Consider the following 72,089-nt stretch of genomic DNA (forward strand, 5'->3'; position numbering starts at 1 on the left):
AGATCAAACACCTGACAAGCCAACTTCGTTTACAGAGAAGGTTGTCAGTAAGAAAATATGCGGCTCTCCTCGCTTCCATGGCATCGTGCATCCACCTAGTCGCGAACTGCCGGTTGTTCATGAGACCTCTACAGGAGTTCCTATCAGACAGATGGAAGCAGGCCACAGGCCGCTGGTCGGACAAGATAATAGTCGACGACCAACGAGTTATCAAAGCCATCCGATGGTGGAAAGTGGCGCGCAACCTGGACAGAGGGGTCCCCCTGCAGGAGCCGGAATTTCAGAACACCATCATTACAGACGCCTCTCTGTCGGGCTGGGGAGCACACATGTCACGTCACCAAACCCAAGGCAGGTGGTCGTCGACCGAATCTCGCCTACATATCAACGTCCTGGAGCTAAGGGCGGTGAGATGGGCCCTGAAATCTTTCCTCCCACACATCAAGGGGTCAAAAGTAAGAGTGCTCACGGACAATACGACAGCTATGTTCTACCTGATAAAACAGGGTGGCACCAGATCCAGGACCCTCTCGAAGGAAGCTCAAAAGATCTGGCATTGGGCTTTAAAACACCACATCTCCCTAGTGGCATACCACCTACCGGGAGCGAAGAACTTACAGGCGGATTCCCTGAGCAGGACTATGTCACAAATACACGAGTGGGAGCTGGACTCCACTCAACTCGGGGAAATCTTCGAAAGATGGGGGACCCCGTCGATCGATCTCTTCGCCACGGAAAGAAACCGAAAATGTGCTCAGTTCGCGAGCAGATGGCCCCAAACAGGCTCCCTGGGGGAAGCGTTCTCGTTTCCGTGGACAGGCAAGTTCCTCTACGCCTTCCCTCCATTTCCCCTCATACGGAGGACGATCCAGGGGATCCACAGGTACAATTGCCGGGTCATCCTAGTGGCCCCGCGCTGGCCGAGGCAACCATGGTTCTCAGACCTCCTTCATCTGTCGCTGGATCAGCCGATACCATTCAGGAAAGTACCGAACCTCCTGTCCAGGGACGAGGGGACCGTGTGGCACCACAATCCGGACAGCCTGAACTTAACTGCATGGCTCCTGACTTCTCGGAGTTCGGGAACCTAAAAGTCTCGACTGATTGCCGAAGGATTCTGCAGGCGGCCAGAGCCCCGTCCACTAACAAATCATATGTAAGCAAATGGAAAAGGTTCTGTATATGGTGTCAAACACAACAAAATATACAACCTTTGGAAGTAACTCCGGAGCAAATCCTCCCGTATCTTCTTCATCTTGCGGAGAGCGGACTGTCATCGTCAATCAAAGTACACCTGGCGGCTGTTTCGAGATTTACCAGAAGAAGACAGTCCCCTCCACTATTCAGTGACCGGCTAGTGAAGCATTTCATGAAGGGTCTGTTTAGAACCTTCCCTCCGGAAAAACGGTTCCCACCGTCGTGGAGTCTGAACACGGTTCTAGCTGCCTTAATGAAGCCTCCCTTTGAGCCAATGTCCTCTTCATCTCTACAATTTCTATCTTGGAAACTCGCGTTCCTAGTTGCCATCACTTCGGCTAGAAGAATGTCGGAACTACAGGCACTGGTCATAGACCCTCCATATCTGAGGTTCTTTAAGGACAAAGTTATTTTATCAACTAACCCTTCATTCATCCCAAAAGTACCGTCGGTCTATCATAAGCACTCGACCCTGGTACTCCCTACTTTCTTTGCATCTCCTTCGTCGACGGCGGAGAAGGCTCTTCACACTCTGGACGTCAAAAGGGCGCTAAAATTTTACCTGCAAAAAACGCAAGATATCAGAACCACCAGACAGCTATTCGTCGCCTACGGCCCCTCGGCTAGGGGTAAGGCTATCTCCAAACAAGGTCTGGCTCGCTGGGTCTCCTCGGCGATTACCCTGTGTCATTCCAAGGCCGGGAGACCTCTACTACATCGTCCCAGAGCCCATTCCACGAGATCGACATCTTCCTCCGTGGCTCTATGGGCAGGAATTCCGCTGACGGACATCTGCCAGGCGGCGGCATGGTCTGTTCCGCACACGTTTACACGCCACTACTGCCTGGAAAAGCAGCACGCGGATGAGGTACAAATGGGAAGGGCAGTGCTTCGCCACCTTTTTCAATGAGGTAAGCCAAAGTTTCAAGAAGAATGCTGCCTATTATTATTTGGCCTCAGCTGGTTTTTCAGAGTGTATACATGAATGTGCATAGTTTATTGACCTAAACATAAGTGGTTGGGTAGATATGTGCGCAAGGGGTGCATACTGAGTCATATGACATAGCATTGTATGGCGGAAATCCGTTTCGTATCAGTATAATAAGTTGTTGCTTACATACATGGTGTAAACGGTAGTGTTTGGGGGTGTCTCTACGAATGTAAGTTACATTGCACTCTCACCTCCTTCTTGATGTTACTGCTTTACAATCTATTCTAAGCATGTGAATCCATGAAAGATCCAATGCTGGAGAAGGGAGTAGTTTCTTACCTGTAACTCCATTTCTCCAGCATTGGTATCTTTCATGGATTCACATGCGCCCTCCGGCCTCCCCGGACTGCAATGTGGAAGATTGGTATGTAAGCAAGTTTTCCCCCCGTTATCTTGGAGGGGTCGAAATCTGAAGGGACCCGCGGGGGCGGGGCTTATATACCATCACGTCCAACGGGGCGTACGTGGGCGGCCCCGTAGAGGACGCAGACGGGGATAGGGCAGAAGTTTTTCCTATTGGAAATGACTATATATATGTGTACCGAGGGTTCCCAGTCTGACGACGGGGAATATTCTAAGCATGTGAATCCATGAAAGATACCAATGCTGGAGAAATGGAGTTACAGGTAAGAAACTACTCCCTTCTTCAATATCCGTTATTTTCAGTTCACAAAATGGTTGCAGTTTTTGGTTTGTATTTGGTCAACCTACCACCAGATCACTCAGAGGCCCCCATTCTGCAGGGCTGCTTTTGGGTTAGGCTCACCTGGATTTTAGGTTAGTCGACAGTAGCACTCATGGACAGATATAGCTCAAGGACTACAGCACTGGAGCCTAAACTTACAGCGTCAAGGATTCCAGCAATTCTTTGGGGTTAAATGTGGAGGGTGGAAGACGATTACACTTTAAAAATGACATGTAAAATATTATATTCCAGCCTTTAGGACATTTCTGAAAGTTGGTGTGCGGCGTCCTGGCTTTGCTCTCCTAGTTTCTGTACAATCAGTGGGATCAAAAAGGTTGGACCCGCTGCCTAAGCAGCACTGAATCCCTCAAGGATCGATCCTATCACCAATGTCATCTTAATATGGAACCTTTGGGAGATCTGATTACCTAGTCGGAACTCATGAAGCACCAGTATGCTGAGGCCCCTCGACTCTCTCTTAGGGTGTCATCACCATCTAACATCCTGGATTGGATGTATCTATGGGCTATATAAAGCATGAACCTAGCTATGAAGCAACGCATCACTGTTGATAGGGGAATGAGCTTAGGGGGTGACGAGTAGAATGCAAGAGTGGCCAAGAATCTGTAATGGGTAGCAGGAGAGAGGAGAACTCGAAGAGAAGAAATGGGGCTGAGTGGAGAAGTCAAGGATTGGCAAGATGCTCTTTAAAAAGTAAAGTTTCAGGTAATTTCTGAAGTGTAGGATGGTGGGGATAGCCTTATCTGCTATGGTATTGTGTCACAGAGACAGGGTGCATATCATGAAAAGGCATGTTACCTGATTTCCCCTCTGGCAGTTTTGTTACCAGTCAGGCGATGTTGTGGGTTCTGGTCGTGTGCTGACCTTTGAAGATGGTTAGATTCTTGCCAAGGTAGAGTGATGTTTTGCTTCACTTTGCAGAGGAAGGTTAGGTGCATGATATTTAGACAGGTGAGCCGTGCAAGTATGGTTTATTATGCCGAGGGAGGATCTGTCCCATTTTAAGTGCATCTGGAAAAGTGGCTTCTGTGTGGATGAATTGTTGACTTTGAGAAGTGGTGAGAGTTCTTCACCAGTGCAGACCTTCGCAATGAAGACTGTGTCAGGCTTGTGACACAGGTTGCGTGCCAGAAGTGGCGTCCGATGCGTTCTGTTATCCTTCCTGCAGTGGCAAGTAACACCCATCCCTTTGGCAGGCATACATATTGTGGGTCTCATGGACGGTCCTCTCATGCGTCTCCTAATTTCCTTATTCAGAAACACTCTCTGACTCGAGGGTGTTGCAGGTGGAAGTTGCCGTGACAACTCTGGCCTCCACTGCATGCTCGGTACAACACGCTCCGTGCAAAGGGTGGAGTAAGGAAAAGTCACGTGAGAGCAGGTACTTAAGGTTACAGCTCACGTACGACGCTACTTCTGATTTTGAAAAATCACGGCTTTTGTTTCTTGTCCAAATCATAGCGTTACCTTGTTTCAGACCTTTTCGCTTGCCCTAACGGAATTGCCTTTGTCCTACCCTGTATCTTGACCTTGTGACTATTTTGAACGAACTTTGGCTCTGCTTACGGATATTGTACACTCTTGCTGATTTTGTCTCTTATTTTCCCGCACGGCCATGACCCGGACTGCTCACACGGACCGTCTACCTTCATCAAGTATGGTTTCCTGGATTACCACACGACGACGACTCGGACTGTTCCCTGGACTGATTTCGTAACGCCGGAAGACAACATTAAGCAATGTCGTTTTGGGTGCATCACAAGTGTGTCTCTGCCAAACTACTCACCGCGCTTGGACTAGAGACTTCCACAAGTGGCGTGCACTGTCGCTAGTCATCCTCATTCCATCGGGATAGGTGGTACCAGGAACTAGAGACTAATACCACTAACCATATTAGGCGTCTGCGTGCCGTCGTGTTTAGTTGAGTACACTTGATGCATCAAATGATCCACGGGCTTCCATATTTCATTTTCCTTTGCATAAAAACACTAAGTCCCATATCATTGTATTTGATACTACGTCCACCTCTCATAAGCCATAACACATTAGTTTGCTCTGTCTCGTAGGTTCTACATTGAGGAGGTTAGCATACAGAAACATTCCACCGCTATAGAAGAAAACCCAACTCAATACAGGTTAGAAAAAGACCTCTCTCTGTGATGATCCATATTGCCTAGTCATAGTACAGTCAAGTGACCGTGTTATTTGTTCCTTTACTGTGTGCCTGTGTTTCGTGCTGTGTTCCATCTTCCAATTAATTGATGCCTCTGCATGTATTACTCATTCAGAGAGATACATTGGTAAGAAGAACTCTTCGGCTAAGCTTCGAGTTGAACTACCCAGATTCTGACAGAAGGCAGTATGTCCACTTTATAGGTAGTGCTGTTGTGGGCTGAAAAAGTATATGTCACCGCTTCTGGAGTCATTTTCCTGAATTCTAAATAGCTTAATTGGTTGCAGGTGCATATGGGCTGGGCATAGAGGTGTGTTTGGAGCTGTTAGTGAGTTCCCTTATATTCTCTATTTAGTCAGTTGATAGTGTTGAATGTGTCAGTGGATTGAGGTATTATAGGGCCTAACAGAGGGTTGATGCAGTGCTTCGTGGCTTGGAAGATCACTCTCTCTGTGTTGAATACTTGCATGGTGGTTGTTGTGTAGTAGTTTGTTTTGTCTGTGGTGATGAGTGACCTGCCTGATGAATGGACGGTTCTCAGGGTGATGAGGCCTTCTTGTTAGTGGGTTTGTCTCCACCACTTTTTAATCTGCGGATGATGTGTTTGCTGTCAAAGAAGTGTATTGGCGCATTATAAAAACCCAATGAATAAATAAAATAAATACATACCATTTTTAGTTGACTCGAGGTTTCAATGCTGCATGAGTCCTGGTGGTCGCGGTGTGCTTGAGTGTGCCGAGGTGTGCATTGGCATTCTCTGAAGGGTCTGACATGAAGGCCAAGGTGAATAGCAAAAGACTGTTTTGAGGGTGGTACACAAACCGTGACACTAACGATGCAACACAGCCAAACCTCTCAACTTTCTTTATCAATCTTTTCGTCCACAACAATACGGTAAACACTACTTTATACACCAAGCCTACATCAGTGAACAGCACCCTTTTCACAACCAGTAACCACCTGTCTCATGTTATCTACAATATCCCATTTGGAGAACTGTTAAGAATTAAACAAAACTGTACCTAAAATGAAGACTTTGAGCAACCTGCTGCAAAAATGAAGAATCATTTCAAACAAAGGGTTTACACTCCAACTCTCACCAACAAAAGTTATCAAAAGACACATGAAAGAACAAGAGAACAACTTTTACTAGACAAAACACCTAGACAAGCCAAGATTAGTCCACAAAAAATCATATTCATCACCACGTACAGCACAGTCAGATCATCAAAAAAATTCTATCTAAAAACTGGGATATCCTAAAAGTGGAACAGGATCTGAGTGCAATTCTGGATGACAGCCCAACGACCACTTTCCGTAAAGCATGCACTCTTAGAGACCAACTTAGACCATCACATTTTCAATACAAACAACCAGAGTCCAACTAACCAGCCCCAATGTGGCTCCAAGCACCCTTCCAGGGTAATTTCAAATGCAGACAATGCCAAATATGCCAATATTCACCCAATGCCAAGAAAACCATCGATATGCCTAATGGGAAATCAACTCACATTAATCAACTTATCAATTGTAATACCTCCAGTGTAATCTATGGCATTGAATGTGTATGAAAGAAAATTTATATTGGCAGTACCATTTGGAAACTTAAATTTAGAATTTGTGAACATATAAGAACAATTATCAATCAGGACATAAGATCACCTTTGACAGCGCATTTCATAACCAATCACACACAGGAACAACTCAGTACACTAAGATTTTATGCAATTGAAAAAAATCAGACCTCCGCCAAGGGGAGGCAGCGTTGAGCTACTCTTACGAAAGCAAGAGGCGAAATGGATCTGTAATATGAACACCTGCCATTTGGGTCTAAATTCAGACCAGAAACGTTTTCATTTTCTATAATCAAGTTTTCAATATAGAGTATACTAATGAGTAAAGAACACGATTGAAATATGTGTCAAACTATAAAAATTGTTACTCCAAGCACTAGTAGGGCTGACGCTGGACACAAGGGTCCACCCGCGAGACCCAGGGAGACGGAGGCAACAACTCCAGCCAACCCTTACCATCCCCCCTCTGCCCGTACAGCCACAACTAGGTACCACAGGGCTGTGGTACGGACGAGATACCACCAATCACCCCACAATCGGAAGTATGGACACTAGCAGCTGCGCTAATCATGTGGGGGGGGGGTAAGGAGCATGCAAAGTTAAGGGAGCGGGCGGAGGGGACAGCTAAATCATCAAACGGCCTCCAATGCAAAAACGGGCACATACCTCCTGAGGCACAGGGTGTACAAGCATTCCGCCGTGTAAGATTACAGAAGCCCAACTGGCTCAATCCAGGATAGAGATACCAACTAACCAATACCACTAACAATTTCCTTCTCTGCATACACCTCTCAAACTCCAAATCAAACACAACCACAAACCTCTAGCGCAGCAAACCGCAAGAACTTCACTACACTGCAACAACAAAACACACACAGACTCACATCAGCACACGACGACTACTGGCCGCAAACACCCCAGGCCCAGCCGACGGAACCACCGGGCTGAGGCTGCCAACATCACATCACTGCTCTCTTGCACTTTTCCAGCCTCCACCCACTAATCCACACCTCCCTCCCTCTTTCAGAGCCGCCAGGGGACCACTCCGGTGGTGATAGTGCGCAGTACAAATGACCTTTAACATTAGCATATAAAAATTGCCACCTCTAGATGTATTAGAGCTATATAAGAATTTTGTTATTTATGTCACTATGAATATCTTAGTAGAATGAGTACCATATGTTACTACACCGCAAATGTTGACATTCTCGTTATCATGGAATATCACAGAAGAAGTAATATCAGATGTTGTATATCCACGAGTTGTATTTCCAACGCTATTAACAGATCTACTTTTAGCAAACTGTAAAATTACATCAGGGTTAACATTGCATAAATCTATAGCTTCTATATTTTGTGCATCTTGACACTCAATGGGCCTCATTGCGATTCCGCTGTTAGCCGTGCCGGAAAAACCGGCAGGCTGCCACCCGACCGATAATACCATTCCGCCTCTGTGATTGCCGGAATCAACAGGGCATTATAACCCCGGTGACCCGGTAATTCTGGAGGCGGAATTCTGTAAATCCCCATCCCCATGGAGTCCCATAGGATCCATGGGTATGGGGACCATTGAAGCACTGGTTCCGTCTATGACAGAGCCGGTGTTTCCATGTCCCCCTGCAGGTGGGTGGTGTTACTCCCGCTAGGTAGACCTGGTGACAGTGACACTCCCACCTGCAGGACTCGGAATAAGCCGGTCCGGAAACAACGGTGGCAGCATTTTTACCGCCACCTTTGTTTCTGGACCGGCTGACTTGTAATGAGGCCCAATGTCACTTACGACCCATCAGACAGTGGGGCACACTGCAAACATACCAACATAGCCAGATCACAATGTTTCCATATTTAGATTAAGACCATGTACATTCCCTATAAGGCAACACATCCCGTCCCAAAATGGTGGTTTCACAGTGTTTTGACGTCACCGCGTACATTGACGCAGTGATGTCATTTCGCTATATAAATGTCACACATTAGCTCACAATTATATGACAACCACACCATCCACGATACTGGCTATCCTAAAGAAAGAATTAATGCGATAAGGTAAGGCTTTCTTACTTTTTACCATTACAAGGGCAATACTGGATATGGTAAAGGGTTTTTCTATTACAGTTTAAGTAGAACTGCTATTAACTAGTTCTGACTTCCAAACCTACCACCCCTTTACTTAACACACATCACCAATTAGTTCTATTGGAGGATTGGGTCAGGAGAAAAAATATGACTCAACTATTTGGGCCCAATTACTATACCTATTCCTGCCCATCCAACAATGACACTAGTAAGTACTGTTTTCTCTATCGAAAATAGAAATATTGATAGCATAAATCACAGTGGCCTAACAACAATTGCAAATATTGTATTTCAGGTTGTCCACAGGCAACACTAAGGACAACATTCAATTATCTTCAAATACTGTAAAAAGAGATTTATTTTGAAACACCATTATTGTTTATGTTGTTACTGCACCTCCTGAAGAATTGCCCATACTACAAGGGCAGGGAAACATGTGTTGAAGTTCAGACAAATCAGCAGTTCAGGACAATTATTCAGTGAAATGAACTGACAGATTGAGGTTCTAAAGTAATTTCAGTGCACACAATTGAAAAGATGATGTACTGTCTATGGAATTGAAATTTGGTTATTTTCTTTAGTTCTTCATTTTGGAAATTAAAAAAAACTATCATTCACTACAGTCTGCCTGAATCATTATTAGCACAAATCCAATTGTTTTTTGTACAAAAAACCTTTTGCCATATCTTAAGGTTTAAGCACAACTCAGTACTCCAATCAGTATTCTTGTACACACACCTTATTTAAAATGTGGTAGTGAAAAATGTTGCAGGACTTGGTTACAGAATGTTTATGTAATTAAAGGAAGCAGTGGAGAAAATGACGTCTTTGACACAAGTCACTTCAATAATTGCTAATGAAAGTGCAATGTCTTCAATTGATAGACACTCCTGTCCACTGCACTCGCAAATACTGGAAAATCATTCAATGATTGAAAAGATTCTAATTATAATACTATAAATTGCTCATTCAAGTATTCATATATTCGACATTTATAAATGGACAATAATTCAACATATACAGAAATGCACCCTTTAATTACATAAACATTCTGCAACTGAATCCTGCAACATTTTTCACTACCACGCTTTAAGTAAGGTGTGCATACAGCCCTCAATACAGTCTTGTGCTATTCGCTTTAGCCACCATAAAAGTGGGGTGACACTTTGTTGAGGGATGCACCCTGTACTAGATTATGTCATTTTCCAAAATAATTTTGTTAACGAATAAACATTCAACTACTCTAGCTAGCATTTAGTGAAGATGAAGCAGCACAGAGACTAGATCTCATTGAAGATACAGAACATACCGCCTCATCAGAAAGCCCATAAAAATGTACTTATAACTTAGAGAGACTCATTAAGAGAGAGATCTTCCAGAAATTGCACGCTTCAACTTTAGCTCAATACTACAAGGCTAAAAAAATTCCAATAGGTCTAAAAATATACTTACGGCCAACTCTGTTTAAAGAAAACAGCGAATTTGTAAAATGGTGGGAACAGATCTTAAACGTTAATTGGATTTAATATTATTAACAATTGAAGAATTGGCCAAGTAACTTTCAAAGATAGATGAAGAAATCACAGAGCTCAAGGAACAACCAAGCATATTGCTATCTGCTGAAGACCTAACTAAAATATTAGAAGAGACCAACAGAAAGTTAGATGCATATAAAAAAGAAATTGAACAAAGAAAGATCAGAAAGTTTAGGAGAGAAACCCTAGACTATTCACGAGATATAGTATTTACGTGGCAGGACGTCTACCGTCAAAATACATCATCAAACAAACAACCTTTCCAACCAAGGCAACCAAGCTACCTGGAACAGAAAATGACCCTCTAAGTGACACTTCTGGGAGTAACGATTCATCACCCATCATTGAGTAGACATTAGAAGCCAGAGACTCATGTCTTCCTACACCACAAGTACCCTCATGATCTGGCACACCGGTTCATTTAGGCACAGAAAAAGGAGAAGGGTTTAAGAAGGTTGAAGAACAAAAAGAAGACAACCAATTAGTCATCATCATTTCCAATAAAAGATTTTCAAAACAGGAAGTTGACCTTGGATTAGGCCTCTCCTTCATTCCTACAAATAACACAACCATGTTTGAGGAGCACGTGAACATGTTTAAACTAACAAGGAAAATGCATCGGAAAATCTTTTTTGATTCAGTACAACCTTTTGAAGGAAGATCCAACATTGATTATCGTGAAATGAAACCAAAAAGCACTTTTAATCCCTATGTGCATAATTCAGGACTATTTCTCTTTGAAAACGCTATGCTGAAAGACCTGAAATGGATCAAATACTCAGACAGAGGTACCCTGAATTTAAGGAAATCAACACAGATCATTACAACAATTGGTTAATGACACCACCATTACAATTAAATCTGCTGATAAAGGAGGCGCAACAGTAATCAGAGCTGCTTACACCTTTTAAATAACAGGGACACCTGTCTAGTACTTGAACAAGATCCAACTAATTATATCAAAACATTAATTGAACAAGTACTTAATAAAGCACTGCATGAAGATTGGATTAATGACAAAGCTAGAGACTATTTAATGAACAAATATCTAATCATGCCAGTGTTTTATGGATTACCTAAGATCCACAAAAACCTAAACTCCCCACCACTACGCCCTATAGTGCCAGCAACCAACAGCATCTTTGACCCCCCCCTGGCCAAATATGTAAATAAGATCCTGCAACCAATAGTACAAAAAACGACAATATATTTGCGAGATACAACACATTTTTTAAATGTACTCGAGAGTATAACTGAATTTGAAGAAGGTTGGACCATTTTTACTCCACACGTACAGAGTCTATATAACTCATGACCGCACAGTGAGGGACTAGATTCCCTGGAATGGGCCCCCCTGAAATAAGATCATGTAAAATTAGCTGGCTAAAATTATTCTTTACATTAATTACTTAAGATTTCAAAAGACACATTACTTACAAATCTCAGGAACATCTATCGGCTCATCAATGGCCCCTGCATATGCTAATCTATTGATGTTTGAGTTTGAAACAAAATTCATCTTGGAACATCCATAATGGAAAACAAAATTACATTTATAGGAACGGTACATAAATGACATCTTTGGCATTTGGAAAGGAACCAAAGAGGAACTCGAGATGTATATGAACTACGCATTAAATTTACCATGGATATTGACATACCCAATATCAATTTCCTTGATGTTACGATCAAACAAGTTGGGAAAAGACTAATCACTTCACTGTACCAAAAACCAACAGAAGTGAATAACACACTACAATACTCCAGTTTTCATCCAGACCACCTTTAAAGATAATTTACCTTTAAGCTCTTTTTTGAGGCTACTGAGATTGAACACAGATAACCAGACATACCAGACTAGTATGCACCAAATGACTGACAGATTTGAAAAAAGAGGATATCTAAACAGAACACTAGAAAAGGCTAGAAATAGAAGCATAGAAAAATCAAGAGTGAAGCTCATGGCACCCAAAATCCGTGAAGTAAATCCCCCATTTCTCCAGATCATGAAATATTCAAGACCAAGTCACCAAATTAAACGCCTAATGAAGAAAAATTGGAAATGAACAGGATTGGACCCACAACTCTGCAAATTATTCCCCAAACAACCCATAATTGCATACACAAGAGGGAGAAACTTCGAAGATAATTTGGTCAAAGCAGAAAGGACTATGCAATCGAAACTTACTTAAAGGATAGTTCCGGGACTTTTTTTTATTGTTCCTATGGTTCGGCCATGTGTTTTTAAGCATAAATCGGTAGATCGTAGAAAACTTTCCTATGGACCTTACCCGACTTTTCGTCCATTAAAGCACTCAAAATCAGCCGCCATTTTCTGATAATCCTATCATTTCCCCCATCGCCCTGGCTCACCTGCTTTTGCGGCACTAAATCAAATCCCCCGCCCCTGAGCCTGACATCAGCAGACGCGTACCGCCCATTTCCCAACGCCAAAGCACGTTTCGTGTCAACAATCGCTGCGCCTCAGCTAATGAAGTGTCGCCATGGAAATGGCAGGACGCCTCTTTCCTCAATAAGTATAAACACACCGTTTCACAACACACAGCAGCAGATTTTCGATTCCATTCCTCTCTCTGTTACTTTGAGTATTCTGTGACTCGTTTCTGTGCTCTGGTCAGCTACCTTCGCCGCTTCTAGGCCTTGTGAACACCTGTACCATCTCTGTAAATTATTTTACTTTCTTTACCACACAATGGCTACAATAATGCCGTATATGTACGAGCCCGAGTACACCGAGGAGGAACTACTGGAAAGGCAAGCACGCGGAAACGATGGGGATTCGGACGGCAGTTGGGAGGACCAGTCAACGGATGAAGAGCCTGGACCATGTCGCATGGACGGCGTCTCCACCTGGTGCACGTGCAATCGGTGCGAGCTAATGCCAACTGAGGAGAAGAACTGTTGCTGCTGTGAAAATTCCGGGTGCTTGGCCTACATTTCGGAAGGCGAGCCAAGTCTGCAATGCATCACCGAGCTGCCAGAGTTCAGGGAAGCCTACCTCTCACGGACCGTGTTGAGGATGATGATGGTGCTTATGCACGAACTTCGCGGCACTGTTCGTCCGCGTAATCCGAGTAACGAGTAAGTATACTCTGGTTGTGATGTCAGTGATGCCACTACTATGTCATGGTCGTCTCCCACATATAAAATTACATCTACATATCATTCGAATGCATGTAAATTGGTTCCATATTGTGCATTTTCTAGATAGAATTTTTTTCAAAGCAGAATGACATTTTTTACCTGAATCGACAGTGATAAGAAAGTTTTGTCATTTTAATACAGTTTGCATCTTTCATTTTCACAGGTGGTACAGGCTGGTGGCCTATCATTGCTTCACTTGGTGGCTTCACGGGAGGCTCGGACACCGCGTTCGGAGAGTAATACCTGCCTGTGCGGTACTTGCCATTAGACATTTCCCCAGCGACAGTGGACAATACCGCGGATTTTCCCTGGATGTGCTGCAACCGGAACTTTACAATGTGTAATGTTTATTATTTATGTTCAATTGAAATTAAGATCTAAAATAAAACCCAACATATATTTTAACAATGGTTGTTTTGATTTTTTAAATGAATCTAGTGTCTCCATTGAATAGTCTTCCTGTGCCTTGTCTTGTCACACCACATGTCTCCGGCCAGCATCCTCCCTCACGCAGGCTGCCCACCTTCAATCCACATAACCGTTGAACCCATATGCAGCAGACCTACATATGTTATTTTGCGGGTTGGCATCAAGCCTCCCGGCCTTGCCTCCTCCCCCAAAAATACTTACCACACCACTTTGTTCAAGCGTTGGCAATAAAAGGAAGGCCGTTGGATTTTATTGACACAAAACATGGTTATAGGTAAATAATCAATATGGTTGATCATAATAAATCATCCTTTTGGGCACCGGGTACAGAGATGACCCCCTCTGGCCCGTGCCGCCTTGCCACCACAGGCCAGCCTGCTGCTGACTAACTGCCTAGGCATCCAGGGTCTCCAGGGTGAACTGCACCCATATATTCTCCTGGGAGGGTGAGGTATTTATAAACTCACCCCCTGCCTTCCATGTACTAGATCCTGCAGCCTGCCTCTTACATGCAGTTAGATGGCCTCTCCTTGGTGAGGCCCTGTGGCAAACGAGTCTTGTCTGCACGACCACCGCCCCAATCCACACCCCCCCGCCCTATCAAAGGCAGTTCGCACCGGGGTACTTGCGCTGGCAAGTGGAGCTGTCAGGGAGCGATAAAGGCCAAGAGGTGCCAAAGACCATGTACACTTCAAAGTGGTCTATAGAGCATGGGTTGTTGTTCCCATGTCTACCTCCAGACCCCGTGTCTCCTGCCAAGCATCCCCCCTCACGCTGGACGCCCCCCTGCAAACCGCATAATGCCACGACATATACACGTCATTCATTCACAAACACACCCCTGTTTCGAATTCTTTATAACCCACTTCATATTTCTAATGAGCACTTCTTTGCGCTTTGCTAGTCAACCCGTGAAGGTGCTGGTTATCTGCTCTTCGTCTCTGTCCCTTCTGGACTTCCTGGTCCCTGACCCATAGAGGCTTGCACTCAGCAGTACTCCCAACATGGCCACCGAACGCGGAACGCTGTGTAGCAGTTTCCACGTTGCACGCATCACGTTCTATAAAGCAGACACCCCCCCGCGGCTCTGCACGTCTCAACGCTACCGCTAACTGTGGCTAGACGTGTGCTGTCGTAGTTCGCTCTCGTTACTACTTGTTTCCTGGTCCCCATTTGTTACCTCCACATCCTTTCCTTTCCTTGCCTTCACTTCATCCCAGACCTCCGAATACTCGCTGCCGAGTGTACGCTTCGCTGTTTCCAGGACTTCCCGGGCTTTCTGAACGATCCAGGACTTGGACACTGAACGTACGCTGGACCCCAAGGACTCTTGCACGGGGTTGTACAAGGCCCGCACTGTATGCAGGAAGACTCCATCGAAGAAAGAACACAGACAGGTGAGAAGGGGGGAAACCTGTGACAAGAAGTGTTTTGTTAAATGCTAACCCTCAAAATCAAGGGGATACCAAACATTACAATGCTATATCAGCTGTTATATTTCGTAATCCCCAGAAGAAAGGATGGGAGGACTTACAGAAGGAGGCATAGTGTAGGCAAATGATGTATTCACCCCCCCGCACACTCGATACAAGGGATAGTTGAAGGAGTGTTTTGTTAAATGCTAAACCTCAAAATCATGGGATACCAAATATTACAACACTTAATCAGATTTTATATTTTGTATCTGTTAGGCAGAAACCTGTGCAGTTTCCTTAGGGACCACTGCAAAAGATTTAAGAAGACGGGTGTTTGGCAGTAAACCCACCTGGTAGCAGTCTGTACCACACAGATTCACCTGGTAGCTGTGGCTGAGCAGTCAGACTTCCCTCAAGAAGAGTTAGGCAGTATATAGAGTATACACAATAGGTACAGAGATACAGTAGCACAAGCAAACACTGACCAGAGCTTTGGTGTAAAAGTATATCATTATTTATTTAAAGACACACTTGTAAGTTACACTGGCACAAAAGAGGTATGTAAATTCAGCACACAGTCACTATTATATATATACAACCCCAATTACTTATTAGACAAGTCTTAGTGAGAAACACCACTTATTTTCAGACAGAGGTGAGCGCTTAACATAAGATGGCACTCTAATAAGTTATTAAAAAAAAAAGGGAGGGAAAAAGGCAGAGTTATGGAAGCACACAAATTTCAATACTTTTAAAAGAACCACAGTAAGGCAGGATAGGCATAGTTCTACTGGAGAGCAAGGAAGTCAATTGCAAGGCCCAGCTCTTGGAGAGAGCAAGCAGAAGGGGTCCAGGTTCACACAGTGGGGTTATGCCCAAAGAGTCTTGAAGATAGTTCACACACAAAGGATGAAATTAAAGTCAGGAAAAGTTAGCTAGGTTGTCCCAGGCCAGCCCAGGTTAGAAAGTCGAGGCTTTACTGTCACCCCGACGATCTGTCGCAAGGGAAGCCAGGCGGGACACAGTACCTTAAGTGTGAAGGAAGCTCCAGTGGGGGCATTTGTTCCTGGCAGCGGGTGCAGGTCGGTGTTTCGTCCAGAGGAAGAGGAGGTCTCGCCATGGAGGAAAGATGAAGGTCATTGCACTGCCAGGGAAGAAACCAGACGCTGAGTTCTTTCAGTTAAAATGTACTACCCTTCTCTTCGCGGTAGTGGTAAGCCGTGGTATTCCGGTTGCTGGGGTGCTTGGCACGGGCAAGGTGGCCACGGGATGCTCCAGGAAGGTGAAAAGAAGGCAAAACTGGTTATCCCCACCAGTCAAAGGAAGAAGACTCTCCGGACTGAAGATCTCCTCTGTCGATGGGAAAAGTGGTGAGACTGTTCAGCAGGGCTCCACCGGTGGTGTCGTCGTTGCAGGTCGGCTCAGCTTCAACCCCCTCGGATTCTTAGGTCCTGTGGTGACTTCTGAAGTTCCAGTCCTCAAAGCCCTACTTTTATGCAGCACACCCCCATTCATTCAGCCTAGCTGTCAATCAAACATGCTAAGTGGTGAGCCGGCCAGCTCACCACTTGGGCCAATCACAAAAGAGTGCGACTTGAGTTGCCAAGGCAACTCAGTCCAGGGTGCCTAAACCCCCTCCCACACCGCATGTGGTACCCAGACAGAGTGGCACCACTTTAGGAGGCTTCTGTGGAGAAGCCTGCCAAAAAGTGGAACAAAGGGCTCGGCTTGGGTTGGAGTCACAGAAGAGAACACAAACGCCATTTTAGAATCAAGTTCTGGCAAAAAATACCAACCGGTGAATTAATGTTAAATAAACCAGCGGTATTTTCGAGGCTATAAGAATTAAATAATTAAAGTTGGGAGCCTCGAACAATGGGAAAATCCCATAGAGATATATTCGCGGTCAAATATAAAAAGTAGTATCCACTGCCACCAGCCAAAACTCGATCAGGGGGACGGAGACGTGCTCCCTCGAACAACAGACCCCGGGGCAATCGAATTGCTCCGACCAATATGTCCACAATATGATGGTTTGTACTGGTTTCTGTTCATAATTTGGGACTAGTAAAGCCAATGGTGACTTTATATGCCCTGGGAGACAGTAGTCAGTCCCAGGGTATGGAGTCTATGTTGGGGGGTGGCTACGACACCCCTGGGTTACGGCACGGAGGGTGCTGTGTAACCCACATCAAAAACACATGAGACCCTATGGAGTAAAAGACCCCATAGCCCATAAAACACATGGAAAGATCAAATCATGTCTAAGAGTGGGAGTAAAAGAGTCTCACTCTTAGCAGGAGGAAAAAATAAACCCCAAAAATCCAGCAGAGCTGCTGGGGGACTCGCTAGGTTTGGGAAATTAGCCTTTACAGAGAATTCTCCCTAACACTATCCCCAAAAAAGGATGGCCGTACTTACATAAGGAGGCACAGTGTAGGCAAATGATGTACTCACCACCCGATACAAGGGCTAGTTCAAGCAGTGTTTTGTTAAATGCTAACCCTCAAAATCAAGGGGATAAAACATATTACAATGCTATATCAGCTGTTATATTTGGTATCCCCAGAAAAAAAGGAAAGGATGGCATCCAGAAGGAGTCACAATGTAGAAGTATGATATACACCCCTCCCCCAATACAAGGGATAGTTCAAGCAGGGTTTTGTTAAATGCTAACCCTCAAAATCAAGGGGATAAAACATTGCAATGCTATATCAGCTGTTATATTTGGTATCCCCAGGAAATAAAGGAAGGGATGACTTCCAGCAGGTGTCCCAGTGTAGAATTATGATGTATTCCCCTCCCCAATACAAGGGATAGTTCAAACTGTGTTTTCTTAAATGCTAACCCTCAAAATAAAGGGAATACCAAACATTACAATGCTATATCAGCTGTTATATTTTGTAATCCCCAGAAGAAAGGATTGGAGGACTTGGAGAAGGAGGCATTGAGTATGCAAATTATGTATTCACCCCCCCCCTCGATACAAGGGGTAGTTGAAGCAGTGATTTGATAAATGCTAACCTTCAAAATCAAGGGGATACCAAAAATTACAATGCTATATTAGCTGTTATATTTGGTATCCCCAGTAAAAAGGAAGGGATGGCACCCAGAAGGAGTCAGTGTACACCTACGATGTACACCTCCCCAATACAAGGGATAGTTCATGCAGTTGTTTTTTTAAATGCTAACCCTCAAAATCAAAGGTTACCAAATATGACGCTATATCAGCTGTTATATTTGGTATCCCCAGAAAATAGGATGTGCGACTGGCGGAGAGGGGGGCCCGGGCTTGAGATCAGAGGGTGGCCAGGTAAACTAGTGCAGTTTCAGTATCAGCCTGGAAAGAAGCATGGCAGAGGAGGAGAAAAAGCAGAAGCGAATAGAAAGGTTTTGAGGTGCTCCCGGAACCAGCAAGGGTTCTCCTCAAGGTTCAGGGGGGCTGTTCCAGAGGGAGGCCCCGGCCGAAGAAAGTGATCTACCACCAACTTGTTTCTTGGCGAAGCGACTGACCCTGAGGGAGTTGGAAGCGGATGAGTGAAGAGCTCGAGAAGGAAGATATTTAGGAAGAGAGTTGCAGGTATTGAGGCCCCAGGCCCTAGAAGGCCTTTTGGACTATGCAGAGGGTGTTGAACTTAATCCTCGCACCCACTGGGAGCCAGTGCAGAGATTTCAGTCCTGGAGAGTTACGATCCCTGGGCTTGAGGACATGTACAAGTCTTGCAGTCCAGTTCTGGATGAGCTGCGGAGGGTAGAAGTAGGAAGATTTAGAAAGAGGCTGTTGCAATAGTCCAGCAGAGAGAGACCATAGCTCTGGAGACAGTGAGCTTCTGGGGGAAGGAAAGGAAAGGACGAATACCTCTGATGAGGTGCAGCTGGTTGTGACTTTTTAGAGACATCAGAGATGTGAGGAGAGAAGGTGAGTGTGGAGTCGAAGATGACCGCATGGTTTTTAGCCTCATAGGTGGCAGCAGGGAGCCCTGGCCTGGCTGACTTTTCTTTCCGATCGACCCTCCCAGGTCCAACTCGGGTCCTTCCTCTCCTCCATCTCTATCTCTACCTCTACCTGTGGTGTTCCCCACGGGTCTAACCTCTCTCCCTGGCTATTCAACCAATACCTGACACTTCTTGCCCACCGCATTGCCGTGCTCTGCCCCAACCTCTAGTGCTATGCGGATGACACTAAGCTCATTTTCAGGCTACCCTCACCTCATCCACCTCTTCTCCGTCTCATCACTGACTGTCTGTCCGCCATGCAGGAGTGGTGTGCCGCCAATGATCTCTGCCTGAAAGCCAGCAAGACTGAGATTTTCCTCATCGGCACACCCAAACCCTCCTTTCCTGTCACTCTCTGGCCGGCCTCTCTTGGCCCTCTGCCTGCTCCCACATGTGAGGCTGCACTCTCTAGGCTGCACTATTGCAACAGCCTCTTTCTAAGTCTGCCTGCGTCTACTCTCCTCCCTCTGCAGCTCATCCAGAACCGGACTGCAAGACTTGTCCTTGGCCTCAAGCCCAGGGATCGTATCTCTCCAGGACTGAAATTTCTGCACTGGCTCCCAGTGGCTGCGAGGATTAAATTCAAAACCCTCTGCATTGTCCACAAGGCCTTCTGGGGCCTACTTGAGCAGAAAACCAAAGCTAAGTGTTTTAAGGTTTATTCTTTCTTGTGCAGGGGACTCGTGTTGCATGGGGTAATGTGATAGTCCCTGATTAGCTGCATGAAGTTAATGCAGAGTTGTAATTCTGTATGATAGGGTCAAGTCTAAGCCTTACATGAGGTAATGTAGGGGAGTGCAGTGAAGACATGTGTAGCACAAGAACCGGGTGTAAAATGTCCTGGTTAAGGGGCTCCAGCACAAAGGCCACCCATTGACATTGGGGCATATTGTATGAATGAGAGGAGTGCAAGGGCGGAGAACTCCAGATCCATGATTAGGAGCCAAGAGCATGTGAACCCAATCTCCCCCAACCTATCCACAACATCTACCTAACCCTCTTTCCGATGTACCCAACTCTACCTATCCACTCAACAGACCCTAACCCTCTTTCCCAAAAGGGTCAAGATGGCCTGTGTTGTCCTCTCCCAAGTGCCAAGACCTAACGGGAGGGAGGCGTTTGTGCTGCCTCTGCGCCAGGAAGAAACAGGATCTGACAGAATTGCGAGCCCAAGTGTTTACTAGACGCCTAGGCGGACAACCATGGCAGACGTGGTAACCCTCCTCCAGGAACTAATGGCTGAGTTGGCAGCAACTAGGCAGGATTATCACGCCTTGGCAGGTCAGGTCCATACCCTAACTATCCAGAATCAGGCCCAGGCAACCCCTTTACCCAGGGCCCCCTGCCAGTCCCGGTTCAGGTGCAAATGGCCACGGAACCACCACTACCCTTGACAGCACCGGAAAGGTATCATGGAGACCCCCAGAACTTTAACCAGTTCATTATGCAATGCCAATTGCATTTCCTCACAAAGCCAGCGGTGTTCCAGACAGTTCAGGCCCGTACAGCATTCGTGATCTCTTACCTCACTGGGGTTGCTGCGCCTTGGGCCACACCCTTAGTCCGCAAGGACGACGCCTTGCTTTATAGTTGGGACACCTTTCTAGAAGAATTTGGTAAGATATTTAACCGTAGGGCTGCAATGTTACTCAACGACAAAGAGCTGTTGACACAAACGGGGAAGCAAGGATTTGGTCTCCTATGTTACAGCGTTCAATCGGCTAGCCATGGAAACAGATTGGCCACAAGAAAAGAGAATCGCTTTGTTCTATCAAGGAGGACCTAAAAGACTTAGTGGCTCATGTGGACCCGAAACCTGTTCGACCATGATAGATCTCGCCCTTCGGTTAGATCAGAGACAGAGTGAGCGGCGTCAGGACCGGCGACGATGGGAAAACAAACCAATAGTGAGGCTAGATCAACAAAAGTCCACCAGGGTTCCAGAGAAAGGGACAGATGAACCAATGCAGATCGGTACCGTTCGGGGGCCTCTGACCAAAGAAGAGAAGGCAGAGAGACAACTTATGCCTTTACTGTGGTAAAGCAGGCCACTTCGTGCAAGAATGTCCCAACAAACCAGCAAAAGGAGGGCCTTCGGGAAACGAGAAAGCTCACCCGTGAGGGTGGCAGGAGCGAGCAGAGCGGAAAACACCCCACAGATGGTAGCGAACATGCACACTACTCAGGCAGCTGACGTAACTTTGACTGGTTACTTGCGTTGGCAGGGAAAGCGAGTTCCAGTAACATTAATGGTGGATTCGTGCACCACTGGCAACTTCGTGGACACTCAGGTGGCCCGAAGGCTGGGACTCTCGTTGAATGCTAAGGCACTTCCAGAGGAGGTGAAGTCTGTGGATGGATCGCCATTGGTCTCGGGACCTGTGACTCAGCAAACTGAACCTCTAGATTTGGAGTGTGGTGCAACACACCAAGAAGTCATCGGTTTCGATGTAATAGCAGCCCCACAGTTTAGGTTCATCTTGGGGCTAACCTGGCTGAAACTACAACCCAACCATGGACTGGAACACCGGTTTAATCAAGTTTGACTCCATTGCCAAGCACACTGCCAAGTCTGTTTCCTACTATGTAGGAGGAAGAGTAGTTATGGAATTGCCCAACGAGTATGAAGAGTACCGGGATGTTTTCAGCAAGGCGGCAGCCGAAACATTGACCCCACACCGGCCATTTGACTGCCAGATCGACCTTGAAGCAGGTGCTGTGCTTCCCTGCAGTCGCATATATACGCTCTCACTGAAGCTGAAAACAGGTATCTAAAGCACTACATTGAAGCCAATTTGGCGAATGGCTTTATTTGGCACTCCACGTCCCGTTTCCTCCCCCTTGTTCTTCGTTCTGAAGAAGACAGGAGACCTAAGAACATGTATAGATTACAGGGCGATTAACAAAATAACCATCAAGAACTGTTATCCCCTACCCTTGATCCCGGTACTGCTGGACCAGGTGCGTGGGTCAACAATTTAGACGAAGCTGGACCTTCGAGGAGCCTATCACCTAGTAAGGGTACGCAACGGGGAGAAGCGGAAAACAGCCTTTCGGACCAAGTTTGGCCTGTACAAATATCAGGTCATGCCGTTCGGGCTTTGTAATGCCCCAGCGGCATTCCAGCACTTCCTAGACGAAGTACTGCACGGGTACCTGGACGTATTCGCAGTAGTATATATCGATGACATTCTGATTTATTCTCAGAGTCTAGAAGAACATCGAAGACCCGTCCGGGTAGTTCTGTAGAGGCTGCGGGAACACCATCAGTACACCAAATTAAAAAAGTGTGAGTTCCATTAGACTACAGTTGAATTTCTTGGATTCATTTTGTCACCCCAAGGAGTCACCATGGATATGAAAAAAGTACAGTCCATCATAGACTGGCCTTCTCCAAGGTCCGTAAAGATACCCAATCCATTCTAGGCTTTGCCAATTTTTATCTTCGCTTTATAGACGGATTTGCTAAGAAGGTGCAGCCCATCACCAGACTATTACGGAAAGGGGTACAATTCCATTGGGACGGAGAATGCAGAGGCAGGCTTCCAGGCTCTGAAAAGGGCGTTCGTCACTGCTGCAGTGCTACAGCATCCCAATCCAGCCAAACCCTTCATCGTTGAGACTGATGCATCGAGCTATGCAGTCGGGGCCATCCTATCCCAAAGGAGTGACAACGGGCAATTGCATCCGGTCGCCTATTACTCTCGAATGTTGTTACCTGCGGAGCAGAACTACGCCATAGTGGACAAAGAACTACTAGCTATAAAAACAGCGTTCCACAAGTGGCGACATTATCTCATGGGAGCCCAGCATACTGTAACAATATACACTGATCATCGAAATCTACAATTCTTAATCGGCCAAAGCCCTCAGCCCCAGGCAATTAAGATGGGCGATGCAATTCTCAGAATATGATTTCATTGTGACCTATCGCCCAGGGGCTGAAAACCGAAAAGCAGATATACTTTCACGGTATCCGGAACCAGACCTCGACCAAACGGAAACAAGAATGGAAGAGCCCAAGCCCATGGTTGACCCGAGTTGTGTCATTGGAAGTATAACAGTAGACGCTATCTTTAACAACATCAGGAAAGCAATGTCTGCACAAAAACTAGCCCGGAGGGCAACCCAGAACAAAGACCAGACAGTAAAGGACGATTACCATTCTATAAATTGGCATTGTACTTAACCACAGCACCGCTTCGTCAACAAGCCATAAAATGGTGTCACGACTCACCATTCGTGGGCCACCCAGGAAAAGCAAAAACATTGAATTAGTCAAACGCCACTTTTGGTGGCCAACTCTGCACAAGGACATTCAACTGTACATCGCCAAGTGCGAAATATGCCTCAGAAACAAGTCAGACCATCAAAAACCAATCAGACCTTTGCAGCCCCTACCCACACCTCCTACCCCGTGGCATAGTGTGTCAATGGATTTGATCGTGGAACTACCCCAGAGTCAATGGTTTACTGCTGTTCTTGTTGTGGTAGATTACCTCACCAAAATGGCACATTGTATACCCTCCAAAGGTACCCTATCAGCTAGTTCACTGGTGGATTTGTTTTTACAGCACGTGATTCGCCTGCATGGGCTGCCTTACAGTACTATCTCCGATCGGGGACCATAGTTTACATCAAGTTTCTGGCAAGCATTCTGTAAACCAGTGGGTATGGACATACGGCTCTCCACTAGTTACCACCCAGAAACCGATGGGCAAACCGAGAGACGAACCAGACCCTAGAGCAGTACCTCAGATGCCTCACCCAAGGCAAAGAAGAAAGCTGGGCTGACGTCATTTGGCTTGCCGAACTAGCATACAACAACACAGTACATACATCCACCAAGAAGATACCCTTCTACAGTGTATACGGGTTCCATCCTTGTTTTCAAGCAGTTCCTCAAGGAAGCATACCAGAAGTACCAGCAGCGGCAGAAAAAGAGAAACATCTAGAAAACGTTTGGCAATTAGTTCAGAACAATTTAAATGCTGCTAAAAAGGCCTACAAACACCAAGCCGATAAAAAAAGACTGGGTCCTCGGTATCAAGTTGGGGACAAAGTGTGGCCCTCTATGCGACATCTCCACCTACAGGGGTCGCGTAAATTCATTCCCCGTTTCATAGGACCATTACCGATAGGCACTAATTGGTCCAGTTGCTGTAAAATGGACTCTACCCTCACATATGAAAATGCATCCGGTATTCCACATCGCCCTGCTCAAACCAGCCCCTGCTGGAAAACTCCAGCAAAAAAACAAGAAAAACCAGGAAAACTCCACCTATCCAAGTAAACGGACATCCCGAGTTTGAGGTCCAAGCCATCCTTGACTCACGCATTAGACAAAAGAAATTGTGTTATTTTGTAGACTGGGAGGGGTACGGTCCCGAAGAAAGGTCCTGGGTGCCCGCAGAAAATATCCATGCTCCTCGGCTCCTCCGTAAATTCCACCTAAGAAACCCCTCTAAGCCCGGGCCTGCAGGAGGGAGGGGGAGTACTATCGGGGTTAGGGCTGGTATAAGGGTAAGGAAGGTGGAAGCCGGGGCAAGGAGGGTGGTAGCCGCCCTTGCAGGGTACAGAAAGCTTTCCACCAAGTATTCCAGGTGTGTTCTCCATCCTTTTTACAGAACTGTGGCACAGGGACCTGTGCACAACAGCTCAGATACTACAATTCCCAGCAGGCCGTGTGCAACATGAGCCTGCTGGAGTGAGGATCGCCAGGCCCCCGGCCACGCCCGCACCAACGCGCATGCGCGATCCACGCCCAAGGAACGCGGCTCGCAATTCTGACCGGCACAGACTAAGGACGTTTTGTAGCAGAGCAGAGCTCCGGTTGGCAAGCCTCCGCAGGGCACCTGCCTGCCGCCTGCAGACACCCCAGGCCCTACATACACATTCAGATAAGTGCTGTTACTAGTACACGCGCAGACCGCTTCATAGAACCGATCGGGGCCGGTCTACTGAACCGTGTCCTTGAGTCACCCGCATTCCGGAGCCGCGGACAGCGTGGATGGGGGGCGCATTGCGCTCTCAAATTAACCCAGCATGAGAACAGAACTAATAACCACTGCATGTGTTCTTAGAGACTTGTTTGTTGTTGCATGAACCCGAAGTTAAGAAACTTATCTAAGACAGAGTCACGCATGTGTATGAGCGCCCGTATTGACATCCTTGCTCCTTGCAGTGGCAAACGAGGCATGATGTGCCGCAGAGGCCAGCCAACACAAAGAGGCCTGAAAAGACGTAGACTTGATCAGAAAACCGTAGCTAAGTGTTTTAAGGTTTATTCTTTCTTGTGCAGGGGACTCGTGTTGCATGGGATAATGTGATAGTCCCTGATTAGCTGCATGAAGTTAATGCAGAGTTGTCAATCTTTATGATAGGGTCAAGTTTAAGCCTTACATGAGGTAATGTAGGGGAGTGCAGTGAAGACATGTGTAGCACAAGAACCAGGTGTACAGTGTCCTGGTTAAGGGGCTCCAGCACAAAGGCCCCCAAATGGGCATATTGTATGAATGAGAGGAGTGCAAGGGCGGAGAACTCCAGGAGCAGGAGCCAAGGAGCATGTGAACCCAACCTCCCCCAACCTTTCCACAACAGCTACCTAACCCTCCTTCAGGTGTACCTAACTCCCCCTACCTATCCACTCGACGGACCCTAACCCTCTTTCCCCGAAGGGTCAAGGTGGCCTTTGTTGTCCTCTCCCAGGTGCCAAGACCTAACAGGGAGGGAGGTTTGTGCTTGTTAGGGAGAATTCTCATTTATCGCTAATTTCCGTCACCTAGTGAGTCCCCCAGCAGCTTTGCTGGACTTCTGGAGTTTATTTTTTTTGCACCTGGTAAGAGAGAGCTTTTCCCCCACTCTTACCTGTGTTTTACTATGTGTTTCTATCTGTTTTTGTGATTGTGGACTCTGAAGTACACCACTTCAGTAGCCCCCTTCTTTTTGTGTTACATAGCACCTTCAGTGCCGTGGCACAGGGTTGTCTTTGAGACTTCCCTGGACTCCATTTCTGAGGCGACTACACCCCCCAAAAAAGGGTAAAGTTACCATTAACTTTACTTAGACAATCTACCACAGATCCAGTACACCCCATCTTCCATGGAGTACTGGAAAGGGTTAATTCATATCCCTTTTTATCTGTACCTCCTAGAGCATTGTTTTGCTCTTTTAACATTTAGACTTGGCTGGTGGCAGTGGTATCTACCTTAACATTTCTACCGCGATTATATTAGATAAACGTGGTATTGTTCTTGCCCATTATTTTAGCCTCGAACATAAACCCGCTTGACCAAATCATCTTTCTTTTGGCTCCGGTTGGGTTTATTCCCCATTTCTTTTTGTTAAAGTCCTTCTTGTGTTTTACTTTGCGCGGCAAACTAGGTTCGCCTTCTTTGTTCACTGTCTTTTGGCAGGCTTCTGCTCAGAAGCCCTCCTCAAGGTGCCTGGGTGTCTAGGTGGGCTGAATGTGAGGGAGGGGTGTAGTCACCCCTGCACAGGGTATCCTAGGAAACCCAAGTCGCACTTTGTCATGATTGGCCAGGGTAGTTGTCCGGGCTGGATAACCCCCCTGCTGGGTGATTGACAGCCAGGCTGTGTGAATGAGATTTTTTCGCATAAAAGGCAGGTCTCTTGGGCTAGAAGTCAGAGAGTCGCCACTGGAACTACAAGGAACCAAAGAGAAGTGGAGAGAACGACGGCTGCTGCAACTACCCCGTCCCAGTGAAGCCCTGCTGCAGTCCTGAGCTATCTTCCCTTCAATGACTTGGAGAAGATCCAGTCCGGAGTCGTCTTCCCTTGAGCTTGGTGGGGATAACCAGCTCATCTTCTACAGCCAGAGGATCCTCTTCCGTGGTCGAAATCGCTGCACGCTGCTGTAGTGGTCCGGATAGCCACCTGAAGCGCCTCTCCTGTTTTTAAGGAGCGCACCTTTTATTATGATATGATAAGGCATTTGTAACGCGCCTATACACAAGTGTTTCAAGGTGCGACGAGGCAGGGGGGGGAACAAGGGGAGACAGACAACGATCTTACTAGGCCAGGTGTCATTTAGATCGCGCAAGTGCAAGGGTAGAGGGGAAGGGAAAAGTGCATGGGGGAAGGGAGAGGGGAAAGTGCAGTACAGGGTTATAAGCATACAGCATACAGGATAAATAACAAGGGCCAGCTGGTGGCAAGTGCGAGGTAAGTGCAGACAAGTGCTGGGAAGGGGGGCTGTATGGATACAGACACAGTCCCGTAGTGCAGGGGTTGCCGTGGAGGCAGTGCAGGGGAGAGTGGCTGGGCCGAGAACGGTGAATGGCCCATTTGCAGATTCAGTGCAGTTTCAGTAGTATTAGCAGGGGAGAGGGGGAGAGAAAGCGGAGGCAAAGGGGAAGGTTTTGAGGTGCTTCCGGAACCGGAGGTGGTTCTCAAGTTTCAGGGAGGTAGGAAGGCTGTTCCAGAGGGAGGCCCCTGCAGTGGAAAGAGATCTGCCCCCAACTCGTTGTTTGGAGAAGCGGCTGACCCTGAGGGAGTTGGAGGCGGATGAGCGAAGAGCTCGAGAAGGAAGATATTTAGGAAGAGAGAGTTGAAGGTATTTTGGCCCAAGGCCCCAGACGGCCTTGTGGACAATGCAGAGGGTTTTGAACTTGATCCTCGCAGTCACTGGGAGCCAGTGTAGTGATTTCAGTCCTGGAGAGATACGGTCCCTGGGCTTGAGGCCAAGGACAAGTCTCGCAGTCCTGTTCTGGATGAGTTGCAAAGGGCGGAGAGTAGAGGCGGGCAGATTAAGATAGAGGCTGTTACAGTAGTCCAGCTTAGAGAGAACCAGGGCTCTAGAGACAGTGAGCTTCTGGGGGAAGGAGAGGAAAGGAAGGATACCTCTGAGGAGGTGGAGCTGGTAGTGTGACTTCTTAGATACGTCGGATATGTGAGGAGAGAAGGAGAGTGTGGAGTCGAAGATGACCCCAAGGTTTTTTGCCTTGCAGGTAGGAGTAGGAAGAGGGCCCAGAGAGGCCGGCCAGAGAGCAGCAGGGAAGGAGGGAGTGGGAGTGCCGATGAGTAGAATCTCAGTCTTACTGGCATTAAGGCAGAGGTCGTTGGCGGCACACCATTCCTGGATAGCAGAAAGACAGTCAGAGATGAGGGAAGGAGAAGAGGAGGCCGAGGGTAGCCTGAAAATGAGTTGGGTATCATCCGCATAGCACTGAAAGTAGGGGCAGAGAGCGGCGATGTGGTGGGCGAGAAGTGCCAGATACTGGTTGAACAGCCAGGGAGAGAGGTTAGATCCCTGGGGGACACCACAGGTAGAGAAGATGTCAGAGAGGAAAGACCCCAGTTGGACCTGGGATGGTCGATTTGAGAGGAAAGAGGTCAGCCACGTCAGAGCCTGACCAGTGATACCGAGGTTATCACGGAGACGGTTGAGCAGGATGGTATGGTTGACAGTATCAAAGGCAGAAGAGAGATCAAGCAAAATGAGAACACATGGAATGTTAGAGTCAAGGTTCGAGAGCAGGTCCTCACGGATGTTCAGGAGAGCAGTTTCCGTGCTTCTGGCAGCTCTGAAGCCAGACTGATGGTCATGAAGTCTACCAACACATTCAACATGGAGATTAAGCTGGGAGATGGCCAGTTTCTCCAGGAGCTTGCCCAGGAAGGGAGTGATAGAGATTGGGCGATAGTTAGCTGGGCAGGAAGGATCGAAAGAGGGTTTCTTAAGAAGGGGGTGCACAAGGGAGTGCTTGAGAGGGGATGGGAAGACTCGTCGCTGCGCCGGCTTCATCCCTGTGTGGTGCAGACCCCCTTCAGATGTCCTCCTTCACAACGAAGCTCCAGGAATCGTGGGTCTGCGAGAAAGCAACAGGAACAACTGCCAGGGCACCAGCTGCACCATTGGAACAAGGTACTGTGTCCTGCTTGGGGAAACTGGATGAATCCCTTTTCTTCATTTTCCAAGGCTTGCCCTTGTACTTTTGGCTACGTGAATTGTGAACTGTCTGACTGTGTGATCTTCGGCAACAGGCCCCGGTGTCTTTCGACCCTGACACCGGCCCTTTGACTTTTGAACTCCTGTCTGAGTTTTTCTTGATTCTGCCTGCCTAACCAAAATATTGTCTGTGATTTTTGCCTCCAACTCCCTCTGGGTATCTCAGGTGCTAAGTGTGTTTTTGCCCCGGTAGCATTTCATGTCACGGATACGCGTTTATTTAGTAGACCGAACTGTCAAAAAGTGATCGCAATCGTATTCACGGTAACGTGTTTTGTTCGTAACACTGGTTCATTCAAATACAGGGTACTTTCCTTGAGACTTACTGTACAAAGTTAATTGGTTAGTTGTAGTAAATTTTACCGTGTGGTTTTTATTTGAGTTTAATAAAAGTGTTGTGTTTATAACAAATGGTTTAAAAATAAATGTACTTATATTTTTCTACCTGAAACCTTGAGTCAGTGTTTGCTTGAGTCACAGTAATTGTGGTCCCTTTGTGTAATCTCTGCTATTGCTCATATACTTTTGAGATAATCCTTGCTGCTCCGCCACTGCTACCACTCTGACATAGTAGTACAGGCTTGTACCAAAGGTAAAACTTGTATTGCCACCTGTAGTCTTAATTGTGTGTAGTGGTCCCTAAGGGCACTGCACAGGATTCCGCCTAACACTGGTGTACAGCGGTGAGGATTTGGAAGTAGAGTGATTACACTTAGAGCGCTGCTATTGCTTGGGTTCAACTAACCACAACGCTAACACCACTAATTCTATTTAACTAAGAAATCATGTCAAATATGGAAAACTACACTGAAGAGAGTATTTTACTATGTACTGCTGAGGTTCTGAGAACCATGTGTAGGGATAAGAATATCTCTGATAAAGAAAGGAAATCTGGTTGCAAAGTTAATGGGGAAAAAGTCTGGAGAGTGGGTCAGAAGGACCTACCACTTAAGCAAATGTGGATTTTGATGTTTCTGATTCTGAGAGTGTTAATTGTGAAGAAGTAGATGAGTCCTTGCTAGGAAACCCTGCAACTCCCTTGCCTGCTCAGAATGCACAACCTCTGTCCGCAGGGACCCCCACAGGTCCTACACTTACTCCTGAATTTATTGCACTTGAGAAAATGAGACTTGAATTGGAAGCGAAACGTATTGATGCACAAACTGCCATGAAACATCAAGAGTTAAGGCTCAGAGAAATGGAGCTGAACCATGAACTAGAAATGAAGAAACTGTCTCTAGAAAATGCTTCTCTCCCAGAGTCTTCTAGGTCTTCCAGCCCTAAGAGACCCTGTATGCCAAAGGAAATTATTGGTATGTATGAGACTAAACTTGATGTTTTGGATTGGTTAGCAATGTTTGAGTACAATCATGGGATTCAAGGTATCTCTGGGAATCAGTTGATTCCTTGGCTTTTATCTAGGCTCCCCCCTGTTGCAAGTGACGCTGTAATGGAGTTGGGGGGGGGGGGGAGGATAAACAGGATTATTAGTGTGTGAAACTAGCATTAATAGCTAGGTTTGGGAAGAACCCTTCCCAGTATCTTAAGAGGTTTAGAACCCTCAAAAAGCATGATGGTACCCCTTGGGCTACCTGGGTGTGTGAATGTTTGAAAAACTTAGGTGGTTGGGTTAAGGGTTACAAAGTGAACACTTATGAAGGTTTGAGGAATCTTGTAATGTTGGAGTCTATTTTTTTTAAAAAATCATATTTTATTAAATGTTGCATGTGTTATAACATCACAGAGCATATTTAGAGATGGAGTAACAAAAAAACAATTATAACACGTCCCCCCGACCCAACCCCCTCCAGTGCAAGTTCTCATTTTCTGCTTGCTTAACGGGTTCTCGGAAAGCATAGCGGTACTGTCGTAATGTGTCTCTGAGCACGCCAGTCATGAGCCAGTTTTTAAGAAGTTCACAATCGAGTTAATGGCCAGCGGCCTATCACCCCTGGGGGAGGAGCCCCCGGCCTGGGTGTAGCACATCAGGGGGCGCCCGTATTTATCAAAGAAGGGCAGCCATGTTTCTTCAATATTTGACTTGGCCTCATCAAGTAGATGTGTAAGGAATTCCATGTCATAAATGGCCCGCACTTTGGTGACCCATGCTTTTCCCCCCGGCATTCCGGGGCTTTTCCATTTCTGTGCCAGGCAGCACGTGGCCGCTACCAACATGATTTGTAGCATATGATCCTTGGTGTCTTCCTGGCCATCTCCAGAGTCTATTCCAAAGAGGAGAAGGCAGCGGCTGGAAGATCGTTCAACCCCATCAACCTCTTTAATTCAAGTTAACACCTCTCCCCAGTATTTTTGAACCACTGGGCATCTCCACCACATATGAATGTAGTCCCCCTTCACTGTCTTGCACTTCCAGCAATGTGGGTCGTATCCTGGCCTCATTCTTGCAATCCTCTGTGGAGGGTAGTGCCATCGATGCAAAACCTTAAGGGCTTGGTGGCGATATTGGGAGTGAGGCCGTGGATCTGTTGGCCCGCCTACACATTTCCGCCCCTCTTTCATCATCGATTCCCTCCCCTAGGTCCCTCTCCCATTGCGTGCCGATGGTGGGTCGCTTGGGACGGAAAACAGGAAGAGTTTGTAGAGGCGAGATATTATCCCCTTAGAGCCCCTGGCAGAGAGGAGGAGTTTCTCGAAGTCTGTAAGGTCCCTCCTGAGGGTGTCCCCCCACGATGGTTCAGTGTGGACTCCCTTGAGTTGGAGATAATGGAAGGGGGACAGAGTGCCTATTCCCAGGGCCTCCTCCAGATCTCTCAGGGGTAGGAATGTGCCCCCCACCCAGAGGTGGCCGGTCCTGCTAAGGCCGGCTTCGAACCATTTTGGTATGCCGCTGGCTCTGCTATCTTAGCTAAGAAAGGGGGGCCCCAAATACAGCTCAGTGGAGAAGGCCAGGTCGTGAGCCAACGATAGTAACCTCCCTCCTTCCACAAGGACCACAGTACTTTCAGAACTGGGTGGTTCAGGACACTTCTGGGGATGTTTTTCCTAGGGACCCAGAGCCATTCCTCCATTGTGACAGGTGCAAGAACTCTATTATCCATGGCCACCCATTGTTTTTCTGTATCTGGGGTAAAGTGGTCGGTCAAGATTCTCAGCTGGGAGGCTCTGTGGTATGTTTCCAAGTCGGGGTATCTCACCCTGCCATCTTCCTTTGGGCTGGTCAGTACCTCATAAGAGATCCTATGTTTTTGCCCGACCACAGGAAGTTGAGAAGGACTTGCTTCGTTTCCGGGAAGAATGTTTTGGGGATGGGTACCGGGAGCATTTGGAAGAGGAATAGGAACTTGGGGAGGACAACCATTTTTATAAGATTAAGGCGTGCCATCCAGGAGAGACACGACCCTGCCCACCTCTCCGTGTCTTTTCTGATTGCTGACCAAAGGGGGGGGAGTTGGCCGAGTATAGGTCCTCAGGGTCACGGGTCACCTGGACCCCAAGATACCAGAATCCCTCTTCCCGCAGAATAAAGAGACCACTCACATAAGCTACCTCTGAGTCCGGTAAGTTTCCCCCTATGAATGCCACCGACTTCTCAAGGTTGACCTTGTACCCCGACAGTTCCCCGTAGCGTGAGAGACCCTGTAACATCATAGGGACCATCTGGGACGGCTTTGTAATGTAGAGCAGCGCATCATCTGCGAAGAAGCAGATTTTGCAGTGTGTATCTCCTATCTGTACCCCCCTGATGGCCTCGTCATTGCGGACTGAAATTGCCCACGGTTCCATTACAAGTGCATAAATTAATGGGCACAGTGGGCATCCCTGTCGTTTGCTGCGCTGGAGAGGGAACACTCTTGACTCTGTCCCGTTCGCTACTACTCTGGTGGAAGGAGAGGAATAGAGCGCAGACATCCAGCCAAGCCACCTCGGGCCCATGCCCATAGTCGTGAAGACCTCCCCCATGAAAGCCCAACTGACCCTGTCGAAGGCTTTCTCCGCGTCAAGGGCCAGTAGGAGTGCACCCTCATCCCGAACCACCCTGGAGGTGAGCATGTGGAGTCTTCCTCATGTTATCAGATCCCTGTCTATTTAGGATGAATCCCGCTTGGTCTAATGGCTTTAGCAGGACAGATTGGGTCTGCTTATAGAAGTCCGACGTATAGCCATCTCCTCCTAGTGCCTTTCCCGCTTTAAATCTCTTGATGGCACCCTCCACGTCCTCCTCCGATATCTCTTTCCAGGGCCTCTAGCTCCGCTTCTGACAGCTTGGGCAGAGGGTGTTCTGCCAGGTAGGTACGAATGTCATCTAATGATTCGCCCATCTGTCTAGAGTAGAGTTTGCAATAGTAGTCGGAAAAACATTCTGCTATTTCCTCCCGGCCCCCGTAGGTCCCGCCTTCCCCGTCCCTGAGATGAGCAACTCCTCTCTCAACTCTACAGCCTCGGGTTCTTTGTGCCAGGAGGGTCCCAACCCTATCTCCCCGTTCGTAGTACCTTTGCTTGATGAATCGCATTTTCTTAATGACTTCCCCTATGAGGATCATGTGAAGTTTCTGTCTTTTGCCTTGCATCTCCTCCAGGAGAGCCCCACGGTCCACCCCTGGGGGGCCTTGCCTGGCTCGCCGCCCGCCCAACTCCGCCCAGATCTTATTTTCAATTAGGCCCCTTTCCTGTTTGCGCCTTGAACCATCTGCGATAAGGAGGCCCCTGAAGGTGGCTTTTGCAGCTTCCCATACCATGGACATATCAGTCTCCACATTGTCATTTATCTCAAAGTAGGCGAACATTTCGTTCCTCATGAAGTCCCGAAATATGGGGTCCCTGAGGAGTGTCGTTGCATCGCCATCGGGAAGATCTTGGGGAGACGGGTACAGACCAATTGGCTATGAGTAGTTCATGGTCGGACCATGTTATGGCTTCTACCTTCGGTTGTTCCACCACCCCATTCCCCTCCTTGTAAAGCAACAAGAGATCGATTCTGTTGTAGGTGCAGTGTGGAGGTGAGAAAAAGGTGTATCCGCCCTGGTCTGGATATGTTTTACGCCAGACGTCTACCCAATAGTGTTCCCTCAGAAGGGTTTGTAAGCCCAGGTTATCCCTGGAAGCCACCCTGGGTGCCCCCCCTTCGCGGACCACCAGTCCAGGCGGGGATCCGATATCAGGTTGAAATCCCCACCCAATATCATGGCCCCCTCTGCCCATTCGTCCATGATATTAAAGATCTGTGTAAGGAAGCGTAGTTGTCCCGAGTTGGGTGCGTATAATGTGGCCAGGGTGATGCGTTCTCCCTCATAGGTTCCCTTGATACCTAGGAATTGGCCTCCAAAGCCCCTTTTGGTTTCTATGCCCATGAGACGAAACGTCTTGCCAAGGAGGATGCCCCACCCCCTCCTTTTTTTGAGCTCCTGTGGGAGGCCCAGTAGTTACTACCAATCTCTTTCCCCTTTATCTTAGAATATTTTCCTTGCCTGTAGTGTGTTTCTTGTAGGAAAAGGACTGTCAGGTGTTGTTTGCGGAACATATTACTCGTAAGGGACCTTTTGTTCTGGGAGTTGAGGCCCCTGACGTTCAGCGTGCCTATCTTCCCTTCAATCATTGCCGTCTTTCATTTTGTGCTCTGCAAACTCCTTCAAGTGTCCGCTATCTAGAACCCGTTGTAAGACCAGTGTCCATGACTTCAGCTGGATTTCCCCCTTCCCCTTAACCCCTTCAAAAACTCCGTCCCCCTCCAACTCTTCCCCTTACCCATTTAGTGAGGCGTTCGCCGCCTGCTCCCCAGGAGCGGTTGAAGCAAGCAACGAACCACCAGGGTCGCTACCCTGGCCCCGGGAAAAATAGTTTAGTATGACACCTTGCGTCATGCCTTTCTCCGCTATGTGTCTGCCCTCCAGTGTTGGTGGTGGTGCCCCCTCCCTCATTTACTCTCCAACCTTGGCATATGATCTACATCTCTCGACCCTCTTGGTGCGTGTCATAGTGTGGGGTTGCATGCCGCCAACAGGTGTCTAGGGAGAATCGCAAAGTGTCGCACTATGGGAAAAACAGCCACAAAATGGGCAACATTTCAACTCTGACCTGGGTCATTTGAACAAAGAAATCCCCCCAAACCATGGGATAAACATACTGTGCCCATTGAGGACTTCGGGATTACAAAGACTTTGGAAGGACCTGAATCAGGCCTTGGCACCTTGAGTGCCACGAGTGTCCTCATGTGGGGTCCCCCCGATCCATTGAGGGGTGTCTGGTCTTCGGGAATTTACGTGAACCTTTGACTTTCAGCTTCCCTTGAGAGGGGTCTGGGCCCCAAGGGACATGTCCACGATCTCTGTGGGTTCCACTCTGGTCTCCAGATGATCCCGCATGGTTGCTTGTAAGGTCATCTGTGGCCCTTTGAATGTCTGTTTCTGTGACTAGTTGGTATCTCTGGCCCTGCCACTCAAACGCCAGGTAGAATGGATGACCCCAGCGATATCATACCCCCTTTTCTTGTAGCCATCTGGTGATGGAGCCACATTTCTTTCTCATCTGGAGTGTGAGGGCGGAGAGGTCTTGGTATATCGTCACCCTGGAGTTCCCGTGCTAAATGTCACGCAAGGTTCTCGCCCTCTCCAGCACCCTTGCTTTGTCTCTGTAGTAATTAAATCTTGCTAGGAACGAGCGTGGGCCCTTACCTCCGCCGCCAGCCCGGTGGACCCCGTCGAGGAGAAGAGTTTCGCATGAGTCGGATCCCAGGACAATTCGGATGATGTCTTGGATTTTGCTTTCCAGTCCCACCGGGGTCTCTCCCTCGGTCTCCTTGAGGCCGAAAATTCTCAAGTTGTTCCTCCTCTCCCGGTTTTCCATATCATCAACCTTAAGCCGGAGATCTTCCTCGTGGCGTTGCAGTTCCTTGAATCTGGTATCCATTTGCGTTTCAAAGAGGTCCGTTGATACCCGATTATTCTCGACCCCCTCCATTCGTCCTTTAATGTAGAAACCTTGGCCGTGAGATCAGCCAGTTTGGCCCCCATGTCTGTCCTCATGCCTCTGATCTCTTCAAGGATCATTTGAATGTTACACTGCATGGCGTTCATATCCGGGGGCTGTGCGGTGGTGGGGCCGGTTTCCATCGTGTGGTGTCCTGGGGTGAACTGGTATTTCGCAAGAGTTTCTCTCCAGCTCATGGGGTGTCGTTCGCCTTTGGGTGCCAGGACCTCTCGGGGTATCTTCTGGTAGGATCCCGGGGCCCCAAACTGTCAGCCACACCGTTTTAACTCGAATCCTTGTGGTTATCTTTCAGATGGTGGAGCTGTATGTCGGCGTCTGAGCTCTGTTCTGTGGTTCACCACTTCAATTATGCCCGGAGCACAGCCTCTCCCGGTCCGGCCTTAGGCCGCTGGGGTGTTCTGGTCTACTATGATGGTCCTCCCGGATGGTCCGGGTGGACCTTAGCAGGCGGCTGGAGGTTTGGAACTAGGGGTTCCACCACCCGGGGGAAGGTCTGGCCTGATTCACTTCCTTGTGTCCCTCCGATGTGGCGGGCCTCCTGTGCTGGAGTAGTAATCACCGGAGGGTGCTGGTGGGGGCGCAGATTTTGAGGGAGCCACCTGGGTGGGGGGTGTTGCTGTTTTACACCTGGGGCGGTTACCACGTCGCGGGCTTGTGGGGCAGCGCACGCGATGCAGAGCAAAGTGTAGCTGGTGGGCAGGGGGCCCAATATGGCTCTGCAGCGTAATGCAGAGCTGGAACCACGATGCCCGGTGGCCTGCCCCCTTCGAGTGGAGCCCGTCCAGGCAGATGAGCAGGCTGAGAGGTGGGGGGGCCCAGGCACGCTCCTGCGACGGCCTGAGCATGTCTCTGGTGTTTTCGAGGGCTCCTCCGCCCTTTGTCACTGCCCCCGGGGAGTTATGCAGGGAGAGCCCCACTGCATTAGTGGCGGAGGTGCTCTGCGGGGGTGTAGGCCGCCGAGGTGGATCTCCGCTATCCTTATGGCGGCGGTATAGTGAGGGCGGGCAGGTCGCAGCAGTGGAGCCTATGCACGCTCCCGCGTCGGCCCGGGCCAGATCGTTTCGATGGCACCAGAGTCGGTGGGGGGACACAGCTCTCCGGGTGCTCCGTGTGGCGGTACGCCACTGCTGTGTTCGCCATTTCTCTGCAGCGGGCGGCCGTGCGCCGCTTATCGCCTCAGATGGAGGGGTGGGCTACTGGCAAGCGGTGAGGATCTTTAGGAGGCCCGCTTTGCCCCGCGATGTTGTCGGGCAGTGGTTGCTCGGCGGGCATAGGCAGAAGGCCCGGCTCCTCCCCCCACAGCGAGGCTAGCCAGCACATGGTTCTCGTCGTGGAGCCTCCACGAGTGCGCTTGGGGGAGGGCCGCGATCTGCAAGCAGCTAACGGGAGAACGGAGGGACCTCCACAGACCGTGTAAACTCCTGCACGTTCCTCGAGGGTTCCCCTTCTCAAATTATGCTGGGAATCGGGGCTCGTAGGTTGTTGAGGCACATCTTATGGCTTGTTTCCCGGGCCGTGTGGGGAGCTTGAAGTTCAGGCAGCCATCTTGCCTGCGCCCCCTGGTGGCCTCCTGGAGTCTATTTTTGATGTCTGCTCTCCTGAGCTTAGACAGCACTTGGCTGATTCAAAGGAGATGGATCCTAAGAAGCTAGCTAAGGCTGCTGACTTGTGGGTTGCCAACAGGGCTACTCACAAGGATTCTGGGGCTACTCAGAAGAAGGATGAGGGGAAGCAGCCAAAGAAAGACAACTAAGAGAATTCCAATAATTCCAATCCAAAAGAGGGCCCCAAACATAACCAGGGTAAGCCACAAGGTAAACCGAATCAGGCTAGTGTACCACCTGAATCCACACCAGATGGAGGCCAGGGCAAATCCCCATTCCAGAGAGCATTTGGGAAATGCTTTGTTTGTGGGCTGCCTGGCCATGTGAAAGGAGATCCCAAGTGTAAGGGTACACCTTCAGGGATCAACACTGTCTCCTTAGCCTTCTCCCAGGTGGATGAAGTACCTATGACCAGTGGAAACTTTCAGCTACTAGCTGATGAGCCCATGAGAGTCTCAGCTAGTATTTCTTTAGTGTCCTTGGGTCTTTGGGAACAACAGAACTTGGATGTCTATAACTCAATCCCAGATAATACTAAAGAGTATTATAAAGATAGTGTTCTTGTGAATGGTCAGGAGACCCCTGCCATCAGAGACACTGGAGCCAGCATAACTGTGGTTGATGAATGTTTTTTCAAAGTGGAGGATGTTGCTAAGGCACCCAAACACTTAACCAAGTTAGCTGGAGGCCCTTTGCAAATGGTTCCCCAGTTACCAGCTCTCATCCAGTGTAATGACATGACTGTCAGAATACCTGTAAGTGTGCAGAATAACGTACCTGGGAGGGTCCTGTTGGGTAATGACCTTAAAACTCTTGGAGTTGTGTCCAGCAGCACCAGGCCCCCCAGAAGAAGGAAGCAGGAGCTCACAAGGTCTGCAAGGGAGCGAACCTTAAGAGGCTCTCCTGGGGACATGATGGAGGAAGCTATCACCCCAAGTCCACAGGACTGATCTACTGCCATTGCAGGACAAGAAAAGACAAATGGGAAGCCTAAGTCTGCCAGCAAGAAAACAGCAAGCACTCCTGTGCCCAGAAGGACATCTCCGAGACTGTCCAAAGTCACACCTGTGGCTCCCACACCAGCTGAAGCTGAGTGTGAGGTTCAACCCTGTATGGTCAAACTAGATACTGAGGAATCAGATCTAGAAGAGGATCTTACCTTGGTAGGAGATCTTGACCCTGTTGACCACCCTGAGCTGCAGTCTTTACTGGCAGAAGGTGGACCCAACAGAGAAGATTTCAGTAAGGGACAAAGAGAGTGTCGCACCTTGGAAGGTCTTTGCCAACAGGCAGCTTCTCAGCGCAATGGGACTGAGCCTGGGAAGTATAGGTTGCACTGGGAAGATGGCCTCTTCTACAGTGAACCAACTGAGTCAACCCCTGGAGACTACAAAAGACTTGTAGTACCTCTAGTGATCCGACTCCAGTTTCTGCAGTTAGCCCATGAGGTACCTTTGGCTGGTCACTTAAGTTTTAAGAAGACCAAAGAAAGGCTATCTCTGCACTTCTACTGGCCTAAGACGGGTACAGAAGTAGACAAATTCTGCAGAAGCTGCCACACTTGCCAAACCTCTGGCAAGAATGGATTCAAGAATGTGGCACCCTTAGTGCCTCTCCCAGTGGTGGGAATTCCTTTTGAGAGGGTTGGGATTGACATTGTTGGTCCTCTTGACCCTCCCACAACTTCAGGCAACAGGTTTATCCTGGTTGTAGTGGACCATGCCACTAGATTTCCTGAAGCCATACCTATGAGGACTGTTATGGCTCCGCTGTGGCTAAGGCCCTACTTGGTATTTTTACCAGAGTAGGTTTTCTAATGAGGTGATATCTGACAGGGGATCACTTTTTCTGTCCCACTACATGCAAACCATGTGGAAAACCTGTGGAGTCACCTACAAGTTCTCAACTGCCTACCACCCCCAAACCAATGGAATGATAGAGAAGTTTAACAGAACTATGAAGAGCATGATAGGTACTTTAGAGGAACCCCTTAGAAGAAAGTGGGACCTTCTACTGACATGCCTTCTCTTTGCATATAGAGAAGTCCCTCAGGAGGCAGTAGGATTCAATCCCTTCGGACTTATCTATGGCCATCCAGTCAGAGGTCCATTGGTCCTGATTAAGGAGGGGTTGGAGAGTGCTCCTTCCCCCAAGACAGTCAGAGTGACTATGTGATAGGTCTCCGGAGAAGAATGTCACAGATGATGGCAGAGGCAAGTGATAACTTGAAGGCTGGTCAAGCTCTGGTCAAACATTGGCATGACCAGAAGGCTAACATGGTTGAGTTTACTCAAGACCAGCTTGTTCTTGTTATGGTCCCCACAAGGCAGAGGGCCTTGCAGGACAAATGGATAGGACCCTTCAAGGTTGTGGGTAAACTTGGAGAGGTGAACTATCTGGTGGACTTAGGCAATCCTAAGGAGGCTCCCAGAGTCTTTCACACCAACCGTTTAAAGGCTTATGTCTCCAGACCTGACATAGGAGATTTGCTTCTGCTCAGGAGGAGGAAAGTGAACCTCTGTCTGACCTCCTCAGAGGCTTACCTTTAGATGAGCAAGTGGAAGGAGTTAATCTCTCTTCCAGTCTCACATCTGACCAGCAGGATGAGTGCAAGTTACTGTTAAATCAGTTTGCCTCCCTGTTCTCACTTTCACCAGGCTTGACCCCTTGGGCCAACATGATATACTCACTGGTGACTGTTTGCCTGTCAGAAGCAGGGGGTACAGAATGTCTGACAATGTCAGATCCCACATAAGGAATGAGGTCAACAAGATGCTTGAACCCGGGGTAATAGAACCCTCTACTAGCCCATGGTCTAGCCCAGTTGTGCTTGTACCAAAGGCAAGATCCAAGGAGTTGAGATTCTGTGTGGACTATAGAGCTCTAAATGCAGTCACCACGACTGATGCCCATCCTTTGCCTAGGACAGATGAGCTGGTGGACAAAACTTGGTGCAGCCAAGTACCTCAGCACATTTGACCTAACATCAGGCTATTGGCAAATAGCCCTGACAGACCATGCCAAGGAGAAAACTGCATTCTCCACCCCAGCTGGCCTCTACCAATTCAAGGTAATGCCTTTTGGATTAAAGAATGCACCTGCTACATTTCAGAGGATGGTCAATCAAGTTCTGAATGGGATGGAGGACTTCTGCATGGCATACTTGGATGACATTGCAGTGTTCAGCCCTACATGGAAAGAACATGTTGAACACCTAGGTTATGTATTGCAGGCTCTTGAACAGGCCCATCTGACCATCAAGGTAAGCAAATGTCAAATTGGTCAGAGTTCAGTGGTCTACCTTGGACATAAGGTAGGAGGAGGTGAAATAAGGCCATTGCCGAGCAAAGTACAAGCTGTACAAAACTGGCCCACCCCTACTACTCAAACCCAAGTGAGAGCCTTCCTAGGTCTCACTGGGTATTATAGGAACTTCATAGAGAACTATGGGACCATAGCTTCTCCCTTGAATGTCATCTGCTCTCCCAAATTTCCTGAAAAGGTCAGGTGAAATGAGGAGTGCAATCAAGCCTTTGAAGGTCTAAAGAAAGCCCTTTGTCAAGCTCCAGTCCTAAGAGCTCCTGACTATCACCAACCCTTCATTGTACAAACTGATGCTTCTAATGTAGGTATAGGTGCAGTCCTTAGTCAACTGGATGAGAAAGGTAGGGAGCACCCCATTTGTTTCATCAGCAGGAAATTAAAGGATCCTGAGACAAGGTGGGCAACAATAGAAAGAGAATGCTTTGCTATTGTGTGGGCACTGAAGAGGTTTAGACCATACTTGTATGGATCTACCTTCACCATTCAGACTGACCACCAACCCTTGAGATGGCTGATGCAAATGAAAGGGGAAAACCCAAAATTACTCAGATGGTCAATCTGCCTACAAGGATTTGATTTTACCATAGAGCACAGGTCAGGGTGTAATCACCAAAATGCTGATGGTGTCTCTAGGATGTTTGTAACCGTCTAGAGGTATGAGGTCCATCCAGGAGTGGATCAAAGCCTCCTGTCCCTTAGTCTGGGGGGGGGGGGGCGAGTGTTAGGGAGAATTCTCATTTATGGCTAATTTCCCTCACCTAGTGAGTCCCCCAGCAGCTTTGCTGGACTTCTGGAGTTAATTTATTTCCCACTTGGTAAGAGTGAGAGCTTTTCCCCCTCTCATCTGTGTTTTGCTATGTGTTTCTATCTGTTTTTGTGATTGGGGACTCTGAAGTACACCACTTCAGTAGCCCCCTTCTTTTTGTGTCACACAGCACCTTCAGTGCCGTGGCACAGGTTTGTCTTTGAGACTTCACTCGACTCCATTTCTGAGGCGACTACCACCCCCCAGAAAAGGGTAAAGTTACCATTAACTTTACTTAGCCAATCTACCACAGATCCAGTACACCCCATCTTCCATGGAGTACTGAAAAGGGTTAATTTGTATCCCTTTTTATCTGTACCTCCTAGAGCGTTGTTTTGCTCTTTTAACATTTAGGGCCTCATTACACGGTAGGCGGTAAGGGTTAACGGTCACCGGTAATGGTACCGGTGACCTTTAACCCTTACCGCCTTACTACGAGGTCCCTTAGCGGGTTGGTGCTTTAACGCCTGCTTTTAGCAGGCGTTAAAAACCAACCCGCTAAGGGACCTTGGTGCTAATGACGGCACCGCAAATTTGCGGTACCGTAATTAGCACCTTCCCCATTCCCATTATGCCCTATGGGGCAAAAATGGGAATGGGGAAGGGCAATGGTGGAAGGGGGAATTACCGCCCCACCAACCTTGGAATAGGGCGAGAATTCCCCTTTCCACCAAGGCGGTGCCGGTATTTTACCGGCATGGACCAAGGTGCTATTAGCACCTTGGTCCACCGCCTACCGTGTAATGAGGCCCTTAGACTTGGCTGGTGGCAGTGGTATCTACCCTAACTTTTCTACCGCGATTATAGTAGATAAACGTGGTACTGTTCTTGGCCATTATATTAGCCTCGAACATAAACCCGCTTGACCAAATCATCTTTCTTTTGGCTCCGTTTGGGTTTATTCACCATTCCTTTTTGTTAAAGTCCTTCTTGTGTTTTACTTTGTGCAGCAAACTAGGTTTGCCTTCTTTGTTCACTGTCTTTTGGCGGTCTTCTGCTCAGAAGCCCTCCTCAAGTTGCCTGGGTGTCTAGGTGGGCTGAATGTGAGGGAGGGGTGTAGTCACCCCCTGCACAGGGTATCCTAGGAAACCCAAGTCGCACTTTGTCATGATTGGCCAGAGTAGTTGTCCGGGCTGGATAACCCCTCTGCTGGGTAATTGACAGCCAGGCTGTGTGAAAGGGGTTTTTCGCATAAAAGGCAGGTATCTTGGGCTAGAAGTCAGAGAGTCGTCACTGGAACTACAAGGAACCGAAGAGAAGCAGAGAGAACGACGGCTGCTGCAACTACCCCGTCCCGGTGAAGCCCTGCTGCAGTCCTGAGCTATCTTCCCTTCAACGACTTAGAGAAGATCCAGTCCGGAGACTTCTTCCCTTGAGCTTGGTGGGGATAATCAGCTCATCTTCTACAGCCAGAGGATCCTCTTCCGTGGTCGAAATCGCTGCACGGTGCTGTAGTGGTCCGGATAGCCACCTGAAGAGCCTCTCCTGTTTTTAAGGAGCGCACCTTTTATTCCTCGTCGCTGCGCCGGCTTCATCCTGTGTGGTGCAGACCCCCTTCAGACGTCCTCCTTCACAACGAAGCTCCAGGAATCGTGGGTCTGCGGGAAACCAACAGTAACAACTGCCAGGGCACCAGCTGCACCATTGGAACTTCCTGCTTGAGGAAACTGGGTGAATCCCTTTTCTTCATTTTTCAAGGCTTGCCCTTGTCTTCGCGCCTTCTTATAACTTTTGCTTCTGAACATTGACAATATCGAAGTACTTTTGGCTACGTGGAATCGTGAACTGTTTGACTGTGTGATCTTCGGCAACAGGCCACGGTGTCTTTTGACTCTGGCTCAGGCCCTTTGACTTTTGAACTCCTGTCTGAGTGTTTCTTGATTCTGCCTGCCTAACCAAAATATTGCCTGTGATTTTTGCCTCCAACTCCCTCTGGGTATCTCAGGTGCTAAGTGTGTTTTTGCCCTGGTAGCATTTCATGTCACGGATACGCGTTTATTTAGTAGACCGAACTGTCAAAAAGTGATCGCAATCGTATTCACAGTAACGTGTTTTGTTCGTAACACTGTTAATTCAAACACAGGGTACTTACCTTGAGACTTATTGTACAAAGTGAATTGGTTAGTTGTAGTATATTTAACGTGTGTTTTTTATTTGAGTTTAATAGAAGTTTTGTGTTTATAACAAATGGTTTAAAAATAAATGTACTTATATTTTTCTACCTGAAACCTTGAGTCAGTATTTGCTTGAGTCACAGTAATTGTGGTCCCTTTGTGTAATCTCTGCTACTGCTCATATACTCTTGAGATAAGCCTGCCTGCTCGCCACTGCTACCACTCTGACACAGTAGTACAGGCTTGTACCAAAGGTAAAACTTGTATTGCTACCTCTAGTCTTAATTGTGTGTAGTGGTCCCTAAGGGCACTGCACGGGATTCTGCCTAACAGTGCTGCCTCTGCGCCAAGAAAAACAGGATCTGACAAGATTGGTAGCTGTTTTTTGGTTTTAGAAACTCCTTGATTAGTAAAATCAAGAATTGGAGTACTGTAAGTCGCACAGATTCAAGGAGATGACAATAAATAAAAAATATCGACCTTGATGATGTGTGCAACCTTTTAGCAGACAGGAAAGTAGTGAGCAAGGATAGGGATAGACTTCGCCTCATTGTTTGTGTACCCTTGACAGGTGTAATATTAGTAACTACCGAGGGCAAGCCCCTTACCTGTAGAGAGGGCCAATTAGCTAATACAGGGACATTTAACTAGACATAGGGACTCAGACCATAGGATTAAGTATTTTGAATAAATTGTTTCTGCCTAAATGGTGTTAAAAAGCAGTCGGGTGAAGACAGGATAAGGAAGCCTCTGATTCCGAGTCATTTGATGATACTGAAACTGCACTGGTTTACCTGGCCACCCTCTGATCTTGGGCCCAGGTCCCCCTCTCTGCCAGTCGCACACCTGCACTGCCCTCCTGGAAACCCCTGCACTTGGGGACTGTTCTCTGTATCCCTACAGTCTCACCACGAGCACTTGACACCTGATGCCTGCACTTACCCTTTTCCCTTGCCACCTGCTGACCGTACTTTACTATTTTTATTTATTCTATTATCCCATGTATTGCACTGTCCCCTTCCCCCCCTGCACTTTCCCCTTCCCCCTTCCCATGCACTTGCGCGATCTGAATGACACCTGGCCTGGTAGGATTGTTGTCTGTCTTCCCTCTTTCCCGCTCCCTTGCCTCGTCGCGCCTTGAAACACTTATGTATAGGCGCCTTATAAATGCCATATATCATATCATATATAGCCCCTCCCCTCAACCTCAAATGCACTTTAGTCCCACTGGGCAAAATTGTCGTATACAAATCCCACTTTCATTCATTTGCTACTGGTGGCAGGTCCACACTTCTAAAGTGTTGAATAACGCACCACACCTGTAGTTTCTGAACCCCCTAAGCTCACTTAAAGTGTCTTGGGGTCCAGCTCATTCTATTTCAGGTGTGGTGCAGAAGGCTCCAGAGATTGTCCCATGCACTTGCACGGCATTGGAGATGTTCACATCCATACAGACTTGTGGGAACTCTTTTGATATCCGTTTTTGAGTTCTGCAATTTTATGAATGTGTTGTAAATTGGCTAAGACTCATCTTCTTAGTATGGGAGTTACAGGATAGCAAATTCTCCAGCGTTAGGGTCCAATTGGTAGAGAAAATGCTCTCCGTCCAGGCAAACATGTTCTTTTGGAAAATACATACTTGGGAAGTGTAACATGTGAGTATGGAAATATCCACATTATATTATTGACTTGGCTACCGATAGTCCACACTATTCTGTAGTTCAAGAGGGACTATAACATAAAGAGGTGGTTATTGTCGGAAGGAGACTTTGTTGCTCTACAGGGCTCACACATCTTCGGTATCTTCAATTCCCCACTAGATCCCTACCAGAAAGCTGTTGTGCTCCAAGTCAGCCGGCAAGAGTTACGGGGAATATTCTATGGTTGCTGGGCGCTAAGCTATTAAGTATATCTCCACTTCTGAAAGATGCTGAAGGCAGAACTCACCAAAGAGTATTTTGATGGACCTATTGTTGGGAATGATTCTCTTTACTGCACCTTTCCTTCCATCTTAATGGAACCCCCAAACTTTTTGCTTTTATTTTTCAATCTGACCTTTACTTTTTGTAGTACAGTGAAGCCTTAAGCTTCTCTGCACTGGCCTTTGCTCACATGTTACGGGGAAACTGATATGTCCTTCAGGCTATCAGTACTGGGAAACAGTGTTTCCCTTAGTCTTGTGACTATGTTGCTACTTTTGGTTACTTTTGTATCACATGTGGTAACTTTTTATCATTGCACACAGCAGCTTACACTGCAGTGCAATGGGGTTCATTGTTGGTTTGCCCTAGACTAACACTCAAAGGATTTTTGGTTACTCTAGAGGTGCTTAAAGGATGGGCTGGTGGCAGCAGTGACTTTTCCCCACTTTTTGGGGAATTACGTTTTAGCTTAACCGCGTTTACCGTGTTTGGCTACTTACTGTGGCTACTAGTCAAACATGGCTGTGCCACAAGGTTTTTCGCCCTTTCTTTTTGCATCTTGTTGTTTAGCCTTCTTCCTGGCCTCAGAGGCCAGAAAGATTCTTATAAGGACTTTCCAGTGCCTGGGAAGGCAGGAGCTTTTGGCGGGCTACTGGAGCGCTTTGTGTGTTTGCAGGCAGGATGTGGGCTGGACCAGTCTGGCTCCAATACACATCCTTGTTTCTGTGTGTCTGAGTGGTATGCATGAGTGTTCCCACCAGTGGTCCTGATTGGACCACTCTGGGATATGTGTGTGGGCTAGTTCTGCCATTGGATAGTGGGAGTTTCGACTCCTACCTGGCTTTTAGGATAAGAAGAGGGACCCTGCATGCATTTCTCAGAGATCCTGGAAGAACCTGAAGGAGCCAAGAATCCTTCCAGCTGAGAAGACCTGCAAAGAAACCTGTAACCTGTCTGAAGGGGGCCTGGCAACCAACTTCTGCTGCAGTCCTGGTGGAGCCCGGTCTGTCTCGTGATCTCCAGTAGGCCTGCAAAGGTGCTACTACCCCAGGAGGGACCATCCATTCCCGAAGACTACTCAGTGCCCAGCACAAAAACCGCCTTCAGAAGTGCCCGGGAATCGTCCTGTGGCTGACCAGCTTTGTTTTTGGGCTACCGGGTTATCTTCGTTACCATTCCGACTTTCCGCCTGAAACGTGGCACACTCTCAGCTGCCACTGCAATGACACCCTCTGCGAAGTTTCGGCATCCTAGCACCAAGGGGACTCGAGAAAAACTGGAAAGTCTGACCGCAGCTACGGAGTCCTGCTGCATCGCTGTGCGCGGTGTGTACGGTCTGAAACCTGCTTTTCTGTCTCACCCCCAGTCCCTGCATCGTTTGTTTTTGCATTTCTTCATCAAGAGTCCTTGCACCAGCAAAAGATCCTAACCAGAGAATGACTCGAACCTGCAACCCGTGAAAATCGAGGACTGCGGAATTTGGCAGGAAAAGCAAGCCAGGACACCCTTCCTTTGTTCTGGAAAGTCTTGGGAAGATTCAGAGTGAGCGGGGTAAGTTACTGAGCTTTTACCATTCCCCTACACTCCCATTATAAGTCAATGGATTTATAATAACCTTTATTCTAAACCTATTGTCTTTCCCATTACTTGCCTTGGCAAGACTCTTACTGTTGGGGGTAATTTTTGGCACTTGTCTTTGTTGAACCCTGGCTATAAGAATCCATCACTGGACCCCAGAGACCCTACCGACATTTTCTCCTGCCTCCTGAGTTCTGTGTCTTTGTATCCTGAACAATAGGGCACAACGCCCCAGGCAACTTAGGGTTGGACAATATTAGTTAGGGACCATCTCTGTGGACCTTTTTGTGTGTGATACTCACCTATTCATTCCCTTGCAGGAGTAGTTTGATTTGTATTATGCACTTGATAAGTCTACCTGTTTGTATTAATTTTTCTTATAGTGTGTTTGGCCATAATTAAATAACTGTATTTTTATACATCCTGTCTAAGTGCAATTTTTGACTCCCATTGTGCGACCTCATTGTGGACCCTTTACACTCTCACCCCTCTGAAGAATTTAGCCTAGACCGCCTGTCACTGCTACCTTAAACTGGTTTGGCTACAGCTTCCCAGAGTTGTCCCTGTCACAATGTAGGTTGGCCTTTTATACATCTGTCCACCAGGGCAGAGTATAGAAAATCAGTCTTAACACCTATGTGAATGAGTATACATCAACTGGCCAGACCCTAACCACAGTCAGAGCACAGCAAACAGCCACCCCCACTGCTTTCTTCACTAACTCATCATCATACTATCTTTCCTAATGATAGTCCTCCCCAACCTCATTCATTAATTATTATTGAAACTAATCATCTTTTTCTTAATTGGCCTGAATGAACCCTAGTCAGGCAGTGCAACCATCCTACCACGGGTGGTGCCCCCTCCCAGTGGTCTCCGTTATCTGTTTCTGAATTTCGACTGTATGTGAACTTTTTCATGAGCAAAAGCGATTTTGGGTGCAAAAATAAAGAAAGTATGGTCTTGATGTGCCCATCTTGTTTAGATTTCCTCATTGTTAAATAGTATTGATCATGTAACAGCAGAGGTTTCCAAACTTGTTTATGATGAGACCCCTCCCCCCTCTTGATTAAACATAATGTTGGAGGCCCCCACCACATTCTAGAGGGCTTATATTTTATATTACAAGAAGCCACTCTTCACCCTTTTAAAAGAGTTTTGCACCCTCACGGGCACCGTCTGCCACCACACTTGCCAGGAGCCCCAGTCTACAGTTTGGAGACCACTGTGCTATGATATTATGAAAAGGAATGCTCTTATGGATGGTTCTGTTGGTATATCAATTGTATATGAAAAAATGAATAATGCCAACCATAAATAAAATTGGTGTACATCTACTGTTTAATATGTAAATATGTAACGAAATTGCTGCCATTTATGCCGTGTAAACCTGTAACCATATCCTTAAGTATATCACAGCGACTAGTTGCCTTTGGGCTTTGTGCGCGTTACAAAGGAATAAATAAAAAATATGCTGTTGCTATGCTATATTATTTCATGTTTTAATGTTTTAATGTTATAATATTGTGTGATATCCTATGCCTTTATATTGCATTTTATCATGACACTCCATGCCCCTACATTATTCCTTCATTGTTATTTCATGTTGTGTTGTGTTTGTCAGTTATATAAGGTTATGCCATGTTATGTTGCATCAATTAATGTTATGTTTTATGTTATGGTATGTCCTATTGTGCCCTACAATGTTGGTATGTTACCTCATGCTTTTTTGTTTTTTATGATGTATTATTATGTCGCCATGCTATCTTTTGTTGTGCCATGTTATACTGTATTATGTTGTGTTATTATTGATGGTAAATTAGTCCAGAGTTAAGTACAGGTTTGAATCCTCCTATGGCGTGCTGCATGTCACAGTATTCAGCATCATAGTTGGCGTTTTGGTTCGTTGTACTGGCTGCAGCATTGTGTGATGTTTGCCATTGCCTTATGGGCTGGCGTGTTCCCTAGCGCTTGTGGCCTGGTGTGTGGTTGCAGTATGGAGAGTGGTTGTGGTTGCCCATTGCCATGCAGACCTTAAAGAGCTTATATACTAGCCACAGTGGTGGTTATCCAGACAGGTTTTTTGGGGAACCAAGAATGCATATGGAATTCCTTGATGCATATGTGCATTGACTTTACCCACAATACCAGTAAATGTGCAATACAAATATAAGCAAACATGTCCATGCTGCTTGTACTAATGTAGGCCACTATGCCCATGGAAGATCACTCATCATGTTGGCGTTGCTCATCAAGCTAGTAAAAAATGCAACACCACTGTAAGAAAACATGTCTCTGTGGGCTGCATCAATGTAGAGTAATATGTCCATATACAAACACTCCTCATGGTGGTTTTTCCCATAATACCAGTAAAACATGCAATACTATTCTAAGAAAACCTCTTCATACTCGCTGCACTAATGTAGGCCCTTGTGACCATGTAAGAACCCTCATCATGTTTGCTTAGCCCTTAACGCCAGCAAAACATGCAGTACCAGTGTATGCCCTTATGGGCTGTACCAGTGTAGGCCAGTATGGCCACATAATATCACTCATGTTGGCTTTACCTATAATGCCAGTAAAAATGACATGCCACAGTAGCAAAAGATGTCCATACAGGCTGCCTCAGTGTAGGCCAGTTTGGCCATATAGCAATACTCATGATGCCCATAATGCTTGTGAAAATGATATGCCCTCAATAAGAAAACATGTCCATATTGCCTACACCAAGGTATCGATCTGGTTTTTAGTACAGCACAGTTCCCAGGCATGATGTGTGCATGCTGTATGCCCTGGTGGTTGCAATGGTGCTTGGGAACTGGTGTCTGTAGACTACATTCTCCAAAGGTCCTTTCAGCAAGCAACGCGGCGTGGTGTCACATGTACCCAGGAAGCCTGGCTTCTGTCACCTGCATCCTCCACCATTTAGGAGTCTTCAATGGATGTACATATGCTCCTCAACGTTCCTGTGAGCATTTTGTTAATTCCTTGTTCATATTCCCTTTTTGTGTACCAACCTTAGTTTGCTCTATCTGGATTCTTGGTGCTATCCTTGCCTGCTCTGTCGTACCTTCACTGCCTGGTTACTGGACTCTAGTCTGCCTGGAACTTGCTTTTAACTCCCCCCTTGTGCATGGTTAGAATTTATTGTTTGCCTTCTGTATTGCTTATTGGATTACCCTTTAGATACCCTGGCTGGAACTGTTTATACTGTTCATACTTTCCTGGAACTGTGATAGCTGGTTGTAGCCCAACATTTCTTGGATTTGGTGACTCTTGATGCCCCTAGTTGTGCCCTCGTGCCGCCGGGTCAGACATCCCTTTCTACCTTTTTCCTTCGCAGTAATCGAGGCCCCATGCCACTTGGATAAGCCTCCCCACCCTCACCCGTATTTCTTCTCCCTACTCATGCCCATATGCCGCCAGGGTCAGCACCTCATTTTCTTTTTTGTATTGTTATTTTCCAGTGGATCCTGTCTCTTACTGCTTGAGTCTGGTTCTCCCGCAGCAGGAGGTCAGGTTCGAGTCTTGCTCATTCCACCCGGATTGGTTGAACTTTCCCTTGCTACAGTCAGGGGTGAACTGGGATCCAAAAGAGGCCCTGGAAATAATGTTTAAAGTGTTTAGATGCAGCTCACCCCCCCCCTCTGGACCCCCCAACCAGAGGCTCACTCACCTGCCCAGCAGCTTTCACACACTAATTCACACACCAATACCCAATTCTAACTATCTCATTCACACAGGCTCCCACACAATTCTACCTCATTCACATGCTCTCCCTTATACTACAACATACACACTGACTGCACTTTCATTCACACACACAGTTGCACATCCTTGTATGGAGTATAGATACACACCAAAACTTTGTTTTTGCTTACCTGGAGTTCCGGACCCCATACACTGCCTCACATACTTCCATAATGCCCCTGCGGTTCCTGTGCACCGTGCAAACAGGAACCAGGAGGCAGGGAGAGCTTTGTGGCTCCTGACACGAGCGATGGAGCAGGCGCACAATCGTCTCTCCAGTCCAAGGACCTCTACATGTGTGGGGAGGTGCAGGAGATCCCCACACACACACACTTGGCCGGCATTCCCACATCGTGCATCCCTCCTGGGACATGCAAGGCTGGGGAAGTAAAGCACTCCGTGCCTCACTGCATGGCACATGGGCATACACACTGGCTACTTTACTGTCCTATATTATTTCAGAGGAGTAGCCAGGATTGTCTTAACAAGTGGGGCCTGAAGCTAAAGTAGTTGGGCCCACCACAGTGACATTAACATCTGCTAATGCCCCCACAGCTTTGCTGTGTGGGCATTTACAGATTTTAGGTGGGCCTTGCCTGCTCAGGCCCGACCCTGTGTACTCCTCTGTATTCTTTCCTTTCTTGCCTGTTACCTGCTTCAAACAGCAACCAGCAAGTTGCTGAAACCCATCCCAGAACTGGAAAACCAGGAAATAAATGATGAGTTAGTCACAGTTACACATGCCCCTCTTTTCAGGCATTCATTAAGTTGGTCATGGGGAAAAACCTTCACCTCCTTGGAAAAGCAAGGAGCGACTCATGCACAGTTTCTCTCTGAAAGAGTTTCTAGGAAGGGAGGCCACTAATTAGGAGCAAAGAACTAAAACTGATTGATCCGGACACATACCGCACTTCAATATGTTGCTGTGTACCACATCTTTAAGACTACTCAATACAGGAAGAGGGAAACACTTCCTGTTGCTCTTTCTTTTCACATTCTCCCTGGCTTTGTCACCCTTGAGGTGCCACTGGTCTCTTATTTCATCTCCACTGGATTTCTGTTCCTTCTGCGTCTTTTCATCTTACCATCTGTTCCTTTGAATTTCATTTCATAACCTTCTCTTCCCCAGTTCCTCTTTCTATTTTGATTATCTATCCCCCTCCTGGCCCCATTGCATCCTTCTATGGTGATTTCTTTCTTCATTCTCCATCAATAATTGCTGGTGACTTTAATATAAATCTTCTTCAGACTGACCTCCTTTATTGTCCCCTACCATTTCTTACATCCGCTAACAATCTGAAGCTTTTGCCTTCTACCCCTACTCATGTAATAGGAGGCACCCTTAATCTAATCTTCACATCGTCGGATCTTGACCCTACTGAATCCAGTACCTCTCACTCATTACCTTCTGCAACGTATTTCCTGGTTCACACATTGCTTCATGTTTTGCTGATCATTCATTTCCTTTTTGTTCCCCCTCAACATTAACTTTTCATATGACGTGGTCTTCGGAATCTTGATTCTGCTTTCCTTACTGCTTCCATTTTGGACCAGCTTTCCAACCATAGCCTCTTTGCTTCTTCTAATGCTGACTCTGTTATTTCTACTTCTCTTGACTCTATCAATCTCCTCTCTACAGTTCATCTAAGGGCCATCCTTCCTGACCCAGCCTCTCTCCCTTCTTGAAATCTTGATAGATTCTTGCTGAACGCCACTGGCTCAAAAACAAATCCCCTGCTAGCTATCTTCGATTCTCTGCCACCCGCACCTCTTACACTTCTGGTTTCAAACAAGATAAATCAAGCTATTTTTAAAATCGTATTTCTTCTCAATTTATCTCTCCCGAGCTGTTTTTCAGACTCTGAATAGACTTGTGACCTACCTGTGGTCGATCCCTCTTCACCCTCTATTCTTTCTCCCAGAGACTTGGCAGAATTTTTCCTCTCCTCAATAAAATTTACACAATCCACTATTCTGCTAGTTCCGTGGTCTCATCATCTACTTGTAGTAGTCGTCCTGCTTCCCCTGATTCCGCCTCTTGTGCCTTTTCTTCTTTGTCCTCTCCACTCTTCGCTTTTCACGCTATATATCCAATGGTGATGCCATGTCTACAATCCTTAAGACTCCCACTACGGCTGCTATTTCAGACCCTCTCCCTGCTTCTCTGGTTAAATCTGTCTATCTTGCTTTGGCTTCCTTGCAGACTACCTTCTTTAATCTCGTTGTGCTCAAGTCCCTTTCCCTCAGTCCTTAAACATGCCAATGTGTAACAGTACTCGAAAAAAACATTTCTTGACTCGTCTGACCCCTCTAATCTCTCTCCTATCTTGCTCCTCCCATACTTATCTAAACACTTGGAACGTTTAGTCCATTCTCAACCTTCTTCTTTTCTTAACTCTATAATTTACTCTCTTCTTAGCAATCTGACCGTAGATCTGGCTTTTCTACTGAAACTACACTTCTTTGTGTTTCCAACTCCATTTCTCATGCACATCATCTTCAACTTTGCTCCCTAATGATTCTTTTTGACCTCAGTGCTGTCTTTGACACTGTCGATCACCCCACTCTGCTCTCTACTCTCTCCTCCCTTTGTCTCTTGGGCATGATGTTTAGCTGGTTCTCTGCCTACGTCTCTATCTGCTCTTTCCCTGTTTCTTGGAAAGGTTCCTCTTCTCCTTCCTTTCTCTCCTTTTGTCCCGCAAGGGTCTGTCCTTGGTCCGGGCCTTTTCTCTCTTTAGACATCACCCCTCCCTGCTATACGCACTAGTTTTGGGTTCCAGACACATCCAGGCTGATCATATCCAGATTCGTTTCTCATTTCCTACCTTTTCTGACTCTATTCATCATTGTCTATTGTCCTGTCTTTCCCCTATCTCTACCTGGATGCCTTTCCATTACTTGGGCCTCAACTCAAAGAAAACCGATATCTTGTTCTAGCTGCTTATTCCAGGATTCCCCCCCTCTCTATCTATTTACTTTCCTCCATTGCACCTTCCCTTGTCTTCTCAAGCACGCAACCTGGGATTCATCTTTGACTCCACCATCTCCTTTTCAACTGATATCTCATCTGTATCTCGCCCCAGTCATTTTAATCTGTTTTACATCAGGAAAAGTCAATATTTGCTCAACTTCTCTTCCACCAAAACCTTGCTTCAATCCATGCTTTTTTCTCAACTCTATTATTCTTCTTCAGTTTATGTTGGCCCCTAACGTTGCCATTTCCCCCCTACGTTCCATCTTGCACTCTGCGGTAAGGACCTTATTTGGTCTTCATCTCTCTGTGCACATTTCATCTTACCTTGCCCGCATTAAATGGCTATGTTCATCGTCGTCGTGAATTTAACTTTCTTTGTCTTGTCTTTAAATGTATCCATGCTCTTGCACCTATCTACGTCTGCTCCTCGATTTCCCTTTATCAACCTAATAGCACTCTCCAGTCTTCTTCTCAATTCCTTCTTGCTGTTCCCCATCCACCTTGTGTCACTTCTAGAGTTCATTAATTGCAGCTTCTTGCCCCTAAAACTTACAACTACCTTCCCCTTTAAACCTGCTCTTGCTCCTTTCTCTCTCTTTAAAAAACGTCTAAAGTCTCACCTATTTCTTCTCTTTCTCTTGATAACTGGTTTTAAATCATGGCTGGATAGATTTTGGAACCAGAACACTGCTTCTTGCCCAAGTTTGGTGATAATCCGTCCAGAGTTTCAGGCTGTAGGCAACACAGAACTGAGTTCCAATGAAAGTCCATTAGGATTTCAAAAACTTTAGGACCCTCCCACTCCCTGCTGTTCTTGATGAAATTCCGAGTCAGGTCTATATTTATTCAGAGCGTTTCTTTATCAAACGAGGCCAATAATGTACGCCAACCAAAAGGTACTGTTCCCATCGGAGAGAAACTTAGCCATAACTACAGGTCGCTATCGATGACCCTGTAATATATTTACTTGTATGTTTGCAATGGAAAAACACCCAGGGGGAGCTGACGGGCCTTGAACTGGTTTTCATTACCGTAAAGCCTCTAAACCTTAATGTGGGTATCATTAATAGCCTTCATAACATGCTAACATCAGGCAAAGGGAACCACTGTTACTAAATAAATACATTTGACTATACAGAGCAAGTGTACTACTCAGCCCTCAAGACTAGCGTAGTTCATAAAACGGGGGGTGTGAGGAGCATTGTTCAGAAGCGTGACTGGAAACTGCCGCCAAGTGCCATTTCAGTGGCGAGCAAATCTTGTACTCGGCGTGTGGGATACATTTTATACTATGTATGTGGGTTACTTACGAGCAGCCTGGCTTATGACTTGCTTATTCTTATCATGTCAAACATGCTTTAAAGCTTTTTTAGACAAATGATCAAATTTACTTGATGAAATGTATCTTTTCTTATATAATTGTATACATTTTTTGATGTGTGTAAGGCTTACTTTAAAAAAACAAAAGCACAATAAAAATAGGACAAATGTTGTGAAAGCGTTGGAAAGAAGAGAGCCGCTTCTGCGTGTAACATACATCATTGCAGCTATCATACAAGTGGAGCCTGCAGCTCAGCCCTTTGGCACTCTGGGAGATGGTGCCCTGCTCATCCATGGGAGCTGCTCCTGAGTGGCAGCGTCAAAAATATGGGCAAGTGAGGGCATGAAGCAGCAGAACCTGAGAAAGCTGCATTAAATATATAAATAAAATTACAGAGAATTGTAATTCCTAATAAAAGTAATCATTACTTAAGTAATAATAACATGTTCTTCGGGCTTCGTCGGCCGATAAAGGCCCTGGAGCGAAATTATAGGCACGAGTGAAGAGAGGGCCTTAACACTGGACCCAAGTGCCGTTACTGGGCCGGTGAAGCCCACAGAACATGTTATTGTTGCTATTAGCACCCAAGGCAAACCCTTGAGGGGCTAGCAGCAATTAGAAATGGCTGTGCTGCTTTTTTCGAAGCAGCGGCCAGGGGGAGTCAGGATTGCCATGGAAATAGAAGGCGGGGCTCTGCTCAGAACCCCTTTTTAATTTCCAAGGCTTGAAAAGGAAGTCAAGCAGATGGTGTGGCCCGGGCGGAGGAGCCCTTTTCGGGTGAGAAGAGTTGGATGGGGTGGGGATGTGTTGAGGGGCAGGATTTGGGAGCGGGAGGCAGTGGTGCAGGCAGGGTTGGACTGGCCTTTAGGGAACTCTGGAGATTTCCCGGTGGACCTCTGCACCCTGGGCCTCTTTTGTGTGATATTTCCAATTGTTCTCATAGGAAAAGCATTGGGCTTGCTGAAAATGTGTCATATGGGTCCACTTTGAACTTTATTTCCAGGGCCTCTTTTGGTCCCCAGTAATTATTTCCAGGGCCTCTTTTAGTTCCCAGTCCAGCCCTGGGTGCACGGATAACAGCAGCACCGGGTGGAGAGTGGGTGCGAAGACCACTCGGATTACTCTTCACCCAGGCTTGCATCGTTAGATTCAGTAGTAGTCCTGTGAATTGTTCGCAACCATATAAGAAGTATTTTTGTCCTGAAGATGCCCATAACACTGAGAAAAAACGCTAGGGATAGTGTCTCATTTACTATACAAAGGCCGAAACATGTAGACAATCCTACCGGTTTGAAACATCTAGCCTCAGACAACGGAGACCATAACAAAGGACTCCCGGACATAAAAATTGTTGTCACTATATAAAATGAATGATATATGACCACTCAGTCATTGACATCTGTTCTTATGTTTCTATTGTGCAATTCTTTAGAACACTAATTTTGTCTGCAAAACAATTTTGGCACCTGCTAACCCCGCTTGTTCTGGAAAACATTCCTATCAATATGTTGAAGATTTGCTTGTAGAAAAGTGTTTGTGCAAACGGACACATGAGCAATCTTAATTGTTTTTTGTTTGTGATATGAGTATGAATAAAAATTCTTTTGTTTGAAAAGGTTGGAGATCGCATGTGAGATTCGTCAATAATTGTTGTAATGACAAGGTGAAAAGGTGTTGCACTTACCGAAACTAATCGCATTTAGAGAGGGGTAATTGGTTTCATTCCCTTCATATTTCATTGTTAGATTCAGTCCAGGGTAGGAGCAACCTGAAAGACTGCCGCACCCGCCACGGGTGCTATTTTTTTTTATTTATAAATGGGATTTTATAAACTGGGTACATTCAAATGTGTAGAACACATGCATATTACTTAAATTTAACCGAAAACAATTGCAGTGTAATGAGTAATCAGTATTTAAGGCAAATTCCGAGTACTCGTCTACAGTGGCGAGAAGAAGGAGGAAGAGTGATTGATTGTATAGATTTTTGTAGGCCTGTCTGTTGGAGAGGTCATGTCTCCAGTTCATTAAGGAGCTTCAGGTTCTGTTTAAAAATATGTACCTTTTACTTAAAACCTTCTTAAAAGCGTACTGCTTCTTTTCTGCTGGATGAGTACATTAAGAAGAACTTCAGAATAATAAGAAACCTTCGGTCATGACCTAGAATTTGGGGTCTTGGGCTGGTCTTGTGTAGCTTTTTGGCATATGCATGACCTGTAGTGCCCCGTACTTGGGCGTCTCTACTATGGTGTCTGTCTTGGGGCATGGTGGTAAAAGTTCTGCGCTGTTGTACTTTTCATGTCACCCTCCACCCCTAGGTGTTGCCAGGGACACCGCAGCCATTGCCATGTTAAGCTGCGGCTACGGTGCTGTAGCGAACGTGGCACACCCCGGACGTGCATCACTGTGGTGGGTCAATGTGGTGTTGAATAAAGATAAATAAGGAGCAGAAAGGTGATTTCTTTCATAGCACGAGGGGTGATTGAAACTGGCCGTAGGTCTTCCTGGTTAGAGTCTGGACCATCCCCTAACTAGTCATGAAGACCATAAAACAAAGATAGTCCATTGTGGGTTCTACAACAAATCTCACATTTAGGATAAGCTTCTAGAGTTACCCGTTGCATGATATCAAGTAGAAAATGTTTTCCTGTACCACAAAACAAGTTTTTTACATGAATTGGGCTTTAAATAGCACCTATTTGCAAAATAATCTTGGGGGCTAATTTTCGATGTCCCCGTAATTGCGAAGCGGGCATGTTACGTTTACACCTTTGTGTAAACAGGTTCCCACCGCCTAATTTTCATCATTTGCATGTCAGAGTGCAAAAGGGGAGTGTAAAATTGTGTATTTTCAATGGTGTAAAAAAAGCAGCGTTTGTGGCAACATGAAAATGCATGTTGGCGCAAATGCTGGAGTATTTGTACGACGGAGAGGAAGGGGAGGCAGAATCGTAACTCACAATTTGCCCTTCCCCTCTGCCATACAATTGAATCAAAATGGGGTGTAACGGAATTGAAATGCATAAAAGCCTTACACAGACCCTTTGTGCGTTTCATTTGTTATCCCCCAGAAAACAAAATGAGCTCCATAGTGCATTTACAGGTACTCAAAAACATCACGTAACTACATCTCAGATCACTTTCGCTATTTCTTATGTTATGTTAATAGGCATTTGAATAGCACCTTTCACCATTGGTATGGTCTCAACGCACTGTAGAATGAACTTCCTTGGGGACCGCAGTCCAGGTAAGTGGAGATAGCCAGAGCAGTAAATAGTGTGTCTGTGCACTCTGTATGTGTAGAGCTAGACTGCATTTTTTGTGGTGGATAGCGGCATTATAATGCTGGAATTAGCGTGCAGGCTATGTGAGACAGGTAGTATGTGTGCAGGTAGGCCGAATTGTCATGGGGGCAGCTGTTGCATTCTAGTGGTGCAACCAGGCGGAATATGCCATGGGGGTAGCTGCCTTCTAGTGGAGGTGGTGCTAGTAGGTGACATTGTGTGCAGCTAGGCCGAAGATGTCACGGGGGTAGCTGCCTTCTAAAGGTCGTTGCGGTGTGCAAGGTGTTGTATAATTCTGTGTTTGCGATTTGTTATTTTCCTGGCCTTCTGCAGAAAAAGGTCGAGCTAAAAAAGGTTTAGGCAATGTGCATATTTTAATATTAATGACTACACTATGTGGCACTTTGTTAAGAAAGTGTTAAGCACTTTAATGACAGGCGTTGCCATTCCAGGTTCTCTGCTACCTGACAGTAAACCCATGAAAAATACAATAAAAATGCGTCGGACTCTAAAATGGGTGTAATGCACCTTGATGCAAATCCGTGCCGCCTCCAGGGACCGTTGCTTTACAGGGAGAGATTTAAAATGGCTCCTCGCACGCAATGGCCCCCCCCTGCTAATGAGCAGGCCGCGGAAGAGCGCCTCAGTTTGTAGAAGCATCGCTTGTGCACCGGCGGCAGGTGGCGCTAGTGGCTGTGGCTGGAGTGCTCTGCGTTTGCATTATTTATGCACAGGTGATAATTGTTCCACTTATGAAGGGCAGGGTTCAGATTTGCCCCCGCGATAGCCAGCAGCTATTCCCCGCTTTGTGATTACACACAAAGCACACCAGTGGCCGCCTCTCCGTGTTATTGACTCTGTTTTGTGATGGAGCAGCTGCAGTTGATGATGTTCTGTGCGTGTGGGGGTGTGTGTGTGTGCAGATGATTTAATGATGTTCTTCGATCATGTGTTACTTATTCTATGTTAACCCCTGCATTTCCAGATTAACTATACTTGCCTTTAACCACAGCGAATGGGCCACGGCTATTTCCCTAAGGAGAGTTGCGTCTTTCCCCCTAATTAGTTTTGGCTATTAGGTGGCAGTGCCACCTCGAAGCCAAAACTATTACAGGAGCGTACAGCTGGGGAGACATGGCATATGAGCAGGGACACGCAGCGTGTAGGTGTTGTTTTGATATTTAACGACCCATTTTATTGACCTGGCCATTTCCACCCCATCCTGACCCTTACCACCCAAAACTGCAGCTCTTTGAGCTCACTTTAGTAAAGTCTTACCATCAAACTTTACGCTGGAAGTGCCTGCAAGAGTTTTTTTCAAAGCAGTCCCGTGAGAGTTATTGACTTAATTGGAGTGTCAAACCGCTACTAGTGTAATAATAATGTCTCACCTGGTTTGCCTTCAGCCACTCGATTTGTAAGCACTATGCGTGTCCCTCCTGTTTAAAACAAGCATTGGCAAAGCGAACCATTTTACCTTGTGCATAATTATGAGGCATTTGCCAGGCGCTGCTATTAGATGATCAGGTAGTCCTACCATTTTGACCTGCTACTATCAATGGGCAGTTAATACCACAACCTCTGTGTAGGGTAGCCAAATAGGCTCACCCATCGTTTATTGTAGGAGACTTTCAAACACAGGTTAGTCTGAAAAGAACACGATAATGTGACTGATCAGGATTGGAGAAACTACCTATGTGAACATGTGAGGCACAAGGAGATAAAGTGATTTGCCCGGTCTCACTTCATTGCTTTTCTGGGGCTGAAGCTAGGAGAGAAGCCGAGCTCTCTGGGTTCTGTGGTCATCGATTTAGCCAATAGACCATCGAACATGCTTCTGCTGGTTACTATGGCCTGTCCGTTGAGAAGCAGAACTCCAGAACCCCAGCGGGTTCTAGTAAGGACAGTCTGGATGCTCAAGGTCTACCACCTAGAAAAACAGGCAAGACAGCATTTGGCCAGATTGCACTAGGGTCCATGGATTTAGAGAGGCATCAGATCAGAAATGTGGCATCCATTTTGTCCCATAACTAGAAGACCTTCTGCCTTTCAGGAGATGGATGCTTGAGTCAATGGGGCCAACTCGCTAAGCATGTTTGCGGCCATTGCAAATTGTGGCTGCCATGGGGGCCAGCTTTTGATTTTCACTATGGGGTGCAGCCATTCCACTACCCCCTGGATATGAGCCAGCCACTGAGCGAAGTGTGGATCCAGCACACATTTTATAAGGCATTGGAACTGGAAACAATCTACAGGATTTAAAGGCAGCTTTGAACACATACCAGCAGCAGTCACTGTGCTGGCTGAGTTACCTGGTTTTTGTTTTAGAACTCCTCATTTAACTTTCAAAGAATCCAACCTCATCCGTGAACCCCTGACCCTCCTCGGCATCACTGCATTAGCAACAGTGCAGCTCATCTGCATGACAGAAATGTAGACATGGGGGAATGTTTTTCTTCTGAAGGCATATTTGTGCAAACTTCACAACTAGGAAAAGTGGCAACATGTCCTGTTTTTTTTCCACACTGTCCCACAGCAAGGTTTTGTGTCCGTACAATTCGTACAGCGAATGAACATTTTCTGCAAATTATCCTTATGGGCACAAAGTATTGCACACATGTTTGTGTGGGAAGCACACAAAAATACAGTTGTTGAGAGAAGCATGACCCAAAGTACATATTTTTGGCAGTGTGCTTAATACTTACCGTTATGTAAAACCAATAAAAAAGTTTTAAAACAAATTACAAAAAATATTAAAGACGCATAACTGCATATGCCGACTTCATTACTAGCTAAAGTATATTTAAAAGAAAATAAAACACTCGCACGTTTGCTCAAGGTTATTACTGCTAAAGTCCATTTAGTGGAGTACAAGTACGAATAATCACATGGGCATCCCTCCCAAAAAAAGGAGTTCACTAAAAATGAATTAATTATAATACATGTAATTACCTTCATTGAAGGATAAAAAAGTGAGGATCACATGGCTGGTGGATGGATGCTCCCGGGTTCCTCCAGTCATGGCACATAGCCAATCAGCACTCCCAGGACAGAGAGGAGAGAAAAACAGGAAGTGTCTGGGCTATACTGTCCTGCTGAATGCAGTGCATGGCAGGCTCGTCTCTGCCAACTTGTTTATCTGAAACTGATTACTTTGTGAGAAATAATTTCCGAAAATAGTGTTTTGCGGGAATAGTTCTCTGCACCTACTCCTTTGAATCAATGAGTATACGTTTACCAGACTTTGTTTTTTGGTTCCAGGTTTTTGCAAAGGGAATAAAATGCAGCACCTTTAAGGTACCGCTATAGTAATACTCATATTTTCATAGTTAAATGCCCGCATACCTCCCTTTGTGGCCTTCACGCGCGCTTCTGAATTAACTTTCCTCTGTAGCAACCTGGTGGAAGGCATATGGGCAAGTCCACTGGAACAATTTTAACTGTTTAAAAATGTTTTCCTGAAAGTGGTTCGCTTTCCTTAAAGTTTGGCACCCACTTTCACTTTTTACATATCAATTTTTCCGCTCCCAGAAACGATCTTTGTTTTCTATCCATTGCTGTGTGTCACTCAGGTTGACTTGCATGCCCAAAGGGGGCGGGGGGAAATACAAGGAAACGGCGAGTGAAGAAAGTGTGTTTTGTTTGTGAACAACCACGAACTCTCAAATTGTGTGTGGCTGCAGATGCAATCGGCGTGTGCCCCACTTTGGACATGCATACCTTGCTGCCCTCTTTAACGCCATGAGCGGCCAAGGAAAGACTCCTGATTCATGGAGATCAGTTACCAGCGTAGGGTGACCAGAAGTCCCGGGTTTTGCCGGGACTGTTTGGGTATGTGCACCTCTGTCCTGGGGTCCCGAGACTTTTTTATGTTTAAAAACCGTGTCCCGGGATTTTGGGATCGGGTGGCTACCATCCTGGTTTTTGGCCGGATATCATGATTTCTGGCAAAAACCGGAATGATAGCCACCCGATCCCCAATCCCGGATGGGTTTATTAAACTTAAAATAGCCTCTGGACCCCGGCGCTGCAACATGACACGGGACAAGCCACCCACATAGAATTAGGACTAGTTTCACCGCTGTAGCTGCAGTACCACTTTTATGTCGGTGGCCTGTCCTGGTTTTTTATTTTCAAAATCTGGTCACCATATACCAGTGGTCCGATATATGAAAAGGGAGGAAGAGATAAGCCAGGTAATTACCAAACTATCCTTTTTGGATAGCACTGGACACACCTTTGGCAAAGTTCTCCAACTAAGATTAGAGGAATGGCTAGAAGAAGAGAATGGGCCTCATTACGAGGCTGGCGGCCACGGAATGAACGGTGCCAGTAAGGTACCGGCACTGTTCATTCTGGGCCACCACATTATGAGTTTGCTCGCGGGTGGTGGAATGAACGTATGGGCCAGACCAGACGTGCATACCGCCACCCGCGAGCAGACCAGGATGCTAACAACAAACCTGTCATTAACGGTCCGTTGTTAGCATCCGCCCCATTCCCATTGAGCCCTATGGGGGCTCAAATTGGAATGTGGATGTACCGGGTCCGGGTCCCAGAAAAGGGAATTATCGGGCCCTCCAAGGTCGGAATGGCCTGGTAAATCCCTTTTTTCGGGACCTGGAACCGGACACAAGTTTGGAGGCAGCCGTGCCACTAAGAACGGCATGACTACCTCCAAACTCGTAATGAGGCCCAATATGAGTTTACGTATTCAGGCTGGTTTCCAAAAAGGAGTCAGCACAGTCGATCCGTGCTTTAGATTGCTCCTCCGTGCCCAAAAATATGTGACTTTGAAAAAGCTAAACTTGTACATGCTGTTCGTGGCCCTCAAGACAGCGTTTGATGGAGTCTCGAGATTAGAACTTCTTCGCTCGTTAATAAAACAAGATATCCCACCGGCCTTGATAAAAAATATCTTTGGCCTCTACTCCGAGAATTCTGCAGTAGTAAGAGGGAGGATAGGTGGGGAGACCTGCCCCCTTTCAATTTCCAGAAGGGAGTGTGACAAGGGTGTATTTTGGCAACATCCCGCTTTTGTATTTATATTAATGAAATAGGAAAAGGTCTACTGGAGATACAGGCAGAGGCCCCTATGCTCAATAAGGAAAAAACATCTCGGGTGCAGTACTTGTCTCTAAGACAATAAGCAGTCTGAAACTTCAATTTACGAGATTTGCTGATCTCTGTACAGAAAAGGGTCTGGATCTGAACATATCGAAGAAAGGAAAACTCATTACAAGTTAGCTGGTGCAGAGTTAACGTGCTGGTATTACTGTATACAGGCACGTTTCGTACCGGCCAACTACAAGTTCGCTGGTGGGTTGGCGGAATCACCTCCAGCTTAGTGCTGGAGGTGATTATTCCACCCTACTGGCCAAAGATGGACTGTTTTACCGGCATCAGTATTACCAGGGCCGGTAATACCGTCAGATCCCCCCATGGAGTCAAATGGAATGGGGATTTACCACTGTCACCGGCACTCATAATCTGGTGGTAATACCACTGGATTGTGTGCCAGTAACAATATTATCATTTGGCAGTATCCTGGCAAAATTACTGCCAGGATGCCAGCAAACTCGTAGTGAGGGCACAATAGATATTTAAAGAAAAGATTGGAGTAAATGGGCTACCAACAGAGGAAGTAGACTCATTCGACTACTTAGTGATAAGATTTCATGAAAAAGGGAGCTGGTACTACTAGCTTATAAAGTCTATGTGCATGCTTATATGTCTTTTGGAGATGGTCAAAAATGTGCTAACAATGATGGGAACAGAGCTGTGGGACCAACTTTGCAAGTGTACACAGCCAAAGTGAGAAAGGCTACGAGTCAAGGGTGGATTTTTGGGGTTATTTCCAAAAACCCCAACTAACAAGTGTCGAACGGTTTCTTGAAACGTATGCAGTGTCTTTGTAAATCAACTCCCTACCCAATCATTTATCTTGACTTAAACTGGCAATCTATCAGTAGATTTCTGATGCTATGACCATTATTGTTCTGGGTGTGACTTTGGTCTTCCTGAGACTACTTAAATACAGAGAGGCTTTGCTAGACGTGCTTCGACACCCAAATAGCAGTTCGCTGCCATGGGCAAAGCATGTCAAATCTATGGCCTACGCTGTGGGAGTAAGCCAATGTTGGTCGACATCTAATCTAACTAATAATGCCTCAAAGGGCCCCCTAAAGAAGCCTGCGATTGAGTGGATTTATTAAGCAATAAAAGTTAAGACACATGCTAGTATCCTTGTACCTACCCTTGAAAGAAGAGGGACAATGCAAGAAATATTTGGACACAATGAGGGAAAGAAATGGTACACTACCACTACTAACATTCACAAGTAGCTGGAAATCCAGCTCTTCGCAGGTGTATTCCTTTTTCTTTATATTTGGAGCGGAATTGTGGAGATATCAAAATTCCCCAGCTATTGCAGTGACAGAAAATACATTTCTAAAAAGACTTCTGTGGGTCTCGACAAATACGCTTAACATTCCGCTACATTTGGAACTCGGTCTGGCATGTATCACTGAACAGATAGCTATTAAACCTGTATTATTTTGGATGCGCATCTGCTCCTGTGACTCTTTCAAATTTTAGGGATGTTCTAAAAGATATCCTTCCTCACCAGAAGGTCCTTTCCTTTAAATGGTTTAGACACATTGAAATGTAACTCCACTTGTTCCAATTAGAACACATCTGGTTTCCACCAGAGGACATCATCGGGAACACCAAACAAACTCATTGGCGCACATAGGGACTTCCTAATAGGTCAATATGTAACCAAATGTTTGGATCTCTCTATAGGCTACGGCTATCTGTCTCTGAGACAAACCCATGTGACAGAGGAATATCTGAGGGCCTGCCATTTAGAGATTTGGATTTAAAAATGTGTTTAGACATATTACCCTCACCCAAATTTAAAGCCAGGTGGATATGACATTGGCAGATACATGCTACATCTGTCCTGGCATATGGAACTTCTGCAACATTGTCTTTTTCTATGTCATTAGTACAGTGATATCAGTCGCAGAAATTTGAAACATGCTCTGTTAAACCGAGGTATTCAATGCCTGATGCAAGGAGAAGAATTATGCATAAGGGTAAATTCAATAGATGTTTCTGATCATTTGAACAAAGCGTGGAGGAGGAGAGAAAACAAGTATCTTTTATTCATTAAAATCATGCTGAGGCATCATAGGTTTCAGATACAGAGGTTTTATTCTAGTCCGATAGCTATAACTACGACTGTAATAATGTTTGCATGAAGGAAAACAACTTACTATAATTAGCACCCTTTGCGGGTGTGGCAGCCAATCGGGTTGCTCCAAACCTAGGCTGTCGATGCAAGCCCAGGGTTCGGAGCAACCAGAGTCATCACCGCACCCAGCGCTGCTGTTTCCCCTCCTCTCCTGCCCCCAAACCCAGCCCTTCAAATCCCCCTCCCCCCCTCCCCCACCCTCAAATCCTTACTTGAAACAGGCTCCTCTGCCCAACCTGCACCATCCGCCTAACAACATGGTCAGTGCCATGGAAATGGAAGAGGGGCTCCGAGGAGAATCCTGACTCTCCCCGGCCACTGCTGCGAACGACACAGCGCAGCTGTTTTGTTTTTTGTCATTTGCTATTAGCACATCCAGGATTTGCTTCGGGGTGCTAATACCAATATACTGTTTTCTGCCGGCTCCACCAGCCTGGAAACGGCACCAGGGCCCCCGTGTTAAGGCCTTGCTTCGCTCAGGCCTGTAACTTGAGCGGGCTGTTACCGGCTGGTGAAGCCCACAGAACGCGGTCCTATTGCTTAACTAGTCTGAAATTGTTTATTAATTGATTTATCGGAATCGTGTCCTTTTTTTATAAAGACTATCATCTGTATTCGTATTATGTAAGACATGCACATTTTATCCATTATACATATTTAAGGATTTATGCAGAGTTCGAATGCTATACTGGTTTTATTCTATGCACAAGTATTGTTTACTTTCATGGTTATATACCGAAATAAAGTCATTTTGAAGATGATATATTTTAAAGAAACCATCCAACACTTTCTGTTCGCATGGCTGTCTTATAATTGTATTATGTACATACATTTGAAACAGTGGTTATGAAAGCGCATTCAATGTGTTAAATTTGAATGCTGCATACCTTGATTACGCCTGGGAATGGAGAAGTAAGCTTGTTATAGATCAAAAGGCACTCATTATTGGCAATTAGAGATATGACCTGAAAAATGCTTATAGCCGACCCAACATTTGCTAATTTTATTTGTTTATTTATTACATTTGTTACACGCCCAGACCCTGGGGTATCACGGCGTAGTTGCGGAAAGCTTAGACATAAGAACAATTCTTTACGTTATTCGGCATTGACACATATACAATGTGTCCATTGAGACATAGGAATTAGATTCATTGTAGCATGCTGGTAATGCAGGGGATGAAAAAACTTGCTCAGTTTGGGCTCATCCTTCCCATGGGTTGACTTCGTTATAGCTCTCAATGGATTGTAGGATCTGCAGTGGTTGACTGTGGTTTGCTAGTACTGGTTAAATAACCAGGTTTTGGAGATTTTTTAATCCGGAAACAACGCACTGTATCACGCACCCATCACTCGGCATTAGGGATACTTACTAATGTTTTTTGGCTGAGTATTGGGTTGCTAAATAATCTTATTGCAGCCACAAAGTTGCAAAATGACTTGCTTTTAATTTCTGCTACTTGTTATACAGTGCTATCTGTTGTGGGAGTTGTAGCAGTGTATAAACCTATGTATGTCATTTGCAAAATTAATTGTTTTTATGTAATAGTCATTGTGGGAATTGTGTGCTGCATTGACAGTGCTTTCACGATGATAATGAACTCATGTATTTTGTATTTTAAGCTTCAGCATCTGTTGGCTTGCCTTTTATTTTATTTATTGATGCACTGCCCTTTTGATGAATTTGCATTAAGTATTTTGTTTTATGAAATTGTTTCTGTCTGTGATTTAATGAAGTGCTGTCAATATAAAGCAGTAAATGAAATGTAAATGAACATGCAAAGGCATTTTTTGGGGTGATTTGGCCCCTTTGATTGGGATGAGGGGGTAACATTGTCAGAGGTGAAGGGAGCTGAGCAACACTGGTAAATCCAAGAGAGGACATTGGTCTTGTGAAGCCTTCAAGCTTTTATTTTTTTTGCAAGGAGAAGGCGATGGAGAATTTGCTGACAGTCCCTAGGAGTGGCGCCTGGGGTCATCTGAAGTGGTCCAGAAGATCGCCGTGAGCCCTGCAGACTTTTATGAACAGCCCTGCCAGGCTTTTGAAGCTAACCAGCTATACCTACCCAGGACACACCAGGCCCATTGCTTCACGCCTTGAGAAAGACTCATGGTCGAAACACGTGTTGGCACTCTAGACATGCAAACAGCATATGGTGTATATACAAGTGTACACAACCATGTCTGCCAAACCGTGGCAAACATTTGTAACTAAACCAACAAACTATTAAAATCGACCAATCTCAAGCACCTAATGATTTCCTGGATTATTCGAGACCTAATAGAGGGTATTAACATACGAACTGGCAACCACCCTATCCTGTGCCACGGTAACCGGGGTTCCAAATCCAACCTTCTATATCCTTAACCTCGGGGACTGCAGGAGCTCTGTCCCACTGGAACCCCAATCACAGGCTGCAGGAAATAAACTTGATAAAAAAATAGAAAACAGATCAGTGCAGAGATCCACATTTCCTTTAAGCTCCTATCTTCCAGACTACTTCATTTTAAGTAGAAGCGGCACTAGTGGTGGTGGTATTGAAAGCAGGAGGCCGAAGCACAAGCAAGTGGAGAAGAACAGTGTTCCTTCCTAGGAAACCCCAGCAGAATAGAATGAAAGAGGCAGAGGCCTCTTGGAAGTAGAAGGAAGGTCTTATGAAGAGGGTGTGCTGGTCCCAGGCGAAACATGCTATGCTGGCACTTGCAGGAGACGGCAGCAACAATGGGTCAAAAAGCACAGGGAAGTGGATTTCTTTGTAGAAGAAGGGTGAAGGAGTCAGGGTTTGACTTGTTCAGTGAGGACTCACCTGGTTGTTCGGTGAAGATATAGGAGAGAATTTGCCAACCTTATTTGGCAGTTTTATTTGGAACTTGATTCATCGACAACACTGCTGAGGATAACACATTGGGACGAGTATGAGCAGCCAGTCTGGACTCATTCTCTTTTTTTCAGTGTGAGGCTGTTTTTCCAGCAGAGCGAAGGAGGTGGATGGAGCTTGGGCAGATCAAAGGGGCATAAGTGTCAGGATGCCCAAAGCCAATAAGGCAAACAAGAGGATAAGGTGAATTAGATAAGGCGTGTTCTTTACTACTCGGAAGGAGTGCTTGGTACTTTGCCCGTCTGCTCCTTTGACTGCCATTTCCTCCTGAACGCAGCAATGCGAGCGCTGCTCTTGCTGCCTGGCCGCTTCCTGGAGGGAGCGGGGCCTATTCCCATCACGTGACGGATCACGTGATTATCTCCCTCCTCATATTGCCGGCACAACCGCCCTTGCGGCGTGTTCTTTACTACTCGGAAGGAGTGCTTGGTACTTTGCACGTCTGCTCCTCTGACTGCCATTTCCTCCTGAACGCAGCACTGCGAGCGCTGCTCTTGCTGCCTGGCCGCTTCCTGGAGGGGGCGGGGCCTATTCCCATCACGTGACGGATCATGTGATTATCTCCCTCCTCATATTGCCGGCACAACCGCCCTTGCGGCGTGTTCTTTACTACTCGGAAGGAGTGCTTGGTACTTTGCACGTCTGCTCCTTTGACTGCCATTTCCTCCTGAACGCAGCAATGCGAGCGCTGCTCTTGCTGCCTGGCCGCTTCCTGGAGGGAGCGGGGCCTATTCCCATCACGTGACGGATCACGTGATTATCTCCCTCCTCATATTGCCGGCACAACCGCCCTTGCGGCGTGTTCTTTACTACTCGGAAGGAGTGCTTGGTACTTTGCACGTCTGCTCCTTTGACTGCCATTTCCTCCTGAACGCAGCAATGCGAGCGCTGCTCTTGCTGCCTGGCCGCTTCCTGGAGGGGGCGGGGCGTATTCCCATCACGTGACGGATCACGTGATTATCTCCCTCCTCATATTGCCCGCACAACGACCCTTGCGGCGTTAAGCCCTGGAGGCAGAAAGGGCTGGAGCCGCTGTTTGGCTGTTCGGCTGTGAGTAATCTGGTCTACTGCTACTAACATTTTGGTCTACGTCCTTCTTAAGCTACCAGGGTACGGGGTGGAGAGTCGGACTCTGGCAGCTCCACTAGCCGCCGGGCGTTCCCAACCCTGCAACCGAGTGTTTTCTTCAAACCCATTTCTTAATTGTGGATATTTTAAATAATTATGTTTTTAAGCTGACGTAATCAGAATTATATCAGAGGTTGCGAGTTGTTCTCCCCTCCGGGTTTAATTCAAACACATTCCTTTTGGCACAACTACAGTATAGAATGACTTGGTTTTTATAGTAGTCCTGTTCCCAGCCATTTTAAAAAAAAAAATTTTTTTTGCTGTTTTTGCACCTTAGAGGTTGTGAGTTGATCTCCCCTCAGGGTGTTCTTTTCTCTAATCTAATATTTTCTAATATATTTCTTTTTCTGTTTTTTTTCTTTTTTATAATATGCCCGCACTTAGAAGCGGGTTTGAAACTGCTGTGAGTCAAGCTACTAAGATAGTAGAGGACCAATCAGGCTCTCTGACTCATTGTGAGGCGCTCATTAGTATTGACCACATTGAAAATATGGCTGCCTCGATTTTATTGGTTGAGAATATCAATGAAAATTCTAATACTAGAGCTGAAGGGAGCCCGAAGGGACATCCTACCACAGATCCTGGAATTTTGAATGTTGTAGCGTTGACTGAGGTAAATGTGGACATACCAGACATAGAGGATACGGGGTCTAATAGGGACATACCAGACTCCAGACAGGAACTTACAGATGAGGAATGTCTTCAACAAAGTCGAATTGATACTAAAAGGGTAGTCCGGTATCATGCGTCCACCCCTCTTCAGAAGAGGTTTATTACTGGGAAATTACAGGCAGGAGATAATCAATGCTTGGAGTCTCTGATATGGAAGGGGAAACAACCGTGTGGAACTTTGCAATTCACGCATATTTCGCCGGCAACATTTATCTTTGGGAAGGATAATAAGGATAAGGTGCAATGTGCCCTCGATTCTCCTCAGTCGGAGAGCTCTAAGCAGGCTGGTCGGAGGGACCAATCTAAAGAGACCCCCATTTGTTCTAAGTATAATCTTAACCAGCCCATTGGAGAGAGTGATTTGGATGATTCCTTCTTTATTACGGCAGATGCTACAGGTCATCTGCTGAAAGAAATTGTTCATCTAGAGATACCAGTAGGTAGATTTTTGTCCAAAGACAAGGGGGTGAGGAGCTTATCAGAGGGTGCGCCAATTGATACACTCTCACAAAATAGAAACACTCCTATAATGTGGAAACAACAAGAGGGTAGACACCTATCCCCTATTAGACCGATTATAAAGACACTTATACCACCTATATACAGTAAGACCAGTTATACCCAAACTGATAAGGAAAGGGATTACTTACCCATAACTGTAGATAAAGCTACCGACCCTCAGCAAACCATATTGGAAAATCGTGGGGTAGCCGAAGATAAACAGGAGTCTCCTGGTTTGAGAAGGGAGGAGAGAGGAGATTACCTGATACCACTTCTATCCAATTTACACATTAGTTTGAATTTGGCTTTGAAAACCCTAGGTGAATCCCAAGAGACTATTGGTTGCTCTATGGTAGGGCAACAAGCGGCTTTTAACCAATTGGTGACTCGTCTGGCTTTCTTAGAGGGTATAGTGGAGGCTAAGAACATTAATGAACAGATTACTAAAGAAAAGAGTCTATTTGAAAAATATAGAGAGGAACAAGATACCAGGTTAATGACCATGGATGCTAAGATTACTACTCTGTTGGAAGTTATGCTTACAGGAGATCGCCCCACATCGTCAAATATAGTGGTAGAGGATCGAGTCTCCCTGGGAATAGGAGATAATAAAATCAATAATGAAAACTATGGAAAGGAACTGTGCTGTCCAGATAGTCCTTCGGTCCTTCTGAATGCCATAATTATGGCAACAGAAGGGCCCACTCAGGAACAGGACACGGAAAAGTCCAGCGCTCAGATGCAGGTGAGAGAAATGATAAAAGAGGGGGAATGTCTAAACATTAGTAGTGAGGGCTCAATA

The sequence above is a fragment of the Ambystoma mexicanum genome, chromosome 9, assembly GCF_040938575.1.
Source record: "Ambystoma mexicanum isolate Mex_15411 chromosome 9, UKY_AmexF1_1, whole genome shotgun sequence".
Classification (NCBI taxonomy): Eukaryota; Metazoa; Chordata; class Amphibia; order Caudata; family Ambystomatidae; genus Ambystoma; species Ambystoma mexicanum.